The sequence below is a fragment of the Calypte anna genome, chromosome 4A (assembly GCF_003957555.1).
Source record: "Calypte anna isolate BGI_N300 chromosome 4A, bCalAnn1_v1.p, whole genome shotgun sequence".
Taxonomy (NCBI): domain Eukaryota; kingdom Metazoa; phylum Chordata; class Aves; order Apodiformes; family Trochilidae; genus Calypte; species Calypte anna.
Genome location: NC_044248.1, coordinates 16,719,274 through 16,780,221, shown reverse-complemented (window position 1 = coordinate 16,780,221; position 60,948 = coordinate 16,719,274). Strand labels below are relative to the sequence as shown.

The 60,948-nt window shown below is 42.1% G+C and overlaps 3 protein-coding genes across 4 annotated transcripts; all 3 read right to left on the bottom strand.

Annotated features, from left to right (window-relative positions):
- Window positions 1–268: 268 nt before the first annotated feature.
- ZAR1 (zygote arrest 1) lies at window positions 269–1,674 on the bottom strand. The gene is made up of 5 exons (XM_030450024.1): window positions 1,084–1,674; window positions 931–972; window positions 687–779; window positions 539–613; window positions 269–468 (listed from the first exon to the last, which is right to left on the bottom strand). Exons 1-5 carry the CDS (start codon window positions 1,669–1,671, stop codon window positions 325–327), a joined length of 942 nt encoding a protein of 313 aa, XP_030305884.1. The 5' UTR covers window positions 1,672–1,674; the 3' UTR covers window positions 269–324.
- A 269-nt stretch (window positions 1,675–1,943) lies between these two features.
- On the bottom strand, window positions 1,944–4,509 carry SLC10A4 (solute carrier family 10 member 4). Its single transcript, XM_030449957.1, has 3 exons — window positions 4,124–4,509; window positions 3,627–3,837; window positions 1,944–2,907 (listed from the first exon to the last, which is right to left on the bottom strand). Exons 1-3 carry the CDS (start codon window positions 4,507–4,509, stop codon window positions 2,392–2,394), a joined length of 1,113 nt encoding a protein of 370 aa, XP_030305817.1. The 3' UTR covers window positions 1,944–2,391.
- A 15,856-nt stretch (window positions 4,510–20,365) lies between these two features.
- On the bottom strand, window positions 20,366–53,908 carry SLAIN2 (SLAIN motif family member 2). 2 transcript variants are annotated; one of them, XM_030449789.1, is made up of 9 exons: window positions 53,382–53,908; window positions 43,812–43,960; window positions 38,743–38,907; window positions 37,242–37,403; window positions 36,222–36,581; window positions 33,746–33,883; window positions 28,696–28,773; window positions 23,771–24,089; window positions 20,366–23,019 (listed from the first exon to the last, which is right to left on the bottom strand). In XM_030449789.1, exons 1-9 carry the CDS (start codon window positions 53,753–53,755, stop codon window positions 22,953–22,955), a joined length of 1,812 nt encoding a protein of 603 aa, XP_030305649.1. In that variant the 5' UTR covers window positions 53,756–53,908; the 3' UTR covers window positions 20,366–22,952. The 2 variants fall into 2 exon arrangements, with proteins under 2 accessions (XP_030305649.1, XP_008490041.2); XM_008491819.2 differs by lacking the exon at window positions 28,696–28,773 and having other exon boundaries at window positions 53,382–53,907.
- Between the last annotated feature and the right edge of the window lie 7,040 nt (window positions 53,909–60,948).

The window sequence follows — 60,948 nt, the reverse complement described above, 5'->3', positions numbered from 1 at the left end:
CAGTAACAAACATCCTTTCCCACATGAGATTCCACAAGGGCCTGAGTTGGCTGCAGCCATGACCATCACCAATTTACAGAAGTGTGAGCTTCTCCCCTATGCAAGTTAATGTAAGTTACAACACACACCATTTGAGTTAGGTACAAACCCACCTGATCATTTGAGCGTGCTTTGCAATATGTTTATTTGCATACTTCCCTAGCTACACCTCCCCAAGTACCTTCAATCAACAACAAAAAAGTCCGCCCTACTTGCAGTTTTCTAGAAGAGTCCTAAAACAAAACAAAACAAAAAAACAACCAAAAAATCAACACCCCACCCCACTCAGATGATGTATTTGAAACTGAATGTGCTATCGCAGGAGAGGCGTTTCCCTTTGCATCTCCCACAGAGGTCCTGGCGGTGGGGCCTCTTGGGGTCCACGTGGCGCATCTTCACCGTGCAGCTGCACCTCGTCTGCTTGCAGCTCTGGGGGAGAAGCCAGCGGTCGGCGGGGGCGGCCCGGGACAGGCCGCGGCGGGGCAGGGAAGTCCCTTACCTGGCAGGTGATGTCCTCCACGCGGTACGGGTTGTAGGACTTCTGGCAGGTTCGGCAGAACTGCCGGAAATAGACCTGGGGAGGAGGCTGGGGTCAGCGGGACGACGGCGGCGGGCGGGAGGGCGGCGATGGGATGATCCGACCCTACCTTGTTGGTGCCCTGGACGCACCAGACGTAGGCACTCTCCCAGCGGATGTTGCAGTCCTTGCAGTGGTAGTAGCCGTACTTCTGCTCCAGGAACTGCTGGGGACAAGCGTTACTCGACGGGGCGGGTGCCTCCCTGGCCCCGCTCCGCTCCCTCCCGGCCGCCCCTCACCTGGAAGCGCAGACGTGTCTTGCCCGCCACCGGCTCCCGCTTTTGCGGGGCGGCCGGTGGCTCTGGCGGCTCTGCCTGCGCTGCCGGCACCGCTTCCGCCACCACCGCCTCCTCCTCCTCCTCCCGGCTCTCCTGTGGCCCCGTAGCCGGCGGCTCCGGGGTGGCGGTCAGGCGCTGCCCCAGGGGCTCGGGGCCGACCTCGGGGGGCTGCTCCCAGCTCGCCCGCACGGCTGCCGCCTCCGCCTCTCGCTGCTCCCGCACGGCAGCCGGCTCCTCCTCGACGGCTACCACCGTCGCCTCCTCCTGCTGCGGCCTTCGCTCCGGCTCCGCTCCCGGCTCCTCTAGGAAGGCGGTAAGTCTGCGGGAAGCCATGGGCGAGTACACGGCGATGGTACGGGGGAATCGCACGGCGCGGGTGCTGGTGGTGGCGGGGCTGCCCTGCTCCTGCTCCCGCTCCGGCGCCTCTCGGGGCCGCGGGGCGGCTGGGGGGCCGGGAGAGCGGCGGCGCAGCAGTGTACGGGGCCCCAGGGAGCACTGCACCGAGGCGTCCTGCCGCGGGTTGACCTGGACGCCCACCTCCTTGGTGTTAGCCTTGCGGAGCCGCGGCGTCAGATTGGGGTTGACCTGAGAGAGGATGGCCCTCAGCTGCGCTCGCTGGTAGTTGTCGAAGTACTCGGCGGCCGTCGCCGCCTCCCCGTAGCCCGAGAAGTAGCCGCTGCCCCGCGGCCGCCAGCCGCCCGCCGCCCCCCCCTTGCCCTTGGGCGGTGGGTAGCGATAGGCGTAGGGGTGGTAGGCAGCGTACAGGTAGCTCTCCATCGCCTCCTCCGCCATCACACCGGACCCAAAGAAGCCACCCTGGGGGGGCGGCCTTAAATACCCCCAGCGCCGGGGCGGGACCGGGGCCGGGTTTCCCCCGCCCCCGCCGGGCTCCGGCCTTGGCGGCCCCTTCCCATCCCTCCCTGGGCTGGCGCCTCAGGCAGGGCATTCCCACCCCTCACCGCCACAGCAGAGTTCCACTGGTGAACCAAGCAGCGCGGCCCTTATTACCCCCGCGGGATTAATCAGCGGGGAACACGGGTTTGGTTCAGCTTTGCCATGTATTTGTGGTGAAAACAACAAGCACAATGCCTTTACAGCGGGTGGGAGGCACGGAGATAATGCGCGAGAAAGATGGTTTGTCTGCCCGTGGGTCTGCACTAGCGCAGCGCAGCATTGGCTTTGCCTCTGCAAAATGCTGCTCTGCCTCCCGGTACCCATTCCTGCTGCACTCCGGTGGGCAGGAGCCTCCTCGCATGAAGATGTAGGGTTACTGGCTTGTGTTGCAATGATACTTCCTCCCTGCTTTTTAAAATTTCTTTCATATGTATTTTTGAGGAAATACGAGTGTCACAGTAATAAACACACATCACCTTGTACAATGGAAGCAGCTGGAGAAATGATGGGAGGCTGGGCAGCTCCACTTGCGCAGAGGTGAGTGTGGCCCTAGCCTGGTGGCAAGCACATCACACAACCCTCAGTGTCTCCTCCTTTTCTTGCCTAAAGTGCTGTCTGAGTCGGCTCCATCTGAATGGAGTTGTGCTCCTCCACGGTCACTGTGCCATACGAAGTATCAGGCACCTCCTCTTCCTTCAGTTTCTTGTAGGAAATATCCGTGTCTTCCTCCTCACCGAGCGTATCTTGCTTATAGCGGTCTCTCCCGTACATCTTGTACGCCAGCACAAAGAGTCCCGCTTCTGCTGACTGAAACAGCGCGTAGAGCAAGGGAAACATGTACATGCTCCCTATCAGCTCTGGGGGGAAGGTGAGTTTTAGGATGGCGGTGCAGAGCTGGACGTTTTGGCACCCTGTTTCCAAAGACACCGTTCTCCTGCAGTGTGGGGGCATTTTAAAGACCGTGGCTAAGCCATATCCCAAGGCATACCCTGCTAGAGGCATCAGCACTGCAATGGTGTAGACAGACGCAGGAATATGTGCCAGCAGATCTGGGCCCAGCATGGTCCCAGTCAGGATGAACAGGATCACCAGAGTCACCAAGAGGGACCATAGGGAAATCTGGCAACAGATACAGACATTGATAAATAGCACAGGGTTTATTAGTTTAAAAGAATGATCATAGCAGGTAGATGATTGATCGACTCTAAATTGCAGACCATGGTTGTGCTTCCCTTACAGGGTTTGTCCCTGGCTCAGGACTTTGGTGGTGGTTGATCATATGCCAGGATAGGAAGGAGCTGAGATCACCCTCCATCATTTTGCTTTGGGGTGATTTGCTGGGAAACTAGAGAGACAGGGCTTGTACCTCTCTTTCCCTTTTGTAATTAAGCTAATTTGTTTGCATGTTTTAAGAAAATGCCGCCTTGCCTGTGGGTTGGTTTTGCAGTCCCTGGGTGTAGTGGGAGCAAAGTGAGAGCAGGCTGCCAGGGAATGCCTCTGCTCCAAGGCCCTGGAAGCTTTCTGGAATGCAGTGCTGCACTGCCCTTCTTCCCGTGCTCTGGGGGGTACCCTGCCCTTCTCACTTTCCGTCTCTGTGCTGCCATTTTATGTCAAGACTATCTGTATCCTTATATCCCACCCAAGGAGGGGAATATGCCTGTGTGAAGCTACCATCGGTTTGAAGGGACTGGAAAGGTTCCTGCAGCCCCACAACTCATTCCCCTCCCAGACGGTGCCGGAGCTGCCCTCATGGACCCGCTGTCAAAGCTCCCATCCCCGGTCATCCTCCCCAGCACAGCTGCCCCCTCAGCCACCCCCGTTCCCGGGGCCATGCCTACCTTCACCAGGAGGTCTGCAGCACGGGGGTGCCGGTATCGGATGAGCACCCCCAGGCCGATGGGCAGCAGGGTGCTGCCCAGCGTCAGGCTCACCGCCCCCAGGGGCAGCAGCTGCACCAGGGCCGTGTTGATCCAGTGACGGCTGTAGACCCAGAGGCAGAGGGGCATCAGGAAGAGGGCCAGCAGTGTAGAGGAGGCCGTCATGATAATGCTGCGCCGGAGGAAACAAAGAGACACCGGGTCACCGCCCGCCCGGCCGAGGGACAGCCCCGGGAAACCGCAACCTCCTTGGGAAGGGGGCTCTGCAGCCGGCCGGTCGATTCTGACAGCAAGAACATCCCCGCATCCCTGCCCTGGAGAGGCAGGAGAGCGAGGCTGGGGGTTTCCAGCCGCGTCCGTCCTGGCACCACCGCCAGTGAGTGCCCAGCAATCCCTCCCCATGCCCCGGGACCGCCGCAGCCTCCCCCGGCTGGCTGAGGGGGAGGGGGAGCTCCTACCTGAGGTTCATATCCCCGTCGACGAGCACCGACATGAGGTTGGAGAGGTTGCCCCCTGGACAGCAGCCGCAGATGAGCACAGCCACGGCCGCCACCTCGTCCAGGGCGAAGATGAGGGCGAGGAGGAAGGCCAGCAGCGGCATGGCCACGAACTGCCCTAGCAGCGCCAGCAGCAGCCCCACGGGCCGGCGCAGCTGCTGGCCTAGCTGCCCCAGCTCCACGGCGCAGCCCAGCCCCAGCATGGTCACGCAGAGCGCCAGCCCCACCAGCACGCTCAAGCCCTGGCTGAGGGAGCGGTCCCCGAAAGCCTCGCCGCCCCCAGCCAGCGACCCGCCGTCGGGGCCGCCGTCCTCCGCCGCCACCGGAGGCTGCGCCGAGCCGGCCATGGGCTGCGCTGGCCCCGGGAGCCGCCGGCTCCGCGCCGAGACCCGGGAAGAGACAGCGGGCGGCGGGGGGCTGTCAATGAAGGATGCGGCGGTGGCTCGCCTCGGCGGCCGGCGGAGCCCGCATCCCGGTCCGGCTCATCCCGGCTGGGCGCTGCCGATGTGACGCGCTCACCTCGCTGCGCTCCGGCAGTCTGCAGCCGTCCCCGGCCCCACGCGAGGCCACCCCTGCCGTGGGCGGTGTCTCGGTGCCTCCCCGACGGCAGCAGCGCCCGGCCCCCAGCGCCGCCCGGCCCTGGCGGGGGGAAGCGCAGGCGGGAGCTCATTGCCGGTGCCCCGCGTCCCCGGTGTCACCACCGGCACCCCACGTCTGGAGCCGGGACAGCCGCCTGCGTCTTCGCTTTTCCGACAGAGGAACTGTGGGGTCGGGGGATTTACTTCGGCGTCAATGTCAAAAAGGCAATCAGCGTCGCCATGTCACCCGGTGCGGGTTGTAGATATCCGAGCTCGTTCCCCCACACGGCAAATTGTAGACCGCTGCAGGAAGGGGTGAGGAAGGATGGAAAGCTCTTTTAGGAGTTCAGAGAGGCACCACTTTCTGCTGGTGGGGTCCCAGAAGTTTGTGAAGAGAGGTGATAACTTTCTAGAGCAGTCGATGCAGATGGAGGAAGCAGACAAGCTTGCAGGCACACAAGCATTGAAATCAGGGTAAGAAATGTCCATCCATTAAAAATCCCATCCAAAAGGGATTATAGGGGGTTATATTTATGTTTCCCCTGTTTCACACCTTTCATTTAATAATTGTGTTCCTTCAAAAGCAAAATACTCTTTGGGATGCCAGGCTGGCTCAGAAGGGCAGGAGCTCCCAGAAGAGGAGGGCAGCCTCCCAGAACAGGGTGCACATTGGTGACTGTGCACTTGGCACTGCTACTGGATGTGTCTCTGGATCATAACTGTCTCTTCTGCTTTGACCCAGAGCATTCAGAGGGTTCACAGCCACTGCTTCACATCACTGCTCCTGGGTGGGAGTAGTTGTCGCATCAGGTAGCATCCCTAGAGGCTGCCCCTTGGCTTACAGCCAAGCCTCCTGTTTTGCTCAGGTCACAGCTCAAGGAGGATGCACAAATTTAAGGAAAGAGCCCATGGAAGCTGCTCTGACCATCTGCTTCCTTAAGCTCTGTCATAGAGCAAGTTTCACAGAAATTAATATGGGTAAAATTTTAGGCTGCCACAGGGATTGAGTAGAAATTATTGGTGACTTAAGAAAAAAAGATTATTTGCTTATTACAACTTTAATTTGTACTTGGGGCACAGGTGACAGAGGAATTGCAAGTATATCAAGTGACAAAACCTTGAGGATGGCAACTTTGCCAAAATGAATCTGTTTAATATTGTTCTGCCTGTGCTTGTTTCCTTGTCATTAACTTGAGGAGAGCACAGGGGACATGAGTTACCAGAGCTGAACAACAAAACAGGATCCAGATTGCTTTAGTTTGTTCATATTTTTGGTCTCTGTCTGATGCTAGGCTAGGGGAACATGGGTTCTGCTTGGCAGACAGAATCCTCTGGACTTAATTTTCAGGTCTGCATATTCCCTGCAGTGCATTTATTGTGCTCCCTAAAGTCTTACTCATGCTGTATCATACCTCATCCTTCATGTAGCCAGTATTTGGCTTCCCATGTAAAAAGGTCATTTGCTTATCATACCCTCCATGCTTTGTAAGTAATGCCCACTCAGTGTCCCTGTGGCAGGGATCTCAGTGTGGGTAAGGCCAGGCAGGGCTGGTTGTGCAGAGCACAGGGCAGCTGCTTATCCAGCAGGTGTGAAGGGTGTGGGCCCTGTTTTATCTCCAAATGCCACTCCCCAGATTCTCCACTAGAACTGGGCTGGTCATGGGAAGATATTTTTTGTGTCATAAGATATAACACATAGGCAGTTAGAGGAGGAGTTCAGTAAAAGTAGATACAGTGCAGCAGATATGTCCTGTTTCAGAGCCTACCCAATCATCTTAAACTTCAGTTGCAAGAGGCACAGAACTGTGGCATTTCTAATGGGAAATTGTTGTGAATGCATCATAAAAAAATCAAGACCTTGTGAGACTTTTCTTAAAATTTATGAGCTGAAATTCGAATTTAACTCTTTATTTAAACAAGAGCAGTACCACTGCCAGGTCTGAACCCAGCTTTGTTAATTGCCCATCCAGTGAATAGTGTCACCCTGGTCAGCACCCAGCATGACTCCACACCCAGTGTGTAGGGTGAAAAAATGTTATATCTGCTGCTAAGCATGGTTCTTTTCTCTTTAACTTACTGCAGACTTTCCCAATATGTCATAGTTAAAGTACACTCTGGAGTCTGGAGTGATGCTAAATAGTTTTGCAGCATCTGGCTGTCAGGCTGCCGGCTCACATGTAGTGCACACCACTGTGTATCTAAATCAATGACTAATTCCTGCTCTGTTTTCCTTTGTAGAGGGCAGGAGGAAGCATGCTGCCTGCCCTGCTATTACTGGAAGCAACAGATGACTATTCAAGTATAAAAAGACTTGGCAAATAAAACTAACCATATATCATTCTCTAATTATTCCTCGTTAGTTCTGGGGAAAAAATGGGTGAGAGGATAAGAGAGGATAAGAGATAGCTAGAGTAAGAAGGGTGAGGGAAAGAACTAATTGAAAATGGTTTTGTTGTCATTTGTAACTTTTGTTACATTATTTTTAGGCCGTGTCTGGTCTCCATAGGAGAGCACCTTGATATATAAACAGGTCTGGAGTAGCACAGAACCATAGAATGTCAGGTTGGAAGGGACAACCTTCTTGTCCAACCCTTCTAGGTAATACTATAGTTTATATGAGATGTCTCAGCACCTTGTTGAGCTGAGACTTAAAACTTTACTAAGTGGGGAAATCCACCACTTCCTCTGGGAGACCATTCCAGTGTCTGACTGTCCTCAGAGTGAAAAATTGACCTCTTGTGTGCAATTGGAATCCCCTTAGGAGCAACTCGTGCCCATTGCCCCTTGTCTTGTCCATGTGACTCCTTGTAAACAGGGAGTCTCCATCTTTTTTGTAGCCACCTTTTAAGTATTAGTACATTGGAACAAGGTCTACCCTAAGCCTTCTCTTCTCAAGGCTGAAGAGAAGCTGTCCTTCAATCACTAGGGACTTTGTTTGCTCTTGTATTACATGCATTTCTGTGCCTTCCCTTTATTTAACTGGAAACAAAGGAGAAAAATAGAGGGTAGGCTGGTATGTAATATTGACAGTGCTGGAAGAAATGAGCAGTGACCTTGCTCCAGCACGTTGTGTGGAGATGTTGTTTCAATCACTTGCCTCTCCTGCCAGAGACTAAAAGCATCTGGCACAGCCCAGGATTACGACAAAATTGCAACCATAGCATATATGTAATGAGGTCCCTTCAGTGTCCTCCAAGGGACATTGCTGTGGGGGTCGTGTGCTGTGCTGAACTTGGGGCAACAAGAGGAGATTCTGTGGGTGCCACGGGCAGGAAGGGTTGGTTTGCAAACCCCGGGTAAATCACAGGCTTGGACTTGGAAGCCTGAATCCTGACTGCCTTGTGCTCCAGTTCATGAGCACTGCGTGAAGGGAAGGTGATGGGGTGAGAAAGCAAGGGGCAGGCACCTCTTTTTTCAGGCTTCCCATTTCAGCTCAGTCTCCCTGTCACTCCCCGCTCCTCCCGCCCCAGCTCGTTGCGTGCTGTGCCCGGGGCAGCGGGGGAGATGCTGCGGGACGGCGTCAGCCCCGCATCAGCCCCGCCTTGCCTCCCGGGGCCGTGCCGGCTGATCCGCGGAGCTCCGCCGGGTGTTTGCAGAGGAAGAGAGGCCCCGGAGGGTGGTCCTGGAGGGGGAAAGCTTTAGGTCACTGCCTTTAAGCCATGGTGCTACTGAAAAGGCTGGGATGAAATACCGGCTGTGAAAGTAATGTTCAGACAAGACCTAGCAGGTGTGGTTTCTGGTTTTAATGGGACATATAATCTCTTTGCTTTATACTTTTCTTGCTATGCATCTAGGTTATGAGTAGAAACAAAAATAAAATTTTAAGACTTCACTGAATAGGAATTGGAAGATAATTGTGCTATGTGTGAGATATTGGTGGTTTTGCTTGTTACCCATGGTTGTTTTTCCTGGGAAGGATGCATTTGCTGAAAGAGGTTCCTCTCTGGTCCCTGGCTCTTGCTGTCTCTCTCAAGAGCAGCTGCATAGCACAGACTTTGGACTTTTGTCTCTCCCAGCCTATATCCTATACCCAACCTTCTCTGAGCCACTTACTACAAGATCTTACCATTCATAGCTTTTTTTTTCTTTTTTCTTTTTTTCTTTTTTCAATTTTTTGGGAGCTGGCTCACTAACTAGGCAAGAAAATACATTTTTAAAAATAAGATTATGCATTGAGACCTGAGCCATGAAATTGTTCGTAAGAGACCTACCCAGCCAGGCATGGAGGGGCTGCCTTGGTGAGGATGTGCTGATCGATCTATGTTGCTCCTGCCCCAAACTGCTTGTGTTTCACACAGAGTGCAGTTGGACCATGCAGGTGGAGAACACACAAGAGCTGTGGGTTTCCCATTAGTTCACTGCTCCTGCAGCTGCCTGTGGAGCAGAAGGGCTGGGACAGATCTGCCTTCCCTGCCTCAGCCTTCTCTGATACTCTTCAGCCTGGCCCCATTGCAGCCCTGCCATGCTTCAACCCAGGCTTTCTTTTTCTTGAACTCCCCTCTGTACTGTCCTTAACATGGCACTGTGGCTCAATCCTGCATGGTAAATTTCCAGAATAATCAGCATCTTTTACCCCATGGCCAGCAGCCTCAACCACCCCAAGGGTTTGAATTTCAGGGTGGGAAAAATTAGATTCGTCTCTTCCTCCCCTCCTCGGTGGTGGTGATCACTGCACCCCTGTTGTCTGCTCCAAAGAGAGGATCCCACTGAATCAGCTCTCCCTTTCCTCTTGGCCCCAGTGGCAAAGGCACCCAGGCACTCTGCTCCTCCTTGCACTGTGTCTGCCTCTCCTCTTCCCTGCTGCTGCCTTCGTGATTTCTCTGTTCATGGGAGCCCTCTCCCCTTTTCCCTCTGATTCCTCTTCCAAATTATCCCTGTTTCAGTCAAGCTCTACTCCATATTTATGCCTCCGTTGGGAGCAGTGGTCTGCAACTCCCAGGCTCTATGATTTCATTAAATTGGAGTGGTTTGGAAGGGAAACAGCAAAAGCCTCATTACTCAGCTTCACCGACTCCTTTGTGTCCCTGCTATCTGCTCAGTCCCTCCGAGAGGCAGAGGGTAGATCCTGTCACTGAAGCTCTGGGTTAGGAGTCAAGGGCAGAAATCATTTTAATAAAACCCTCCCATTATACTTGGTGTTCCTCCGTATTTATTTTTAAGATGTCTGAAGACCATTAATCAACAAGTAAGTGCATCACAACTCAGGTCTCAATGTTCCAATAATTCATAATTAGAACAAAGTGTTTAAGGCTGCGTGATCTGCCTTTTAAAAATGAGATGGAGATCTTTGCCAACCATCCCATTACAAAAAGGCTTCTGGTCCATGACAGGCAATAAAATCAGGGGATCTAATTGAAGAATAATTTGGTAAATTGATTGCTGACTGTCATTCCTTGAGGCGGTTGTACCCCTACAACTGTAAAACCGTTATGAACAGCAATTTTTTCTTTAAGGAATTAAAAATGTGAGATACTTTTACCCATATTCAAATAAGAAATAATTCCGCCTCAGACTCTGTTCCCTTCTGTTGCCATTTGATCTTTTTCCTGGAGTTGGAGTATTGTCAGGATTAAGATGAAAAATCATAATAAAATAAATGACCTGATGACTAATGCATGCTTTGATCCAGAAGAGCCAAAATTAGCATCCTGTCCAGGCAGCCAGGGACAGGAGGTGAGATGAGGCTACCTCTGAAGCCATGGCATGCAGTTTTTACAGTCAGATGGTATATTCTGCACACAGGTCTCCGGTGGACAGACAGCCTGGGTGGTACTTTAGAGACAGGAGCATCTTGAATGTGTCAGCCCTGATCAACCTCCCCGTGAGTGCTGGTAACAGCCTGTTCAGCATCTGCAGGAGCAAGGGGAAGGTATGGGGGGACCCTCATGGCTGGGGGGGGGACAGCTGTATCATTGAGGCCACAGTAAAAAAAAATGGGATGTTCAGAACCTGGTGATTGATGGGGCTTTGGGATGTGTGTTCAGTTGCAGGCCCAGATCCAGCTGGGTTTATTGGCTTCCATTGCTCAGAGAGGCTCCCAGCTCCTTCTTAATTTCCTTTGCAGAAACCTGGTCAGGGATAGGGATGTAAATCAAGGAGGTAATATGAAGATAGATCAGACAAAAATGGTTGTCTGCCTACAAAATCTATTTTCCTGGGCTTTGCAAAAAAATTCCAGAGTAAATCCAAGTAAATGACACTGAGACTGTATTGTCCCACAGAATAGCTTAAATGTCAAAAAAAAAGCAGAAATAAATTTAATAATACCTACAAGAATATTTGCTTTATAGAGTGCTCATTTAATTGGAACAGACACCCCAAAGACAAATTACATTCCTCTCCCTCCCAAGCTTTCTCCATATTAAAAGGGATGTTAATGGTGAGCCCCCTGGGAGAGATAAGAGCTTTGATGTTCTGTCACAGGTTATGCAAAAAAAATCTTCCCACTCAGTTGTGATCAAGTGTATCACTGCTTCAAAGGTTCCTGGATGTGGGCTGCTTCGTGTTACAAACTGCAAATGCAGGGTAAAAATGCTTCTTGTCCTGCTGCCAAATTTTTATTGAATAATAAAAATTATGATCAGAAATGCTGATCCACAAATAAGCAAAATAGGTGCACTATTACCTAAATTGATTCTGAAGCTGTCTACAAAGAAGTCTCAAATGGGAAGAAACAAATCTCAAATACAGTAGTAATCTCTTAATACCTGTCTTAGTTAATACTGTATATTAATCCCATGGAAATAGCCTTGACACACTGTGTTATGTGGTCTTTTAAATCCATGATATATTAGGACATTTTTTAATAACCTAGAGAATCTTTTGTATTTTGAACCTATTGTATCAGTAGAACTTGCGTGTCGGGAAAGATGTGCTCTGGGCTTTGTATACCTCTTAGTTTAGCAGGAAGACAAAAGCATGAATGTCATCATCAACAAGATCTTGTATTTCCTTTGTGGAAATGCTGAGTATGAAGATAGGAGGATATTTTTTCCTGCCTGAGGTGTCAACTCTACCACTAGTTGAAAGTCTCTTTTTTGCTGGGGCCTCATCTTTAAAAATGATGCAAATGGTGTGCTTGAGTTTGGAAAATTTACCTTAGAGTGAAGGGCTGGTGATCTGGATCCAAGATGAAACTATTGGAAGACTTGACCACAGTCTCTAATTACTTGTTTGTGGAAAAGATTGCAAGTAGTAGAAAAGAGCCTTTTTTTGTACTAGTGGGGAAATGCACAAGTGAATCCAAAGTTTCATGGTGGAAAGAAGGCAGATTTAGAGGGGAAAGAAGCAATAGGACTTGGATGGGGAGGGCATTGGATGGAAGGGTGAGTGTGGGCCAACTTTCCATCAGTTGTTTTTTGGATGCAAGTGGGAGATGTTCTTGGTGGGGTGCAAGATATGTATATATATATATATCATATATATCTTATATACTTATATATCTTTTATATATATATATATATATATATGCATACACTATGATATACCACAACCTGGCTGCAATCCAAGTATCTGTGTTGAAGAGGAGGCTGGGTGAGAATTTTTATGGTAAAATCAAAGCTATAAACAAATGTAATCTAATATAATATTTCAGTAATCTTGGTGCTTCTATGCTGTTTCTAAGATATGCTAACTTTTCAATTAAATGCAATTTCAGTATATCTTTACAGAACTATTGGGCTAAACCTGTACCTAAATGGCCACTTTAAGGTCTCCTTACTTTTGCTCGGTCTGTGATATCAGAAAGCAAAAGAAGTGGTGTTAAATATATTTTAGTGTATTAAATACAGAACATTTGTTACATATGTACTTTTTAACATAGAATTTGAAACACATTTTACCCATATATATATATATATATATATATAGGGTAATGTGTAGTTAGCCTGAATGCTGAATAATTATCAGAAGGGCAGTCTTGCTGCCAAAGTTGATACAAACCAGGACCCTGAGAGTGGCTGCCCAAGGAGGTGTGTGAGGTTTCAGGGCTCGGTGTCTCCATGCAGGTGTGTGCAGTTCTGTGCAGTAATCCCAGGCTCTGAAGGGAAGGCCCCCAAAACAAACCCTGCTCATAACCCTCCAGAAAGGGAACTCTGTGCAGGACAGAATTCTGGGATGGAGAGGCAAATAATGGAATTAACACTTTCCATGGAAATACAGCAGCTCTTTCTGCCAAAGCATTTTGGTTCAAACTGACACCAGGAGGCCCAAGTAAAAATGAGTCCTGGCCTGGTAGGTGCTAGGCTGAACCAGCCAGGGAGGGGTTTGTGTCCTTCTCCATTCCCCAAAGACCTTGTTATCAATGCAAAGATTGAGGATCTTTACATTATCTTGCTCACATGCAGCTGCAGAGGTAATACCCTGAGATTAATTAATTTACTTAAGATCACACTGGAAATAGTGGCAAAGCCACACGCTGGTGACAAGTGCACTGAGCTCCAGCAGGGGATAAGCACGTATAGTGTGATCCCTTCATCACAAAAAAACTCAGTTTCTACAGCTGTTAAACATCCACACAATTGATTTTTACTTGCAGTTTCTTGAAGTATTTGAGCTGCATTGCTGAGACCCTCCATGGGATGTGTTGGGAGCCACGAGCAGCCCTTGCAGTCCCTGCAGGTGGGTAGGAATTCTGCTCCCAGAGGGGATGTTTTGCTGCTCTCCATCAAGCTGCAGTAACCAAGCAGGGGGATTTCATTGCCAGGGCTTCTGTAAACCCTTTAATTCAGTGGTAGAGCAACGATGTCCAAGCACTTTTACCCCTTCAGAAGGAGAGGCAGCCTCGCAGCTCAACCTGCTGCATTTCAGCAATCACCTCTATCATCCCAGTCCTTTCCTTTTCAAATTAAAGAGATTTTTTTGATAACCTGTACTAGACAATGAAAGCTATCCAAGAAATAAGGGGCAGATTTTAGAAAAACATTAAGTAACAAAAAAATTCAATTTTAAGGGCATACTGAGCAGGCAAGCAATGTTACCCAGCATTAACACACCAAATGCAAATTCATTTGTGCAAAAATGCAGGTTACATACAGCTGAGCTCTGTCCTGTGGATGTCATGGGTCAGATTCCCAACTCTGAAAGCCCTGAGGAGCCAGGCTGCAGAGGAGCAGAGTCTGGCCCATCCTCCCCATTGCTCCCCAGAGCTGTAACAGGCTCAGCTGGCAGGCTCTGGTGTTGCCCTGGGGCTGGTGCGGTCTCCCTGTGACACAGGCTCCTGCCCCATGAATTTCACAGCCAGGTTGCTGCTGGTGGGAGTTGTTGGGTCATTGCTACACTTGGGTTGCTCAGAGGAGCTGCTCTGCTCCCAGCAGCTGCATTAACCTGCCGTGGAGTGGAGACAGAGGTGTATGGTTTGTGAATCCATGACAGCTGTGAGGAGCCCACTACAAACCTCTTTACATCCTGCGTGATTTTTTTTTCAAAGTGACAATAAGCAGTGTGAGTTGTGCCAGCAGCATGACCATGTAGTGACTACGAGTTTTCTTTCAAGGGGAGGAATGCTACTCTACTACATATTCACACCTAAACCTCCAGAAATGTAGGCCGGAGATTAGGTATAAATTGGTATTCATCCTAGAATTTACATGTAGATTACACTGTCCTCCTGAGGTGGTGCCATGTGCTGCTTCTCATTTAGCTGGAAAAACCCAGACCACTGGGAAAGTGTTTCTCTGACATTTCAGGATGGCTTAAATCCACCTGGCACTGAGTAAAAAGTCTAACAGGGATCTTTCAGACATGGTGATATGTATGAAAAATAGAAAGCCCTATTCCATAAAATCAAGAAAACAAGATTAAAATTTCAAAACTGGCATTGGAGCAGCCATCGATAACCTGGGGTGCAGCCTGGCATCTGTCAGAATGAGAGGTGATGCCCGGGAAAGATAAGATGGATTTTGTGTCTTCTCTTCTAGAATAAGTCACGTGCCTGTATCAGAGGTGTGGGTTGGTGGTTTTTTGTTTTGTTTTTCTTAATGGCCAGCTGACTGCAGATCTATCACCCCTGAGCGTGGGGCTTTCTTGGTATAAATGCAGATCTTAAATTCATTCAGGACCTTACAGATAATTTTGCATGAGTTCAGGACAATACAGCGAACAGAAGCTGAACTATACCAAACTTTGGCCTGAAAAACAGAGAGAAAGCAAGTCCTCCCTCTAGTGTCTGGAGAGTCCTGGGAAGGAAACAATGAGAGCTCAAAAAGAAAACCCTGTGCTATCTGTGAGTGGGGAAAAAAAGTACAAAATACAGTAGAGTAGAAGGGTTAAAAAGAGTGTATAAAGGGGCTATAAATGTAACCTACCTGTTGTTTTGAATTTTGAAACAGGATTCCTGGTTGGCAGATTTTAGTGATTTGCTGTGGTAATAATGTTATTTAATATCTTTGTAATAGGGAGGTTGCAGAAGGTTGGAACATGCTGATAGATAGGATCTGCAAATGGAGAATAAAAGTAAACTGAAAGACTTTGGGGTGGGGGGGGCACAGAAAATGTGGTTGAAGAGTGTGAGATATGGGCTGGGCCAAGGCCCTGCAGAGGGTTTGTGGTTCAAGCCCCATAGCGAGAACTGATTATTTTTTGGTCTTTAGTTTCATCATTGAAACACTTGACCCAGGGAAAGAAGCCCTGAGCTGGGGTGGCACCGGTGGGAAAACAGGAGGTGGAATTCAGCAGAGCCTATTATGAAGTAGCAAGCCTTGAGCAGGAGCTTGCAAAGTGTTTTTTAAAAGTTTTGCGTTTCTTGCTTCACTATGGGGCAGGAAGGCTGGCACTGATGGGCAGAGGGGTGCAAGGGGCATTATTTTGCTGCCCTGGAAAAATTTGCCTGTGGAGATAAATCATAACAGTGAGAAGCTCACCAGATACTGATTGATCCCTGTAATCTGTAAGCAGCCTGAATTTGCACGCCCTTAGCAGAGCCTGGTGTTATAAAAAGCTGCTTTGCTGCTGAAGGAGCTGGGCTTGGGTGCTCCACCAGACCCATGGCTTGAAGCAGGTCCCTTTTAGTTCTCCCACAGCATTCTGTATTTGGGCAACACCATTCCTTCTGACTGACCCTCAGCCTGTGTGAATGGCTGCAGAAATACAGTAGCTAAATCTTTGTTGATTTTTTTTTTCTTCTTAAGGGAAAAGAAAAATCCCTCTGCTCTGACATTTACAATAGACATTATCTGCTCCCTGACATTTGGGCATATAAACAGAGGTCGACTGAATTTCTGCTCTTAACTTATCCCCCTGTATCAGACAAAATCTGAACTGACTGACTGGTTCTTTCTCTAAATAGCAGCACACCTGCCCCTTGCTCCCAGGTTATGCAGAGCAGTGCTTATTTCAGTGGTGACAAACTCATCCACAATAGGCAGGCACCATCAGAAGCGTACGGCAGATCAGGGAACTGAAGGAGGGTCTTCTCTCACCCTGTTGTGCACCATCATGTTTGGGTTTTTTTTTTTTGATCCCACAGGTATTCAGGAGGGGTGTGTGCACTGCACCAACAGTGCTGGTTCTGCACCAGCACCTGAGAGTAGTGCCTGATGTACTGCAGCCTCAGCAGGGAGTTCTGGGGTAGGGGCTGTGACTGTGCTGCCTGTATGTGCAGGGGCATCCTGGGGCTCAGGAGCTGCTGGTTCCTGCCAGCAAAGCTGGGCATGGATGGAGGGGGCTGCCCCAGGCTGCTTTCCTGAGGCTGTGACAGTGGTGACACCACATTGCTGTCACCTACATCCAGGTGGATGGTAAAAGGACGAGAATCAGGACAGGGGTTTATTACCTCCTTTGAAGACAAGTCAGTTGAAACAGCATGAACAGTGGTTTAATGCATCTGCATTAGCCCAGTGGGGAATGGATGCCTGGAAGCATTAGAGCCTTGCTCTGAGCTCAGTGGTTGAGTAAGTAAATGTGGGGGTAAATGGATGACTGTAGAGCAGAGAAATCTGAGGTTAACACAGGAGCTGAGGCATGAAGATCCTTTCCTTTTCAAAATGGTAGCATGTCCTTCAATAAAATTTTATTTCTAATGGAGAGTGACAAAGACGTATTTAAGATGGTACAAGATATTCCTGTCCCACTGATCTTCACTAAGGCAAAAAGCTCTGCTTGAAGAAGACTGATTATATCACATTCCTTTAACTGGGCATGCAGCAGGTTCAGTCAGCCAGCAGTGCAGCTGCCCTTATACTCCCTTCTGAACAAGATGCAAACCAAACACCTTGTGAGCCACAGCCTGGTCCAGCATCACAGCATTTGGGCACCGGTGTGACACAGTGAAAGCAGCAACAGCAGCTGTGAAATGATGTGGCAGAATTAACCTGCTGAGTGAGGGAGGTGTGGAAGGATCAGTCAGGGAATGGGTTGTACAGATTTGTTTGCTAACAGTGTCAGAAGGGAAGCAGAAAATTTGTGAGGGGTGCCTTGAGACGCACGCAGGAGACTGCCAGAGAGTAAAGTGCTGTGGTTACAGCAGGCACAGCTATTCCAGCCCAGCAGCCTGCCTCTGTTCCTGGCCAAGGTGGGATGAGGACAGGGAAGGCCCAGCATGCCCAGCCCCCTGACCATATTCCCACAGCCCCCCCAGCATCTTACAGCCCAGATGGTTTTTGTTCACCTTTGTGGCTTTAAGCAGCTAAGGCCACGCAGTCCCCCATCAAGTCACAGCTGACCTACTCCCATATTAATAAAACATCTTTTCCTCTTGGGCCAGACAGAGAAGGGGATCACCACAGGATGTGAGTGTTCTTATTCACCCTCCTGTTACTAAACAGAGCGTTTTCATGTGAAAACCCCTCAAACTCTAATGTGGACCACTTCAATGTTTTGAAGACATTAACTGTCCTTACAGGGAGAAACTAGAATTGCTCTATGTGTGCCCTCTCCTTGAAAGCCAAAAAGCAAGTTTATATAGAAACCAGCAGAGAAGTATACCAGGTGACTCATTTCACCAACTACCTCTAGCAAAAAAACAAACAAACAAACAAACAAAAAAAACAAACAAACAAAAAAAAAACCAAAAAAACCAACCAAACAAACAAAAAAAAAAACAACCAAGAAATGCTGGTGTTTTCAGAAATGGGTTACCATTCACTTGAGAAATGATTCAATTAATTTCAGATTTATCAAAGGACATAGCTGTAAGAAAGCTTGAAAAAAAAAATTACACTAAGCATCTCCCATATTGACTGTGAAGTTGAGTTGGCCTGTGTGGCAGGTGTTCCCCTGGTTCTTCTTACAGCCCTGCTGCTGAAGGAAGGTGGATGCTGGTTTCAGGCTGCTTAAGACACAAGCTGGGGGCATGGGGAGCAGCTTGTTTGACATCAGACCAAGTTGTTTGTACAAGCTCTCTCAGAGCAGGGCTGTGAAAATCTGAAATTTTGGCTAAAGTCTCAAGAAAATAATAGCAAAGAGAATGGAAAAGAACAGAAGAATCCAGGCATGTTGAGCATGATAACCAGAAGCCAAGTAACACACAGAGTCACCTTTTCACAAGGAAGGCAAGCACCATTCTTCCGAACATGCTCATCTTTGAACCTCACTTGACAACAGAAGTCAGCTTTCGGGTGTAATTTAACAGAAGCAGAAGCCTAAACACTCTGGGGGAGAAGGCATCACATGTCCTCTTATCTTTGAAAAGTATTAAAATACTTTTTCAGAGGAAGATGCACATACATGATTACCTCTATGCTGATGATAGTAATTAAGCTTACAACAGAAGTATCCTTTGGTTAGCCTTAGGACTTGTGAAAGATACAAGTCACTCAGTTGAGTCTCAGCTGAGAGTCCCACACTGCACAGAGAATCTCCAGCTTTCCAAACTCATAGTTTTTTACTTTTTTTCCAATTTGCTATTTGTAGTAGGTGTGAATGATGCACTAAGCTGCTGGTAAGCAGTAATTTTAGCTACCCCTTCCTTTAATCCCACTGAAGATCTGTAAACTAATTTAATTGCTCCAGTTACATTTTGTGTCCTGTAAGTGCTTAAATATAGTCACAAGAGAGTTCATCATTTAGTGGAGAGGACACTGATAAGTGTCAAAAATACCAGCAAAATACATTATAAAACAATCCTGTGGAACTGACTTTACTGGAACCTGCTTCTTTCAGGTCTTTAACTCTGAGCAGAGAGCACCTTCAGTACTGTGAAGCTGTGTGTAAAACAGATGCTCCAGAGAGCCCCTGAATCCCAGCCTCATCTTCCTGAAACAAAACGACTGTAGATTGACTGCCTGTAGGTGTCAGCTTCCTCCTGCAGAAGGGACAGGAAGCAAGTTGAGAGCAGAGCAGGTGGGAGGTTTATTTGTTGGGTTTTTTTGGTTGGTTGTCTTATTTTTGTGTGTTTCCTTAAATCAAAGCAACCATCACAATAAGAAACAATCCCAAACTAAAGGCACATTGCTGTGGTACTTGTTTCCCCCATTTTTCCAAGGAATATTTCTATTAAAAGATCAGCTCTAAGTAATCAAAACTGGATGCTCTGCAGCCACTCCAGGACTTCAGCAGCATAAGCAGCTTCAACCTTTTGTGTCCTTCACTTATTTTTCCTACAACATTGCATCTGGACTCCTAGAGGGTAACACACTATTGAATAAAACATGACCTAGGACTTCTATGCAAAAAGCAAAGCAGCTGTCATGTGTGCCCTCAAAATAATACTGCTTCTACAGTTCTCTATCTTGAGTCTTGCAATGTGATGTTGCTAATTATAAACAATAGTTTAATATAGAAGTTTGTTATGGAAACCTACTAAAAGAGACATGGGAGAGGCTATTAATTGCCTGTGATTTTGACACTGCTCTACTTTCCTGAAAAGGTGTGAGGCAAATGGCACTTGATTGAAGAACTAAAAAGCAATGAGGGAAGGGGTTAGTGCATCACATTTTAGAATAAGTAGGTGTGAAGCCAGCTCTACGTAAGTAGGTCACAGCTAACTAGTGGGAAACATTTTAATCTAATGTCTTAATTACAAAATATTATGTTGGAATAAAAAAGTGAGCCTTACAGGTTATATTTTGTTAAACAGATTTAATATTAAGTGGCCAACAAATACAAGAAAACCTAGATTAACTTTATTAAAACCAGTTTAAGAAAAAGATGGCAGTCACATTACTATTGCATACGTTGCTTTGTAGAAAACAGCAGATTACAGGAAGTTACCAAGTTCAAATATGTGAGCCTAGAGATAGAGGCATTCACATATGAGCTAAAAAAAGGTGTCCTTAATTCAAAGGCTTACTTACACTTTTACATTGCTCAATTTTCTACATAAATTCCAGAATTTTCAAAATGAAAAAATTGTCCCATGTGGGGGTTTGAAGTGAACGGGAATTGCTCACTTCAAATTGCTCTGATTGAAAAAAATCAGAATAGTTCTTCCACACAAATCTGAACTATGCATTATCCTTCCAGACCAGAGGCACAACCTGTACCTCAGTCTGTCAACTAAAACACAGATTTCACCCAAATACATCATTGTACTCAACTGATGAATTAGAGGGCAGAGGCTGATGTTGGTAACTTCTGGGAAAGTGAATACAATTATTGAAAGCAACCCAACCAACCAAAAAAGCCCTAAACCAACACTTCTCTGAATTTTTAAAAACAATTTTTAATAAAAATAATGATCCAGGAAGGATTTTGTGGTAAGAATATTTTATATATTTTTTTTACACTTTTAACAATTACAAAAACATTCAAACACAAAAAAAAATTAAATAACTTTGGAAACAGAACAAGTCTTTCTGCCTACACACATACAACAATTCCAAGCTGTTGGCACAAAAAGTAATCCACATTCATAAAACCCTTACTACTATATCAAACATAAGTTAAGTAAATCATAGGCACTAGTTTATCAAATCCATATTTCCACACTTCTGTAGTAAATCTCTAAACACAGAGCCCCGTGATTTCCTGATATCAATAAACTGGTAATGCACAAAGGCTTTCTAGTAAACAGAGTCTGTTTTTTCAGGAAGTAATTTGCTGTATTTCAGGGGAGAACAGCAGAGAAAAGAACCCTTATAAAACTTAAGCTGAATTTACCCAAGTGATGAATTACTTAACTGAAGGAAACACACAACAGTTTGATGCATCCATGGTAACCCACCCAGTTTTGCAATCTAAACTGATTATCAAAATTTAAAAGTCAATCAAGTGTTTGATAAAATCTGCCAATTAAAATTCACCTTTTCCAATGAAGACTGCAGCACTGCTTTGTAAAATGTTGAAATGTTAAAACTCAGGCACTAGTGAGTATACATGCATCCAATCTAGTCCTCTCTTTTTTGCTTAACAGGGACATGAGATCCTGACACCCATTATCTGTGCCAGCAAACGACACAATGCAAGGTAAGTGGTATGTACAGGTCTCCTGGTGCAAGGCAGTTTCTTTGCCCCTGCTGAACTCTTACTGAATTACAGTATATTTGATACCCCGGCTTCAAAGTCTCAGCACAGATCTTGGTCTGAAGCATGAAGTCATTCATCAACCCAAAATTTGCTTGAGTAATCAGAGCTGCAAATTAGTCTCCACTCCTTCCTATTTGGCTTCTTCCAAGTCAAGTAGCATTGCATGGCTTTTCATCCAGAAATAAATGTTAATGTTGGCCTGAAATTCAAGTGCCAGAATTTCAGGGTTAGTTATCTCCTAGTGGTGGGAGTCAAAACACACCAGCAGTTCCAAACTCAGATAATTGTGGGGTTGAAAGCTACCTACCATCCATTCCAACTTCTAGTGTTTGTCAGTTGTTGCACAAAGGATACCATTCACATTCATCAACTGTACATCCAAAATAGTGAAAAAGCTTCAAACAAAACCTTTTCCATTTCACTAGTCCCACCCAATACAACTTTAATTACAAATGTTTGCATGATGTCTTCCAAAACATAAAACAATGGTTCAAATGCTAGATAGATGATTGAGTTGTTCTGAGCAAAATGTGACAAAGTCAGAGCCACCAGAGGAATTTAATAGTTTGTAAACAGACAGAGCAGGTTTTATAGTCTGTTACCAGTAATGTAAGATAAACATATGTAAGGCAAAGTACATATTTAAACACACTTATATGGGCAATATCTTCTGTAAAAATATTTACAATTTAAAATAAACCAATCTAAGAAATGGATGAAAGTAAAAAAATAGGATACAGAAAACTGCCTCATACCATGGAACATCACCTAAATGAATATCATTTGGCATCAAGAGTCAACTCATTACCTTAAAATTTGTATGTAACAAGTGCATAGTTGTGTTTCCTTCTCCTTATCAATCAGCATTTACAGTTGCTCCAGGCTGCAAGCATAGTGGTATGGTATCAGAACAAAATAACATTACAAGTTGCTCTTTCCTTTGTAAGGATACCTGCTATAAAAAAAAGTTTTCCCCAAATAGTGAGCCATGTGTTAAAAATGTGGCTACAATAGCAAAGGCCATCTTTCCTGAGCCAGGAACTTTAAGGTTAGAAAGATTGTACAACTGATAGTAAGCCCTTTTGGCAATCAAACATGTAAGAGCATGATAAATCAACATCGGAAAGATGCAAGCTACACTATTGCATTTGTGTGTTTCTGCTACATTCAAACTTTTAATGTTAATAAAAGCCATGGCTACTACTTACTGTTCAGCCTAATCCCCCAGAGTAACTTCTGATTCTTTCTGAAGGACGCACGTACCACTTTCTCCAGTGAGAATCTCTTACAATGGTTAAAAGCTATGTTTCACTAGCACTGCAGCAGTCTGCAATCAGAATATTAGCTCTGATTCCAGTAGTCTTCTTTCCATAGCACATATTCACCAATTTTTCTGCTTAATTAAAACAGGCTGAAAATGAAATTTTGGACAATGTAAGTTGACTGTTACACTTGCCTTTTTTTTCAAGATGGGCATTTCTTTGGCATTCGTTAGGTTTTTGCCCAGACATTGGCCACTGTCATAAATGCTCATATTGATACATTTTTAGCAAGCAAGAAGAAAACCAACAAAACAGAACTGAGAGTGATTTAATGTAGAAGTGATTGTATGATCACCAAACATCTGATGTTAGATGTCATTAAAGTGCTGCTTTATAATCTCTGCCAGTTTGTGCTAATTAGAGACAGAGAGGTTTGGAATTTTAACAAATCCCAAAAGTCATATCTGAACAGTTTGTATAATGAAGCTGTCTTTTAGCCTGGTGAGAAAGCATCCATGAGCACTGGAACTTTGCATTAAGCTTTGCAGTTCAGTAGCAGCCATCTTTCCAACTCTCATCTTTCACGTTGCCATAGGTTTTGGGAGTGGGCAATGATCTAAAATAAAAATGAGATATTTTTCAGTTTCATGCTTAACTGATGAAGTCTCCAACTACAATACACAAGAATGTAAACATTTTATAAATAATCAAAATACCATTTTACTTCACTGCAGTACAGCCTACCTAACATAAAACCCAAAGTATTTTCAGTTTCAGACTCTGTGTTGCATCTTGGCAATTACCTCATCAGAAAAACATTTGCATAGACAGAAAATATTTTGCTATTAAATTCAGTGAGAATACAAACTTATCCTGCTGCCATCTAAACCAGACCATTTTTCCCTAGTGATGTATAAATAGGAAAATCTTTGTTTAGAGTATTACATTTTGCTTTCCTCAAAATCTTGACATTGATAAGACAGTTCATTATTGCATTGTGTACAGATACTGCATTATGTGTGTAAACTTTAAAAAAAAAAAAGCTATGTAAGTTTAACAAGTAAAATGCTTTTCTATAAGACAAGTTGTGATTTGGACAAGCACACTTTGCTCCAATTAACTTTATTTACTTAGTTCAGTGTCATTCATTATTCATTTTACATTCACTGTCTAATTCAGAGGACCTTTTTTCTCGGTTTTGCTTCAAAACTGTTTTGTAAACATAGGCAAATACTTCACATGGAGGTCTCTATTTCCGTTCCGAAGACCTCGAGATCAACATGAGAATCGCAGAAAGAAACACAGAAACACAATGTGCAAAATTCATTGTAAGAACTGCAAACTAAGACTGCCTGTCACATACTCACCTGCGAACAGGCTGTGCAAGTTTGCTACGAGGCACTGGGATGCCCCCCAAGGAAGGGGCACTGGGTCTGGGCAAACCACTCCTCATCCCTGCTGTCCCTGCTGGTCTGGTCAGAGTAGTGCTGTTAATACTGCTGGCAGGGCTTGGCAAGCCTGAACTCTGGGCTGCAAGAGGCCCTGGTGAAGAACTACTGTGTGGCAGCTGTGTGGCTTCTGGAGAAGCAACTGAACTGGGTCCATGGTTACTGAATGCTTTCACTGGCTGTCGGAGAGCAAGGGGAGACGGTGCTGCCGGTGAGCGGAATTTACTTGAAGGTGGTACTAGAAAATAAAATACAGAAATTAGTTTCAAGATCAAGTTACAGTATAAATGAAATTACTATTAGGAAATTATTTCACATGAATATGCAAACAATACAGAATGGATAATGGAATTCAGCCAATCAAGCAGCAATGAGAAACAGGAATTCAGATGTCCTCTCTGGCTTGTGTTTTTGATAAAACTCTAATCTCCCATTTGCTTACTACAAGTATTTATTTATCTGGATTTATAAGTAATACTAGTACAGCTCAAACAGTTATATCAGTCAATGAAGCAGAAGAAAATGTATTTGTTAAGAAGAAATGTAACTTCTTCAGGAAGCTACTTGCTATCCCCAAAAGAACACGCTGAATAAGGTGTTCTACTGTGATAATCTTTAAAAGGATTCAAAGTGTGCATTAGCTTTCAATAAGGAAACTCTGACTGCAGAGCATCTTACTGTTTCTTTATAACCAAATTGATTGAATTAGAATTCATCTAAAGATATGGTCTCATTCCAGATTTACTGGTTGAGGGGAACAAAAAAAAAAAAAAAGGAGGGTCAGCCCTATTTACATCAGAGATTAAGCTGTGAAACTGAAACCAGACAATAATTTATAGTCTTCCTCCTCTTACAAACTTTAAGTTACCAGCACAACTGATCTCTGTATTCAAATACTTTGTATTTGAGGTAAGTATGCAAGGTGTTTACCAAGTCCTTCTTGGGAAAGGTTAATAAGCCTGAATATTCAACAGTTCTTTGACAATGCCAAACCTTAAGCACAATTCTTCTTGAGTATGAGAAATATTTTCAGATTATCCGTAATGTACCACAAAACAGAATACTTAAGCTAAACCATCATCATAATACTTTGATTTTTACCAGCTTTTCAAACTGATTAGGGTGGGTCAGTAAATTAAATCAATCAAGAATAAAATAAAATCACATCTAAATTTAGTGAATTTGCACGCACTAAAACATTTTTGCACAGACAAAGTTGCATCCTCTTTGACAGAGGATGTACGTAATGAAGATGGTCCCTCACATAGCTATTATAATTTTGCTAAGTCCACTAAGAAGTATGAGGAGTGAGAAGGGACAAGTAGTGACAAGAGCACGGCATCCTAAATGGGGTAGAGAGGACGTGGTAGTTTTGCTGTTGTGTTTTGAAGTGATTTCTTATAGGGGATGTCTAGGAAGATTAATATATGCCTCATTCCAGATGAGAATTCCTTTCTGGATTATCTAAGGGGGCCTTTCCTCTGACAGTGATATCAAACACAGCATGAAGCCACTCATGGGAACAGCTAACAAAAAAAGTAGCAAAGAATTAAAAAATACATAGTGATTGGTAAATAGCAACAATAAATAAAAACCCTTAAAAGAAAAGCCTTGGTGTCAAGCCAGAGGATGGATTGAGGAAAGCATTAAGAGCAGAATGACTGGACAAGAAGAACAGCAAAGTGCTCCTAGGATAGATTATGTAAGTTTAAAAAAATGTGGTGCAATTCAATCTGCATAATTTCCAAGTGATTCTAGAGTGCAAACATAGGGAGCTTTTACCACTAAACTTCACATTACAACATTTGCTCAGAACACAAGCACAGCATCACATTAGCAACTGCCTAGCAGAGCAATGCCAGCGTTTAAAGTCTCAATACAGCTTTGGGCTTCTCACAAATATAACAGGGAAAAAGTTTTTGGCACAGAATGTGAGTAATGAAAAGTTGTAACTGAAAGAAGCTTGTCACAATCCCAGTGAAAGTAAGCATCCAGTAAATTAGTCCTCTCCATTCTCCCCAGTTTTCCATTGACCATATTTTACCATGGTTCCAACTTGAGCTGTCAATTCACCAAGTCTTTCCTGTCAGCACAGCATTACAGACATTGCTGAGAGCTGCATTCATTCATGTACATAAAGGAGTGAATTGTCTTCCTGTGTGCTGTGATCTCCTAAGCAGTCAACATGATGCAATCTCTGGCAAACTGCCCAGTAATTCTGCTTTATATATAAAGAATTTTGTCTTAAAATGGTTTTGTGTATTTAATAAAACTCTTTATCTGTAAGACAGGATCACAAAGAGAGGTACTGCCTTAGTCAGACTTTGGTATTTCTATACCCATCTGCAGCACTGAGCTGACTCATGTTTAATAGAAACACAAACATGTAAGGGTAGCACGTAGCAATTTTCCATGCCCTTAGAAACTAAACAACTATAACCAATTACAATTACAACATCTGGCAACAATAAATGGCACTGTGCAGTCATGACATTTAGATTTCCCACTCACTCTGGATTGTGGGCAGGGAGCAAAAAATCCCCACCTGGAAAAGTAGGATGCTGTAAAGCTACAACTTCATCTGGCTTGCACCCCAAGGCCAGCTGCTGCACACCAACTTGAAACCAGAATCAATTCTAATGCAGTTGTTAATTCATAATAATCATGATGAGATGTTTCAGACTGATACAAAAGAACAAATGAGGTAAAATGATGCAAATCAAGAAATTATTCCATCATCTCAGTACAGGAAAAGCATGGACCTGCTGGAGTGGGTCCAGAGTAGGGCCACAAAAATTATCAGAGGGCTGAAGCATCTCTCCCTATGAGGAGAGGCAGAGAGAGTTGGGGTTGTTCAGCCTGGAGCAGAGAAGTCTCTGGGGAGATCTTATTGCAGACTTTTGGTATTTGAAGGGGGCGTATAAAAAAGATGGGAATAGACTTTTTAGAAGAGCAACACGGCAAGGGGTAATGGTTTTAAACTAAAAGAAAAAAAAAAAAAAAGGTAGATTCAGACTAGATAAGGACAATTTATGATTAACGTGGTAAACCAATAGAACAGGTTGTTCAGAGATGGCAGATGCTCCATCCATGGAAACAGTCAAGGTTAGGTTGGACAGGATTTTGAGCAACCTGACCTAGCTGAAGATGTCCCTGCTCACTGCAGGGGGGCTGGACTAGATGACCCAAGCCATTCGATGGTTCAGTGCTCTGCCTGATACTGGATTGCTCTATAGGCCTTAGCAAATCAGGTACAGTATTTGAATGTATTTTGAACTGTTTTACACAAAATGGTAAAAAAAGCCAACATCTGTGCATGAAAGGTGCCAAGCTATGTAATGAAGAGTGTTTTAAGAAACTAAAGCAAATTTTTCCTCAGAGTTTTTTATTCTTTTGAAACAAAAGCCTTGTTTCACTACTGCATAATGCTTCTGTATCATGAGAATCTCAGATCAGAAGCAAGAAAATCAACACATCATGGATTATGAAATAGTAAATGACTGAAAGGGACATGCTGGGTCCTCAGTTGCAGTGAGGAATGACAGTGACTGTAAACTGGAATGTATAACTAGTGGTGCAACATGCTTGGTTCCTCATTCTCTATTATTTTACAAATAATGTAAGCTCAAAGAGAAGTTAATATTCTGTACATTTCCACAGCTCCAGACTAGGCCACAGACCTAATAAGCATTTCAGACATCCAGATGAAGGTGAAGGCACAGCCAGCTAGAAAGACAGCAGAGAACACTTTGCAGAGGAATCAAGATGGTGGTCTTAAACCAAAGCAGAACACCAAGAGAACTTTTCTCCATTTAGTATGAAATACAACAGATTGTTAAAGATACCCTATTAAACCAAAGTCATGATACTTTCCTAAAACTTTCTGCATGGGATGAAGCTGACAAAGAAGTCTGTATTGTTGCACCACTGAGAGAAATGCATGCATTTTGTCAGCCACCCTCAGCATCAGCACAAAGGACTCTTACAATCCTTAAAGGATTCCAGTGCTTAGGAACTGGTCCCACATGAAACAATCTTTAAAATTAGATCTTTTAGATTGTCATAGTGTTGTTCCCACAGGACCAGCCATGCTTAGAAACAAAATAATGAACCTGTTCTCTTACTAGTGACACAGAGGTAGTGACATATGCAAGAACTTATTAAAAAAAAAAAAAAAGTAAAAATCAGTTAAAACTTGTCCAATTGGATCGAAGACACAATAGATTTAATTTTTTTCTTAAACAGAAGCAAACTTCAGCAATTACCAAACTGAAATATTATACAGAGTATTAGAGAGAATAGTCTCTAATTCCTTGAGGGAAAAAAACCCCACACATCTATATTACTGTATGTTGGGGTTAATCATTTGTTTTTGAGAGGAAAAGAGAATGTGCAAGCAAACCTGCATATGTATACACAAAACAAGCTGGCATGTGATGCTCATCTTTTCAAGGATAGCTTTTGTTACCAGACCAAATAATATTTTCACTTGCCTCCATATTTTTCACAATTAAAAAACCCACCAGTTTTTACAACTTTTGCTTTACCAGATGTAGCCCTAATAAATACGGATTCAGGAAACCACTTTTCTAATCCTGGTTTCATGAAGTCACAAATGCTTAGATTTTATCTCAAAATACAATTTAATACTTTTTTCCTCTTATAAAATGCAGGATTGTATTTTCATGTTTAGACCAAAAAAGTTAACTTTCATACAGTGAGGATCACTTGGTTAATCTCAACATGCAATGGCAATTTTATTAATTTCAAATATGTGAGCTTTAATGCAGGTGAACAATTATTTGAGATTTGCTGGAGCTTGATAAGAGGCTGTAAGTTATTACCTCCTTTTGTAGATGGAGTTTGAAGGAACTGTTTGGTTTTGAAGGCAGCACGAGGCAAATTTTTCTGCCTTTGCAGAGCTGTTGAAAGACAAGAAGTGTTATATTTGTCTAAGAAGGTAAGAAAACTAATTTCACTGGGAATTTCAGAACTGCATCCACTTGTGAAGCATCAAGGAACAGACTGAGTAAAACACTCAAAAAAGCTGTTATGACTCTGGAAGTAGTGGGGTTTTATAAATGGTGCTTGCTCTTAATGGCAAAGAGTTACAGAGGAGCGTGTCAGAAATTTTGCAGTGCAAAACGTGCAGATTCTGTAAGAGTAAAGCTTCTTGCAGGGCAAAAAGCCCAGAAAAAAAAATAAATTAATACACCAAAGGCAGAACAAGCCACCTAGCAAACATGCTACAGCGATATGAGTGCAAGATTAGATACAAAGATGAAAATTCAACTCGACCTAGCAAGACTAACCTTTTCATTTTAAGGTTTTCAAAAAATATTCTAACACTATACAAAAGCTAAAAATGATCATACTTTTTAAAAGTTGTATTTTTCAGTTAAGCAAGCATAAGCCATTAAGCCATTTCAAGAGATGTCTGGGTTTTTTCCCCTCAAAAAGTATGCAAGAGGACTCAAGCTTAAAATGGAGACAACACTAAGAATTATCAGCTGCTAGCTTGTAGAAAGCATGACAAAAACTGCTTTTTATCCCTCCTATATCCTGTCTTTTTTTTAGTAATGTTCAAGGGCTGATATTGCCTTGATATGACCTCACTACCTACCAGCTACCAAAAGAGAAGCCAGTGTTCCAAGAGCTGCAGGAACTTGGCAAGGAGAGAATTACCTATTGCCAGAAAGAACGCATCAGCTCAGCGTATTTTCACCACAGCATATTTTAAAGGGGAGGAGAAGGGAAGCAGTAAATGCAATAAAGCTTTGCCTACAAAGGCTTCTCAACGTGACAAGCTATGAATAAACATCTCTGCTCACCCCAGTGTATGGAGTTTTATACCAGCATAAAACTCATTGTCCTACCAAGGGTTATTCCCATAGTGAGAAGGAAGAAGGATGGGGGAACAGCTGTGCATACAGATCCTTACCCCAAGCAAGGAAGCTCATTCATCAATTGGTGATAGGATTACTATCACTACAAAAGAAAGCATGGGAACAACTGACTTCCTAATAATATTAGTTAATCCTTTTCTAAACTTGATAGCATATACTAATTGCCATCACTTTTCCCATCCTTCAGTCAGTGCACATTTCACAATATTTCGTGAACTATAGAAATTCATCTTATGTTTTACCTTCATTCTGAAAATACAAGTAGGTGCTCTGTTCATTTTAGTAACTAAATAACTTGGTAACTAAATAAACCTAGTAATTTTCAGCTAAGAACAAAAAGGAAATAAAGTGTTTATGATAAAATGCTGCATGTGGCTAATAGGAATAAAACCCCCTATTCCTTCTGCCCACTGGAATCTAATGCAAAAAAGCACATGGCAATGCACAATTTTTATTCAATTTCTGGCACATGGTCTTGCTATGAACTGTTTTAAAGGCATATGCATGAACAGACAATTAAGCATAGTAAGATGTTTAAAAATGAGCACAGTTCTTAGGAATTTAGCGAGGCAGGCCACTGGACAGAGTGTTTCTGTCCACAAGTATCCCATTATACTTTTTTTTACTGAATCGGTGTTTTTCTTATACCACACAAAATGAATAGCTTCTTCCTCCATATTCATGATCTTGTATTTTGTTTGCCCCGATTCATTCAGTTAGATTTAAATCTGCTACTGCACATGGCACTAAGTTTCTTCCTCCATCATTATTTATTCTACTTGCAAATCAGAGATGTGGGATGATATAGAAAGGATTAAAAATAGATATATCAAATTCCTGTTTACTCAGAGGAGGATCCAGGAAAGAGAGACTCTATAGCTAAACAATTCTGTACCACTGAAAAGAACTTCAGGCAGTGCAATGTGAGCAATGCTGAGGAAACATGCAGTTTGAGATAAGTGTGGAATGCATGCTTATCCATCCTATTTGCTGCTCTTAAAGTGCTCCCTATACACTACTCCATTACCTGTCACATGCTGAATACATGTAGTAATGTTTACTTCTGATCAGTTCAACTGGAGCAGTTTCCTTAAAAAACATTCTTTTACTCTGAATGTGCCAACTAGCTGGTTCTTGGAAAGAAGACTAGTTACTTCTCTGATAGCTTGAACAGTCTTAGCACTTTGGAAAAGTATTATGTTTAATTCTGCTTAAAGATTTAACTCCCATGTGCTAAGGGTCCCGGCTAAATACACAAGTATCACACACAATCCACTAGAAGGCACAGAGTTCCTGTATGAAAGCCACCCTAGAAGGTCTAGAGCTTTGCACTATGTGGTGTAAGATCCAAATACAGAGACTTCCTGCCATTCTAACTCTTAGAAGTCTAAAAGATATCTATTTCTTGGGGAACACAAATATTACTGTATCTTCCAGTGTTTTAAGGTGATGTATTTAATAACTTTCATATACAAGAAGTTTCAGCATAACAGCATGGAGAATCAGATGAATCAGATGTAAATGAAGAGTGCAGTAGTTACAATTGCTATTTAATTTTCTCAATCTCTTTTCAAGAAGAGTTCTATCTTTCACCACATTACATTAAACCTTAAAATGCCAAATGTTTTCACATTATACAGTTATACCTCTAAGCATACTGTGTCTTCCCTCTACTCTTTAAGAATTTAAAATTTGCCTGTGTAACCATAACAGGAACTGTTTTCTCAGAAACTCACTGGATTCCTAACTCATTTTTGAATGCCAGCAACCATAGCAAGTTCAGTGTTGCAGCCACAGCAAATGTGCAAGTAAATTATGAACAGCAGGTCTTTGACAAGGAGAAAAATAGTGACCTGGGGTGGCAAGCCAGCATCTTTGCAAAGGTAAGCTCATGCAAAACTAGCAGGTATATGAGGAAGCTTTGAATCCCAAGACACAGAAGTCATTGCCAAAAGAAAACAAAAATTCGCGGCAATTTAACAGTGCTTTGTGCAAGGTGACAAAATATAAAACCATTGAAACAAAAAGTACACTATAAAAAGGACACAATTCTGGAAATTTTTATACAATGTAATTTTGCAGAAATTTTTTTACTCCGGACTAAGCAAAGATACTTACTCATTGACTTCATACACAAACCGTTTTACGATTGTCAATAGCAAGACTCTGACAAACATCTGTAAGAGCAGGGAAACTGTAAAAGCTAGAAATCTGGGCTTTATTAATGATACTTCACTTACATTTAAATGTAAGTTGGTCTAGAGTGGTTCACATTTGGGGAAAGATTCCCATGAAAGGCAAGCAAATTTAAGTAGCAATTTCTGTGATTCTCAATGCATCCAAAAGTTGAAAAAAATTAATATACATATAAATACAAGTCACACTACTTTGCCTCTTGCAATAAAAGAACTAACTAAATACTGAATATTGAGTCTTCTGCTGTCTGATCTTTCCATAAAGTCTCACTGTAAATCTAATTTTAGTATTGGAAACAGCCCTCTAGCCAACTAAGCTTTCCTTACAAGTTCACTCAATTTTAAAATACCAAATAAAATCTGTACATTTCTTTACTAGAAATATTTTTTCCTTCATTTTCTTTCAGGTAATTTTGGTTATTATTCCTATCACAAAAATAACACGCTTGGAGAGCTGCTGTCCAACTGCTCCAAGTGCTTTATAGTCTGATAAGCCTGCCTAATAGGTAGCAGTCCTGCTTTTGAACTACACACATCCTTTCAGTTGTAAATCCCACCTTCTGAGCATTTGTGAATAGTGTGTGAAGAAGGGGGTAAGGTGAAAGGAAGCTGGGATAAACTACATGACCAATTACAAGGTGATGCTAACTTCTCTGGCTACAGTATCACACACCTGGGACTCACTGTCCACACAACCCTTACATCTGGTCTGAGTCACTGCAAGATAGAAATTGGAGCCATTGGCATAGTCTGTATTCCTTATTCTGCACTTAAGTATCTGGTTGCATTAACACCCTGTTTTGAAAGGACCAATTAACAGGGACAACTAGTTATGTCACAGTATGACTTTGCTGTTCAATGGGTAAAAAAATAAATGAGTTTCATTCAGAAATATTACCTTTGATTTTCTATCTAATATTTAGATTACTGATGAACTTTAATCATAGAACTTTTATAGTTCAAAGCTCTACACATAATATTCATAATGTGCTCTTCCCTTGAAAATGTCACACAAGGTTATTAAATTCTGAAACTTGTTTTAAAATAAAATGGTCCAGAAACATTTAAACAGGAACTGTCAATATTGACGTATAAAGAAGCATTGAACATTGAAGTTTCATTTGTTTTGGCCTCTTTAAGGTCACCATTTTCAAGAGACTTGTGAGAATTGCAGCACTGTCATATCAGCACTTCACTTTTGGATGAACTAGCAGCCACTAGAGCACCTCTGAGCTGCTTTGTTCCATGGGGCACAAGTTCAGCCAAAGCTTTTCTAAGAGGTAACTGACACTTAAAAAAGTAAATAGTATCTGCAAATGAATATATAATTTCTAGATGACAAAACAAAAGAAACTGCAAACAAGGCTTAAACTTGCATAAATGTTTTCATATCAACTTTCACTAGTTAAAAAACAAGCAAACTTAATCTAGGTGTATCTTCATAGCCTATCAAGTTTTTACAGTGTGAAAATTTAACAGTACAGAGCATTATACCTTGTATCTACCACAGAAAATAACTGGTTCCTGAAGTTTAACTACTGTATTTATACTTTTTATACTACTTTCACATATACAAAATTATGAAAGACACCTTAATAGGTGATCAGATGTTCTTTGCATGTAACCAGTATCAGATTTTATGTACCAAAACAGCAGACTCACACAGGTATGATTAAAAAGCAGTATTAGCTTTATCCAGTGTGGCATGTAATGTTTGCCATGAAACTGGAAGTCAGCTGAGTAGCATCACTTAATTCTAATATACACAGTGAGGTGTCTCTATAGGTACTTACTGGCTGAGGCTTGAGGTTGAATGCGAGGTATTCCTCCATTTGGCACTTGGAAGTTTGAGTCACTTCTGCTATTTTTCACAGACTCAACTTGGATGTTAGATGTCCTGGACAGGTTTGGAAGACTACGCCTTAGTTTTTCTGTATGAAATAATACAAAGATGCCTTAACATACAGCCTGGCACTGGACAGAGTTCAGGTTATGTATTTGCAGTTGAACACCAAATATAAGTGACAAAGTTTTAGCCATATAAAACTATACTGCAATTTAGAAGTGTATTTTGTTACAATTCTTCTACGTTATTCTCAGATCTATCACATACAAAATATTTCTATAAAGAAACAAAAATGCACATTTTTCACCTGTGGTGAAAAAAGTAGAGTGTGTTTTGAAATTGAAACATATCTGGATTATGATTATCTGGATTTTTTCTGATGTTATGGAAATCACACAGGCAAACCTAATTTGCAGTTTCACAAAGTTTTTAAAGTTTTTACCTAGAAAGATATTTATAATACAGAAAGCTTGCCTGAAGATTAAAAACACAGCAATATTTATTTGAGTCAATTTTGGGCACTACACAGTCCCATATCAGCATATTATTCAACAAATAACAGCCACCCACTTTGAAAGAAACTCTTCATGCATCACATTCAGAATTACTGAAATGTCCAGTTATGCTTCATCTTTCACATATGACTTGACTATCTACTCAGCTAATACTGGTTCTTAATGGGTCTTCTAAAATTTGTACCACTGCTCACAGGCTACCAAAAGATGCCATTAAATATTCCTCAAGTCTAATGGCATTTTGTGTATCTCCAACCCATGCAGAGCTGGGTTGATGACATACTTTGAATAGAAGACTGCAGGTGCCTTGTCAGGATGAATGGCCAACCTGATTCTGTAGAAGGATGCAGGAAAGAAGTAAGCTAACCATGCACAAGTACTGAAGATGAAAACAAAATTAAGAGTCTAACCATTCTAGAGGAAATGGAAATTAAAAAACCCAAAAAAACCCCAAAAAACAAAAAAAACCCCAAAAAACCACAAAAACTCTTTTGGACTGCTGCCTGTATTGACTCTGAATATCCAAGCAACATTCAAGTGCACAAAAAACTCTGCAAGAGAATTCCTTGGAAGTGTTTCATAAACAAGTGTTGCATGCTCTATTTTGAATGCTCTTCTGGTATGTGGGATACCAGCTTTTAGTACCTTGCCTCTCATGGAGTATTTTTGTTGTAGCTCATCTAGCACACATTAAGACTTTCATGAAACCCCAATAAAAGAATGAGAAAGGAATTCTCAACCAAGTCATGATATAACAGAATAGCTTTTGCATTCTACATTTCCCTATGTTACCTAACATTTCCTCAGTACACTATTATTAGAGGAGACTGAGCTAACCCTTCCAAAGATATTCTTGAATGGTAAAATTTGCAGGATCATCTTCTCCAAAAGCTTTAGCCTAGCACACTAATTTTCCTGATTAAAATTATATGCTTTCTTAGTCAATGAAATTCTGTAGACAACGTAGTCCTGTTTGTTACATTAATGGAGAAAAACCAACTCCAACTAACACAAAAACCATGCAGAAAATAAACTGTTTAAAAATGCATTTCTGTGTCATCTCTACTGCAGATATATTTTGCACCTTAGCCTGAAAGATGAAAAGCGTAAGGTGAATTCTTAATACCTAAATGTATATTCTTTCTGAATTAAAGCTTTAATTTGCCAGGTAATAACTACATTTGTTACAATGGGAATATGCTTGTGAAATTTCACGCTAGTTAAAAGAGTTTCTGCCAGATTGCTACCAGAAAACAGTACATTCAGGAATCAAAGTCATATCAAGATTACCTTATTTTGTTCTATGCATAGTAGAATTGTGTCAAGTCTACTGCAAGGTTTGGGTTGTTGGTTTTTTTTATTATTACACAGCAATTTGTACAGCTTTGAGATATCTAAAGTATGAGAAAAAGCATGACTTAAGTACTAGTAGTTTTAAGGCTATGTTCATGCTCAAAGAGTTCAGAGTCCTGCCCTGCCAAAAGAAAGCATTCAGCTACCTCAGAGTCTAGAAGTATGCATAAATTGCCACTTACTCTTATCTAACCAGTTAGTCTCCCTGCATTTTATCCTGTCATCTGCAAGGCCTGACCCTACCCGTGAATAATAGCTTCCCTCGGGCTTTGCTTTATTTTAGTGCATTTGCCTGCCACAGAATCAACTTGGTCACAATGAAACTCAATTAAACCCAGAGTGACTAGATAACATCTAAAATAAATACAAGCCTATCAGCTCATCTGACTCAAAGGGTTCCTCAGCAGAACTTAAGCTTTGCTTGCTCTGCTTTTTCTTTAACCCTGAGATTAAACCATGACATTACACAGGCATTACACAGTTTTAGCACTGCACACTGGCCAAAACACAGAAACTACACTACTTGTGTGATGAATTTGAGCTGGAGCTTTTTACCTTCACTTTTGACATTGCTAGTCTGCAAATCTGCAGGATGGCCTTGAAGTGAAAGACGAGGTTGCTGCAGACGGCTGATCATGGGCTGGGGTGACACTCTGCTGTATTCGATGCTTCGAGCAGGCGATCGGGAGCGAGGAGAATTCCTTGGAGATTGTTTTGGTGAGGGCCAGGGAGAACTGCGAGGTGATGGTGAAAACCTGTTAACAGCAGGGTGCACTGTGTGATGGGTGCCATCTTCTTCATCTTCCAAACTCTGTGCATCGAGCTCCTGGTCACTGAATGTGCCTCGCCTTGTAGAATTGCAGGAAGAACCAGAACTACGCCGAGAAGCAGTTGCAGCATACTCTTGTCGGAGGCCTGGAAACAATGAGAATATTGCTTGCTTGCTTCCAGTCCACAAATGATTCAAACTACAGACAGTGCATACAAACATCTACCCAGTGCCCACACTCAAATTTGGGTCACATCAACCCCTATTATTTGAAGCATCAAATTAATTCCAGGTAAGTACCAAGAAAAATTATCTTCCAACTGATGTCTTGAAATAAGAAGGTGAGCTCATTCCTTATCCTTCTACCTCAATCATCAGTATGCTGTGGTGCTTTTCTTAACTATTCTTTGCCATACTGACTTTATATTTCAATGATTGGTTAAATCATTGTTTACCAATGTTGACAAGACTGGATTAAATTTGGAAAATATGAATCTCCTGAGAAGACTGGTGGCAGGCAGTAGTCCAGTCTAATGACCATCTTTTTAGCACATACTATTGATGTGCACATCCATACTCTCTAGCATTTCTTTTGTTCACGTTCCAAAAGGACACTTTTGCACAGTAACTTCCTTTCCTTATCCTGGAAACAGAAGTCATTACTCGGCCTTTTCAGGAAAACTACTTTTGTATACCTACAGTGGAATCTGCACCCCTCTTACATTCCTGCTAAGCAAGCGCTCCTGTGCTTATTAATGAAAAAAGATCAACTGCTCTACTTTGTTCCCAGAATGAAAAATACTTACTTTCTTCCTGCATTCGTGCTAAAATCTGAACATCTGTAACATCATTTAGTTTGTAATTAGACCCAATAGAGTCTTCATCCATCTCTGATGCACTTAATTCACTGTCCAGAGAAGACTGCGGACTTAGTGGAGGATTTCTATCTGCTGAACTTTTAAGATGACCTACAGAAAGAAAATGAAGTATAGGAAATGTTTAAAAAAAGGCAAAAAAGAACCACCAATTTGAAAACAAATTGAGTAAGACAGAGTCTGACAGACCATTTGAAACATCTGACAGCAAACCCAAACTGAAAATGCAATTTAGGCTTGTAGAGCTTAGCCATTACCTTCTAAAAAATGACCCACTTTATAAAATCACTACAGTGGTGGTAAAATAAATTTACCACCAAAATAAATGGCATATAATCTGATTGACCTATACCAAGTTTCAACTGCTACGAAGTCTGCACAGCTCTTGCAGAAAAAGCAACTGCATACCTGTTCCATTTGTGCTTTTTTTCTCATATTTCATACACCAGAAACCTAAGTTTGACTATATCTTTCTTGGCAATAAAGAATCCAATGAATAATGATTCAGTAGAGAATACTTAAAATACAGTTTGTCTGAAAATAGTATCTCTTCTGTTGCACACACCTTTGCTAAACTCTAACCTATTAGAGAAACCCCACCCATTTGCTGCCCCCTTTCATCTGTCCTGAAAGCAGGTACCACATCGTAGCACACCATGCAGAGCAGATCTACATAGATTAAAACAAAACCTGGGGAATGGCTTTGGTGAACATACTGGAGAGCAGGCTTCTCGTTGCAAGTCCACAGCAAACTACAGATAGTTGGATTGTCAATGCAATGTTTTTTTCATCTTCCCTTCAAAGTAACTTGAGTTAAAGCACATATAATATACCAGCATTCTGACTTCAGAGAGATGGTCCTGACATCACTTATTCTGATGTGAAGAAAGTGTCCATTATGCAGAATAAAGGCAGAAAATGGTGCCAAAAGTTACCATTTACACTGATGACTGCAGAACTTTATAGAATGCCTACCATCAAAATACATGCCTCTTGCTTAATTATATTTTTCACACCTCAGATGCACACAATGGACACCAAATATTTCAGCTAATAAGGAACAGAGTAGATGCAAAGACTACTGCCAGCACCTGTATCTTTAAATACAACTTGCATCCCAATTACAGGACTAATTCTAGAAGCCACTTATGTGTGCTGGGTCTCCACAGAATTAGTGCTGCATGTTCTGGTCTAACTGCTAATATGCATCAGTGATTTTAGGGATACGGACAACCAAAGAAAGCATTTTAATCTATCTGATGCCAGAAAGTTTGCAAAAAATACCTTTCTAAAACACTTCAATACTGCACAGTGCAAGCATCCCACGAGGACAAGCCTTGGTGTGCAATGCACATGCAATCTATCCAAGTACATGTTTTTGATAGGAAGAGGAGAAAGATGAAAGGGAGAGACCACACACAGACACACTTACCTGAGGTACCAGGAGGTATGAGCTGTTTCACTAAAGCAGATTTCACTGGTGTTGAGGAGGGAGAGTTGAAACCACTGCTGTAGGGACTACTGGTATTTGGACTATAGGGGCTCGCATAGCTGACTGCACTGAAAGGGCTGCTGTACAAACTCTGTCTCTTGAGAGCTGTGCAAAGGAGAAGGAAAGTGTCAAATTATACAGAAGGAATCAATGAAAAAAAAAAACCACCAAAAACCAAAGCTTTGATATCTTCTGTGATTTAGTTACACAATTCAAGTACAACACTTCACCAGGAAGCTTTTCAGCTGACTTCATCTCCTAGATACAACCATGTGGTGAGGAGAAGAATAGGGCAAGACAAGATAGCAACAAGTATTTTCCTTGGAAAAAATCAGATCTAAGATGACTACAACTGATCTCTTCAAAATGTTCAGTGAAGTGTTGGGAGGGAGGAGGGAAGCAACTCAGAACACTGCAGTAGCTAAGCTATGCTAACCTACACCCTACAGATACAAACCAGAGCACACCATCAGGTCCTAGTTCTCCAGAATTCACAGGCCTGTCTAGATCATACAGTATTTCAGGAAGTAATCTGAAGACTAGCACCACAGAAATAAGCAATACCATCTGCAAAATTCCACAAAGCATAAACTATGATAAAAAATAAACATTAAGTATGGGAAATGCAAGTTTGCTGATGACACTAAGCTGGGAGGAGTGGCTGACACACCAGAAGGCCGTGCTGCCATTCAGAGAGACTTAGACAGGCTGGAGAGTTGGGCAGAGAGAAACATGATGAAGTTCAACAAGGGGAAGTGTAGAGTTTTGCATTTGGGGAAGAACAACACAATGTCCCAGTACAGGTTGGGGGCTGACCTGCTGGAGAGCAGTGTAGGTGAAAGAGACCTGGGGGTCCTGGTAGACAAGAGGATGACCATGAGCCAGCAATGTGCCCTTGTGGCCAAGAAGGCCAATGGCATCCTGGGGTGCATTAGAAAGGGTGTGGTTAGTAGGTCAAGAGAGGTTCTCCTCCCCCTCTATTCTGCATTGGTGAGGCCGCACCTGGAGTATTGTGTCCAGTTCTGGGCCCCTCAGTTCAAGGACAGGGAAGTGCTTGAAAGAGTCCAGCGCAGAGCTACTAAGATGATTAAGGGAGTGGAACATCTCCCTTATGAGGAAAGGCTGAGGGAGCTGGGTCTCTTTAGTTTGGAGAAAAGGAGACTGAGGGGTGACCTCATCAATGTTTTCAAATATGTAAGGAGTGAGTGTCAGGGAGATGGAGTTAGGCTTTTCTCAGTGATGACCAGTGATAGGACAAGGGGTAATGGGTGTAAATTGGAGCACAGGAGGTTCAAGTTGAATATTCGAAAAAATTTTTTTACTGTGAGGGTGACAGAGCCCTGGAACAGGCTGCCCAGGGGGGTCGTGGAGTCTCCTTCACTGGAGACATTCAAAACCCGCTTGGACACGTTCCTGCACGATGTACTCTAGGTGGCCCTGCTCTGGCAGGGGGGGTTGGACTAGATGATCTTTCGAGGTCCCTTCTAACCCCTAGGATTCTATGATTCTATGAAATGCTCCAGTTTGTATTTCTGGCTACCATGAACTTTCTGGGCACAATAATGCAAACTGACTGTAGGATTTATTCCCTTCTTTACACCTCCTGTTCTAATGCTTTGGGATTTTGATGTCTATGGGTTTCATTTATTCAATATAAGATCAAAAAATGGGGTACTTTGCTATTTATTATAAATATTTTGATGTTAAAGTGTTGTCAGATAAATTTTAACAACTGGTAAACTATCTTCATGATGATACTGCAATTCCCCTAATTCCAGGTTACTTAAATGACTGTTTTGTGCAGAAATTTACATTTTATTTTAATATAAACAGAAAATGGAACTGCAGCAGGGGAAGTGGGAACCAATGGAAGTTAGGTCACTTTTGGTAAAATTCAGTTCCTTTAGTGCTGGAAGTATTTTATGCCTGTTGTATTTTAACAAAGAAAAACTAAACTGCAAAACACTAAGCCGGAAGCTACATACTTTATGATATGTGCATGTAGGTTAGATTAAGTTGCTGCTCAAATACATGCTAGAAACTTAACTCTTTAAGGAAAGACAGTATTGAAAAGATGCATATCCATTATAAACTGACAAGAACAGGCCTGGCACATTGGTTCTAAAAAACCCTAAATCAAACAGCAGAAATTAAGCTATTTAAAGAAAACTGTGTGACATTTCTGTTACTGAAAAAGGCCTCCAACAGCTACTGGTAATAGTTGAGAAAAAAAACAACAACCTGAATTCTAATTTTTTAACTAAAAATCTTTTCATTCAGTGTAGGATTTTGTTGTTTTGACATTACAAGAAGCCACATGAGACAACAGTTGCATGGAATGTTGCTTTCAGCAGCAAAGCCTGCTTCAGCTCCTCCTCCCACCCTGCTTTGCTCTTGGTCACTGCCTTCTCAGTTGTTTAGAACAAGCAATGGAGGGGCTGCACTATTATCCAGCCTACTAAAGTGGACTTAAGTTATGTTAATTAATTTATTATTATTATTAATTAAGAATATTTAGAATATTTCGATGGACTTCATCAGTGGACTTTTTACTACTTTCAAAAAACCCCCCTATCTAACCCAAAGGATGGCAGAATGCAGCACTAATTAAAGTTGACTTTGCAGCAAATTCCTTAAACTGCATATCATGTAAAGGATCTGGAGTGTAAACCAGTTAATAATACCACTGCTTTAATTAGAGTGAAGACAGTTACAGATGGAGGGTGGAAAGTTTATATTCCAGCATTCACTGTAAGTATTAAACCATAAGTACTAATTTCTGCAATTAATAATTTCAATGAATTCTATCAAGTTTTACTGAGGTAATTCCAATTTGTTTGGAGAGTGTCAGAAGGGAAATCCTCATTTTATTTTAAAGCTCAGTTAACAAAACCAGTAATTATAAGCCAGATATATTCCAGTTGACTCTGACATTACAACTCCTTTGATAGCAAGTTTTTCTGGCATTCCCACAGGAACCCCAAAGCATCTACTCCAACTAGACCTTTTTTCTCATGGAAAAAAAAAATGTACTTTTCATCTCCTGCTGAAAATGTCAGTAAAAAAAAAACCCCTAAAACAAGTCTGCACAACAGTTCTTCATATCATACTTTTTACACAGATAAGTATTTTAAAATATTAACCACAAATCAGAAAACAATTGTACTACTGTATAACCATCAAAACAAGCTTTGTACATAATATCCATAATGATACAAAATACATCTGATCACATACAGATTTCTTTGTACACATACAGATGAAAGGATACTTCTGTTGCATATAAAAAGTACACTCTGATACATGATGCGCTCCAAATGCAGCAGCAGTTTTCATCCTAGCTAAAGCAAACTTCTCGGCACAGTACTTTTCCCCAGGAAAAAAAAAGCTGTATCTAAAACATTTTTCCTGAAGTTTTTCAAACAGGGATTTCTGTAACTTCAGAAGACCTTACTATTTTTACAAGTAGAGCTACGTTTTTTATTTGGAAGGTCAGACAACATTACTAAGACAGTTTACCAATTCTGAACACTAAAATGATGCTGTATTAGATGAAACATTTGCTTACAAAAGATCACACATTAGCTTTCACACCAGAAGGTAGAGTTAATGATCAATGTTTTATTTTAAGGTAAATTGTCTTTTGTAACAATCAGAAACAGTATGAAGCATCTGATTTTAGTCAACACTTGGTCTAATTGGTCTTGACCTCTGTCTTTTGCTCTGGAAAATAGTAGTAAAAATTTGAGTACAAAAAACTCTACGTATGTTCAGAAGACTTAATGTGTGAACAGATGTAATTTTTCCAAATGCCAAGGACCTGATATTTTTTACACAATTATGGGACAAATTTATTCTAGCAGTCCCTACAGTATTCAAAATTATAACTAGCAAAGCCTAACACTGAGACCAAAGTTAGGTAAGTAATGGTTGGTTTTGAACAAGCTCAATGTTGAACTGAAAAGTCAAACTGTGTGAAAATGACAGATTTTACAGATACAGCCACACAGTTGTTCTACCAGCTATACTGATGATACATTTGATTTCAAGTATTTAAATAAAAATGCTGCCTCAACGAAAAACGCAATTTGATCAAAGTTACTCCTTTCTGATTCTGTGCAGCTCTGTCTTAAGAATTTTTTCGAGTAATTCTTTCCTGAAGCATTTCTCTGTTCCTGTGGCTGCTTCCTTGATGTCCTCTACCCCTAGATAATTTTAAAATGCCATACAGTGGAAGCCATGGTTTCCAGCCAACATGAAATACACTCTTGTGCTTCTCAGCATAGCTTTTTTTAAAAAAAGGAAAAGTAGACTTTAACAAAGAAAAAAAAGTAAAAATAAAGCAAGAAACTAGATGGACAGAGAATTTTAATCAGACCTTTGGCATTTTGCTGCTGGTTAGACATCAAAAAGCAGGGAATAAAAGGGTGGAGAATGAAGGCTTTCATCCTCACAGGGCTATACACTCAGTCCTTCTCAAGCTTTGATTGTAACCAATTTGTATCGAGCAAGTCACAGATTCTAGATTTTTTAATCTGTGACAGGATCTTGAATCATCAGGGATAAGGAGGCACAGAAATCAGTATTACCTCCCTAAAATATTCAAGAACTTCAGCTTTTGTTTTCTTAGATGAAATAAAACCGCTCATGTAGCAGAAAACTAAGTTCCATGTCAACATACTGACAAGAACCTAACAATTACAGTAGTTTAATACATTCTTCTATTTTAAAATAATACAAAAAAATCAAATTAAGGATGTTTGTTTCTTCCTAAGAACTTCTGACCAAAATGTAACCATGCAGTTACTATAAAACTAAGGGTCCAATGCTTCCTTTCCTTTTATTTATACAATCCAGAAAATTAGTTTAATTATTCTTTGAAACCCACAATGGAAACTTTAGACAGAAGTAACTGCTGGATCTCAACATCTTCTCTCACAATTATCAGTTAATTGATTGTTTCAGAATAAATATGTAGAACCCAGTGGTGTTAATATAGAGGAACTCACCTGACATTGTCTGTTCCAGCCTGTGGATCAGTGACTTTTTAGCACATTCAATGTCAGGGCTTGGGTAATCCAACACCTGCCTGCACCAAACTAAAGGACTGACACATTTTTGCATTGGAGTCAGTTTCTTCTTTGGGGATGTATATAACCTGAAAAGGAGAGAGAAAAAAAACCAAAAACAGCAGAAAACCATGAAGTCAGATAAAATTAACATAAGATCAGGAATGTAAGAAAAATATCACACACACAATGATATTTCTGATTTTATGCTACACCTACAGTACAACCCCAAACAGAAAGAAAGCACCAGTTTTACCTTTAACTATTTTGGATATGGAAGAACACTGATAACATATGGCTAACCCAAAGACCTCTGGCAACTGACTGGCCAGAAGAAAGAAGGCCTTCACTTTCCAGACACATTAGATATACAGACAATTTCACTATGTCACCGAAATGTAAAAATCAAGATTAATCTTTTCCGATTTAAGTAACAGTCACCTGAAAGAAGAAAATAAGGTACTGTTCAATATGCAACTGTTTCCTAAACTCGGAGATATAGCAAATAATAAGCATCTCAATAGCCAAGGAACCGTACTAAAGTGCATGGAACACAGCCACTATTTCAGTAGCCTTGGGAAAAAAAAAATATTTTTACTTATAAATTCCATCCTAGATCCTGATCCTCTGCTTTTCCTTCAGAGAGCAAAGGAACTATCTCTGACCTAAGTGGTATTCAGGAAAGCATTAAAAACAAGGAACAAGAGAAACAATGAGATCACACTTACGCAGGACATGCTGAGGCCCTTGCCCATCAGCATCTCCATTCATTTATTTTACATCAGCATTTAATGACTGAAGAAAGAAGTATTCCAGTTTAAAGGCTCTAAAAAATTATCTGAACATTTCTTCTCCCTCAACAAACAGATTAAAGAAAAAGTCACAACCAATCACACACTCAGACATATCTGAGTCTTATCTTTAGGCTAGAGACAAACTTGGGATAGTGCTTCAGCAAAAGACAACGGTGAACTGCAAGATCTACAGCTCTGAGTAGAGCTTATGCATATTCAGAAATGGTTAAATGTGTTTCTTCTAGGGGTAATGACTTCATACTCCAAGTTAACATGGTTGTATGTCACACACTGTAACTGAGGAACATTTGACAGCGTAATCAGGCTGTTTCCATACAAAACAGATAGCAAAAATTCTTGTCTCCTTCATGCCAATGACATCAGCAACACAGGTTTTTTCCCCAAAGCCCTATTAGATTATTATCTAATCCTTCCTCTGTAATTCTAGAACTTTTACTCTGTTTTATAAACAGATTTAGAAGATTTTTTTTTAATTACTGCCCTTAAGGTCACTTCTTACAAAGGCTTTCCAAGAAGCATGCTGATCAAACCTCCCTTAATATCTCACCCAAAATACTGATCATTTTGTTTACAGCATGCTCTGAAACACTCTTCCCTCCTAAACTCTGAAACTAGAAAGCTGTGTTTGCAAGTGCAGGAGAGGGAATTTTTATTACCTGGCAGATTTTCAAACAAAAATGAAGCTGTTTGTAGAAATGCAAATAGCCACTGTTACATACTTCAGTCCATCTGCCTTATGCTCTAGCTAGTGTCATGATGGTTGTTAAAATGGATTTTGTAGAAATCCTTAAAATCTTCACAGGCTCTCTGCCTACAGGAAAATCTAAGAGCCCATCACATATTTATAGTCCTGAAGACCCCTGGAAAGCACAAGACCCACTCAATTTTTACAGTTCTATGTAAACAATCACAGAAATTGCTGTACTGTCTGTGATTATCTGTGTATAGGTAAAAGTAATGCTTAACATTTAAGAGCTGCCTCAAACTTCAGATTTACTGCCTTTTCAGTTTTTATTTGCCTGTACTCTTACCTCTCCTAAGGTACATTTACACAATACAAAGTAATGTCAAAAGCAACAAAGCCAATTTTTGTGCTGTCCAGGTTAGACTCCCTCCTCACTCTCTGGATAGCCGACATGCCTTGCAATGTTTGAGAAGTCCCATGCACATACAAAGTGTTTACAGTAACAGTGTAACTGGCAAGAAATTAAAGGGCATGTCCTCTTTGAAAGACACACGAAAGCAGTATCTTCAACAAACCTTCAAAACTAGTCTAATCAAGATGGCACTGGTATTTTAAGCTTCAACACGTTATTTTCTGCCACCTCCAACTGTTGCATTTGTTTCACAAGTAGTGTATTTATTGGGACGATCCAGGCCTATGCAGCTTCCACTTTTACACCTCCCCTTCTAGCCAAAAATATATTGCAAATTCTCCCACTTTTTAGTCAACTGTTTTTCCTTCAGCAGCCCTTGTTTCACACCTTACATTTCAAGACAGCACTTCAGAGTGTATACATTTCATGCAACTCCACCTTCCCATGCCTAGTGTATGTGCATCAATGAAGTACACAATGGCTCTTCCAGGACAGATTCTTGCATGTCATGCAGTTACCAAGTCTCATTATAAATCAATGATCTTATTTTCTCATCTGACAAAGAACAGACCACCTCGGGTTTTGAAACTTACTTAATTGCTTTGCCTAATTTGGATTTTAAAAAGTAAGACCAAGGGCAAAGCTAAAAATCAGAGTAATGCTTCCACTACTTCCCAACAGCAGGAAGGGAAAAAGAACAGAAAGGAGACTATAAAGCATGCACAAGTAACTTCATACAGCTAGGTGATCATCTTTGTCAGATTGCTGTTTGAGCCAAGATATAGAGGTTCTCATTAGCTGAAGAGCTTTCCAGGAGAGATTCATTCTCATTTGAACCTGATAATGTAGTCTACAGCAAAGCAACAGAACCAACTGTCTGCACAACAACTTCAAGACTGAAGATTACACTGGGATGATTTTATACATCTTGAAACACTTATAAATCATATCCTCAAAACAGGAAATTGAAAACGATTGAGGAAGCCGACAGCTTAGTTACCACCCACACTACAAATACAAACACAACAAAAATCTACTCCAGTTGCTCCACAGAAGAGTAAAGACTCAACAATTCAGTGACACAAGGCCAAGTAAAAGAAAACAATATGTAAAAAGGAGCTCTTAAGCTTCATCTACTTTGAAACAGCTTCGAGAAGCTCAGACACTATGAATCTGCTGCAGAGTAATATTCCCCTCCTTCATCTGTCACTAGTCAACTATGCCACAGTAGCACTGCCAACCCAAAGTTTAAAGCAGCCAAGGGCTCTACTGATAAGTTCCAGGAACATGCAGCACAAAAAGGGCAGAGCTTTTGCAGAAAGCCTACTGTCACTACAAGCTCATATGACAATGTCAAATAAATGGGACAAGCTGTAGCATGTTGCACTGGAACACAGCAGAGCTGGAGAAGGCTCTGAAGAAAGAGGATGTTACACTGAGGTAGGAATGGAATATCTGTGTAAGGATTACCTCACCTGAGGGACACCTCCCAGTGCATTAAAATACAAGAGACTAGTTGCCACAGGCATGAAACCAGAAGCCAAGATTCTAACTGGGAGAAAGGAAGTCTTCTTGTATCAAAATTCTTCTACTGCTTAGTATAAGAGTGAGAGGAAAAACAGATGAATATGAAGTCACAGATCTGAATTAGAAAGAAGATGACAAGTGGAAGGAACTCGAGCTACAGCTCATTTATTTTAGTCACATTAACTTTAAATGAAAACTGGCAGGTACAACAGAGGCAATGAAACAAGAAAGCAGACAAAAGATGTAGCAGGATTAAGAAAGCAACCTGAAGTGATGTAAAGAAAAAATAAAAACCTAAGGACAGATCAGTAAGAAAGTTCCCTAAAACACAGAAGGGAAATACAGAAAGGAAAAGCTACTAAAAAATCAGGAGAAAGCAATATTGGACAGTCTTAAAAACAGACAATATAGAACACAACAGTGCCAGTCTAAAATTTGATCAATATAAAGCTTTCAGGAAATCCTACTTGGAGCAATTTCTCTAAGTCAAAAATTAAGGTGATTTTGAATAAATAGTTGCAGCTAAAGATCTCACAAGAATCTCTGGCTGTACAGAAAAAAAACTCAAAACAACCAAAACCTAGGTGACATCCCTGGACATATCTGGCCCACAGATTTCCTCTTTCCTCCTTCCCCACCCCTGCAAAGTTCCTATCCTGCAGTTCTAACTGACTGAGAGACATTGCTCAGCCTGCAATTGCTAATTTGTTGGTGTACTTAGCTGAATGTTTCTATTTTTGAGAGATGCAGGAATTACAGCAAAGCTCCAGGTCTCTTAAAATAAAGAGATGAATACTAAAAAAATACTTGGACAATCTCATTAAACCTCCACATTAAAGCATCAAGTCTCAACTACATTATGCAATTTTCAAGTAGAATTTGGAGCTTTCAGAGAAGTTGCAAAGTGCAACTGGAACATAACTACCTTCCTGCCACCAACAATTAAAGCTAGTTAGCTGTGCTCTGGTTAGGTGCTGGAAATTATAGCTATTATTCATTTCCTCATAATAACATGCTGTCTGAAAGGGATGTTGTAGAACGGGAAAAGAGGCCTCCAAAAGATTGGAAGACTCCAGTAACACCATCAGGTAACTTCTTTAGAACTGTCACACAAACTCTGTACAAGTGTCCATTGTTTGAGAAGCTTCTGAGAAGGAAGTTTTTAGAGGATATATGTTCTAATATGGTATTGTTGATACACACAATCCAGAAAAGCCGAGAAGTTCTGTGTCCTATTAAACATGTTCAAAAATAAGTCTGCTTACTTACTGAGCTTGAGAGCACTACCAAAAGCTTCAAGAAGTAGAAACGTAAATCATGCCTAAACAAGACATGATTACAAGGTAAATTTCACAAATACCATTAAAACAATGAAGGAAATTAATATCAAAGCTTTCATAATATCAAAATACCAAGCATGTCTAAAAGCAGTATCACACAAGAAGTTAGAAATGGAATAAAGTTCTTTCTCCAGACCTCAAACATCTGTTTCACAACAAACAGATGCATCAAAGACATTAATCAAATGGAATATTATTTGATGTTACACCAGTTGTTTCATCTAACTGGTAACTTCTCTAATCCTTAGTTTTCTCATATGCTTCTTTTCGAATTATCTTCCTATTTTGAGAAGCCATTATCTGAATTTGGTTAAAAAACTCTCAATAAACAGAAAACAAAAAACCAAACCCCAACACTTTAAATGAGACCGACATTTAATCTGCCATAAAATGAAAAACATCAATTTCTCTTTTACTTTGGTCACAGGGCAGGAATTGATCAGAACCCACTCAGTTTCCAAGAGGCCTAAACCACACTAATAAAATGCCATTCATTCATGTGCAGCTCTATCCTAACACACCCTACTTGGCCACTACAGAAAACTTTAGGGTTCCAATCATAAAGTTAGTGCTCAAAGGTCACAGAGAAAAATGAGCTAAAAATCAGTAATTACAGACAACACTCCCATTTTCATCCTCCATGTCTCAAAATAGTTAATTAACTGAAATAGATGACTAGAACACAAACAGAACAGAAACACGTACTATCAAAAATAGGTACCAATTTAAGAGAAGTAACTCCTGAATGAGAATGTGTATAACAGTAAAAGTACACTCTCAATTTCAAATTAACAGTATACCAAACCAATAGGAGGTATTAAAAAACACTTAAAAATTACTTTGGACTATTAACAAACCACCAGCAATTTCACTTTAAACACACAGTAACTGCCCTTTGTTTGTAAATGAAGTCAGTCAGCTGTTAGCTATTTCAGCCCTACCAAGGAAACTTTAGATTGCAGTGGCACAAAAACATTGATAAGTGCTAAGCTAGCTTTTATAGCCCCATCATTTAAAGAGGACACAACTGTTCTGAAGTTTGCTGAGCAATTACGTGCATAAAAACTTTACACAAGTTCTGTAAGAGGCACTATGTGCATAAAAGAGTAAGTCTGAAGAAAAAGCACTGTATGCTTTCCTCACATTTAGAAGAGATCTCAACCAAGTTTAGACAAGGGACTTTGTAACAAGCTGGCACAGGGCAACTACAGTGGATTCGCAGCACAATTACTCAACTACAGTAATTACCCACGTGTGCACTTATCCTGCAATAAACTCTGAACAGCTTATTTTTTTACAAGAAGCATAGCAAGCCACCTTGCACTCTGTTACCAAGCTGTCCTGAATGTGCTACACATCCACACCCAAACTTACCCAGCAAGTCAGGCAAGGAGCTGTCTGTATACATCATCCTGCTTTAGATGATTTTGTCACTCTAGTTCCTTCTTTTTAATTAATTACTTTTAAAAGCCCTGTTCAGATTGAAATTTGAAAAGAAATATTCAATTTGTTTTGATCTGATTCAAGAACAGCTAAAAAGGAGCACCCACAGAACAGATAACCAAAGTCACTGGTAACTTCTTGAGGCAGTAATTAGCAGGCCTAAAGCAGTCTCCAGGCAGTACTCTGTGCGTGTGCCTGTGTGCCCATCTGAAACTTTCAGTACCCTATTAGGAAGAAAGTTTCAGCATATTAAGCAGGATTCAAAACCATATGGCCAAGAAACTCAACATAAAATCACTGAAATATTTTTAGTAGCTTACCATATGATTTGAAGATTGCCTAATGTGTCAAACTGTTTAAAACATAAAAAGATCTGGATTTAACTAATCACAGAAAAGAAAAACAATCAAAAATATAAACAGTCCCAAACCTCATTAATACTGAATGTTGTTTTAATCACTAATGCTAATACTAAAGCAGTAGTTCTTTTAGAAGTTCTTTTCACTGGTTAGTAACTTAGTTGATTTCAAACTTCTTTTTAATTTTTCATTTTACACTTCTGCCCTGTGTATCTAAATGCATTTAAAGAATAAAAACTTTAAATGAGCTGATCAACTCCAAAATGTAGATTTAAAAAACCAGCCACATTCCGGAATCAATTTGAGTCACAGTATCCACCCTAAAATCACAGCCAAACTTCACAGGCACCAATGTCATGAAAGCATTAAATTTAAGACAGTGTAATTTTGGCAGTTAAGACTTTCTTCTGCCATTAGAAGGCTGCACACAATTTCACAATGTATGAACTTACGTACATGGACTGAAAAAAGGCCTGTTTTACTTAGAGATAACCAGCACACTTCATCATCTATTATCTCCCATAGCAAGTCCTTTTGAAATCAAAAGTAAAGACAAATCTAAGCTTTACATAAACAATCAAACCAGGAAAGCTGAATCCATTTTTTATGTACAAACTGTCATTTAAATTTAGTTTGTTTCCATGTGAGGGTTCCTCAGCTAGTAAATGGTTTTAGATTTCTACAGTGGTATAATCCCATGGTTTAAACAGGATTTTGGGTTAAGCAGTAGTGATCCAAAGCCATTTGAATCTGAAAGAGTTTACTCTAGGTTTAAGTCTCATCAAGTACATTCACACTTTGAGTTGACTCAATTACTTTTTGAGTGATTCTGCATAACCAAGACATCAAGAGTGCAATCTTTTATGAAGAGAAATCCACTTATATCATCCCTGCTGTTTTCACAGGCTTGTTTCTTTCTGACTGCTCCACTGGCCCTCTGAAAGTTTCCAACTTAACTTAGATCAATAGCATCCATTCATCATATGCCCAAATACAAATTATCCCCCCTTCATAAGAAAAAAATGATTTTAGAGTATTTAGTGCCTCATCAGTTGAATTAAATGGTATTTAGAAATTCCAGGAACAATTTGGAAAAATAATGAATCTAGCCGAACCACAGTTATCATTAAGTGAATATTAAAACATAGCACGAAAGACAGTTTTCTTAATTCCATAGCAATATTTATTGGTATGTATGACAATACATGAATTTTAACTGCTCTTCTCTAGGTGTATGCTTCTGGTCTCAGTCATTGGCCCATGTCTGAAACTACTATTTTAGTTGCTAAAATATTAGGAAAGGAATGAAGACATCTAACAGACTCCATTTATGTTTTGCTGTCTCTTGAGGACTAGAACTTGCAGAGGAACACGACTGCCACAGTAAAAGGCAGTGTAAGTAATATGCCAAACACTTGACACCAGCAAACTATGCTGCCTGCCCACGAGCGTCCAGAAGTGTATAAACAAAACCACAGAGCTTTTATGCTGCCACTGTCACCGTATGCTCTGTTGTGACACTTTCACTGAAGATATGCATCATCGCCCATGATTTAGGATTAATATCTAAAATTATAATATCTATAGTCACTAGAATTCGTGACATACACAAATTTGACCTCGCACTCCAAACTATACAAACGGATTTTGTATACTTTATTTCTCTCCCATGCTAGAAACCAGTAGATTATAAAACCTAAGAGTAGTTACTTTGCACAGGCTCATAATCTGGAAGATGACGCCTTGTGTTAATTTAGTAAACTTGTGTTGGATGAGAATAAACCTATGCTCTCATACTTCTCCAGTGGATCAGGCTGGATGTCAGGCAAATGACTTCTGCAAGGAAGGGCAAACATTGTCTCCTCCCTGAACAACTAATACATTGCTCATGCCAAGAATCATTCCAGCTTTTCCATAGGTGTTTCTAACTCTGAAAGAAAATTCCGTTTATTTTAAAAATTGTCTGCATGTTCACTCCCAAAAAATACCTTTGTAGATGAACCTACAACTAGCTCTGACTCAAGTCAGACTTCTTTTGTTACACTTTTCCTCCCTGTATACAATTCCCTTGTGCTTCTCTGTTGGCGTTACACTTCTCACTATTTCTCTGCAGCTCTAATATTGCTCCTCAACAAGCGTTGAGCACTTTAAAAAGACATCTGGAGCACAGCATGATGTTAAGAGCGAGCAAGCCTTTCTGGTTCTCCATAGGAGCTCATCCAGGTGTAATAAAGAGAAGGTGAACAGCTAGCTACCTGCAGCTGTTTCAGCTGGAGCAGCAGGATAAGCAGTCTATTTAAAAGGAAAGAAGCTGCCTGAGGTAAACCGTGGTCCTACTTTGTTAGCAATAAATGAAAACACGCAATGCAAACACATGTACGAGATGGAGTACACTTGCTGCTTTCACATCTGAATGAAGCCAAACCTTAAAATATAAACGCTGAATGTTTGAAGTAACTGTAACAGTACCTGTGGGCTAATTCTGCACTGCCTCAGAATTTTCCACTAGTTTCTCCACGCCTCCACACCTTCTCAACTTGTGAAAACACTAGCAATAGATCTCATAGCGGAGCCGGAGCCTGCTCCGGTGTCCAAGTGACCCAGTGTTACACTCTCAGCATGGCCGAACAAAAGCACAGAGCTGCAGGCCTCCAGGGAGCTGCGATGTGATGTGCAGCAGAAACCGAAACACCCTTCTGCTACAGGCTTCAGTACCTCCTGGAGAGCTCACCCCATCATCCAGCCCCAGAGGGCGAGGCTCCCTCCCTACACAAAGCCCCCAGACCACCTCCGACACCGGCCACACGTCTGGAAACGGCTCCATCCTCCGGGGCGCAGCAGGCTAAGGGGAGGTCGGTGCCTTCCCCCCCTCCCGGCGCCGCTGGAGCAGGGGGCCCACACCCCATTCCCACCCCGGCCGCCTCCTCACCAGCCGGTCTCGTCCTCCTCGCAGCCGGCCAACCTCTCCAGCTCCTCCGGCCTGAGTAGCGCCGCGTCCTCCAGGAGGCCGTTGCCGTTGCCATTGCTGTTGCCCTCCTCGCCGGCCGCGCTGCCGCCGGGTTCCTCGGGGGGCGGCCTCCGGGCGGCGGCCCTGGGGCTGAGGCAGCGGCCGTCGGGTGGGGAGGCGGCGGGGGGCGACGGGGAGGGCCCAGCGCTCAGGAGGCGCTTGGGGCTGGCGGGGGCGGCGGGCAGGGAGCCGTGGCGGCTGCGGAGCTGCTCGTTCTGCTTCTCCAGCTTCTTCACCAGCTCCTGCAGCTTCCGCACCTCCGCGTCCGCGTTCACGCCCGAGCCGACGTCCTCCATGGCGCCGGCCGGCAGAGAGTAAGCTACGCGGCGAAGGGCGGCCTCGCCGCCCCGTCTACATGGCCGGGCGGCCCACGGCGGGGGAGGGCTGCGATGCGGCGGGGCGGGGCACGGCGGGCCTGGGGCGCAGCTGCTGCCGCCACCTCCTTCTCCTCCTCAGCGGCGCCGGCGGGTGTTGCGGGAGGCGGAGAGCGCGCATCCGGCTGTCGCCGCCATCTTGGCTCCTCCTCCGCCCTGACGTCATGCGCGTAACGCGGAAGCGCCGCGGATGCCCCGCCCTCACGGGGGCGGACGGAGGGGTGCCGGGGCCGGGGGGTGCCGGGGCCGGGGGGTGCAGCCCTTGCGGCCTCCGGCGGTGCTGGGGCGTCCCCGCTTTCCTCTTGGCGGCCCTGGAGGGGCGGGCGCTGCTTCAGTCTCGACTCGGAGGGGACGGACTCGCCTGGTCTGGCCGCGCCTTCTGTCCTGTCCCGTCCCGTCCTGTCCCGTCTCGTCCGGTCCTCTGCCGTCCTCTCCCGTCCTGTCCGGTCTCTTGGGGGCCGTAGGTCCCACCCGGCAGCACGCGAAGCCCGGTAAACCTTGGCCAAGTGCTCCTATCGGAAAGGACTTAGGATGTGCCCCTGGTGATGGTCTTGGGAATTCGGTGTGTGACGGGTACATGAACTGTTCCCTGGATCTCACTCGAAACTTAATGTTCGATAAATAAATATATTAATATAAAAAGTTACATCAAATTGCTTCCTCCAACAAGGCTGTTACACCTTTAGGTCTAAGGAATGGAGTTTGGGGGTTTGTGTCTCCAAACTTCGTCTGTTAGCATCAGTGAGGATGGTTTGAGCCCCTCTTCCCCATGCCTCTGTGGTAGATACAGTGCCCTGGGTGCCATCCCTTCATGGATTTCCTCCTCTTCCCAAGCTCCGTCTCCTCAGCAGCTTTGTTTTGCAGCCTGTAGCTGCTGGGGAGAGGAAAACCCCGGCAAGCAGGCTGGAGGAGGGCTGGAGTCTGCAGGGGATGGCCCTGAGGATGGGAAGCGTTCACCAGCACCAAGGAGGGAACCAAGACCGAGGTGCTCAGAGCTGAAGCTTTTGCTGAGGTCGTGTGAAGCTTGAGGGTAGGAAATGCCACACAGTCACGTTTGGGATGTGTTAGGTATGCTGTATGGACTGGTGGGCTGCTGAGGCTGTCAGATGTGCATCTGCAGCAGCCTCATATATGGGGACAAGGATAGGGTCACTTCCTTGTCATGCAAGATTCCCCCCCTATATGTCAAACATCACAGCATTTATGTACAGCATTGTTTGAGAGTTTATGCTGGACATAAACTGTTACTGTTGGGTCCTCACCAGAATCCAGGCCTTTGATCTATAATTATAATTTATGTCATTGTTTCCTCCAAACCAATGTTACCTTACATATTTAATTGTATTAAAACACTTCTGGGGTGGTATCTTTTAATAAAGCAATTTAAAATACTTTTATGGTAATCTGTCTTCATTATCTGATAATAAAACAAAATTTTTATCAGCAGCACACTTTGCTACATTTTGTGTAATATTCACAACTATAGAACTATTCAACAGTTTTGGCCCATGAATTGCAAGCTTTGAGGCTCTGTTCGTTGATACCATGTTAACAACCATCAGTGGCAGCCCTTGGATACTGGTCTGTAAACCAATTTGCAAATCCAGCTCTTTCTCTACTAAGTTTGTATCATTTGGTACCAAGTTCTTTAAAGGAGCCCAGATAGACTGTGGGCACAGTTATGTTTTTAACAGAACTCACAGCCCTCCAAAAGGCATGTAAAACAATAACAAGGTTTTTGATAGTGAAGGTCTTCTGCAGCACTGGCACTTTTAGTGACACTGATGACAGTTCAGTGGTTGATGGGTGTAGTAGTGGTCTTAACCTAAGCAGGGAAATTTATTCCAGCTTAGAATGTTTATAGCAGAATTACACAATAGAGTTTCCTTTTCCTTCTTTAACCATCCTCAGTCCCAATGTTGGTAACATGGTAAACCTTCTATCACTTGCATTAGTCATGCTTTTATCATAGCAATAGAAGGTGTTCAGTCCTTTCCACGCTGAAGTAACTGGGATCAGGATGGGGCTGGTGGCTGGGCCTGGGAGTGGGGCAGAATGTGAAGTGGGGCTGTGATGAAGGGCTCTGCCAGGGGATGCAGACAGACAGTGCAGAGAAGGATAGGGACCAGAAAGAGCCCCAGGCTCCTAGGAGATGCTGCTGTTCATGGTGATTATGCCATGTTTAAGGGCCTCGTCGTGAAGTAATGCTGCAGCTCAGACCTGCTGAGGAGTCTGAGAGCTGCCTGCATCCTGCCTCTCCTCTTCTTCATCTCCCTTCTCCTTGCCCTTTTCATGGTCTTTCTGTCCTCCAGATGCCCTGCTCCAAGTTGCTGCCCCTTGCTGCCAGCAGCTCTGGCAATTCTTTCCCCCTACAAGATGCACTCACTGGAGATGTGTGGACTGGGAGGGAGAACTGCTGAATCATTTGCTGTTTTTGCAAAGAGTAAAGGCAATTGAGATGAACAAAGGGAATGATCTGTTAATTGTGAACATAGTCTGGGCTTGCATAGCAAGGACCATAATCTGGCTTTCTCCTTTGCTCTTGTGCTGTGAGTGCCCTTCTCCAGTTTGGGGAGCGGAAGAAAGCAAGGCTGGGACTGAAAGCCTTCCACTAAATATCAGGTCAGTAATGGGCTTCCATGAGCTTTGGAGTCATCAGATTCCAAGCTTTCACTGGCTAGATGTAAGAGACCATGCCTGAATAGAGGCTTCTGGGTGATAATAGGCGAACAGCAGTTGTTGATAGTAATTCCACAAAAATGAAATCTTCCCACTGTGTCACAAGAGCAAGAGAAATTCCTCTGCACATGAAATAAATCTTTTTTTCCGAGCAGCTACAGATTGAGTCCATGGTGTCTTTTTTACACACAAGGAGAAGGAAGGAAAAACCAGGATTTCCACAGCATGGTTTTCCAGATCTTTGTAGCTGCATGGGTACTTCTTCTCTGACTTGAGGCAGGTTCTTAACTCACATGATATGAGGAAATGAAGAACAGTCCTCCAAAGGAAAAGAAGTCCCAGCAAGGCTCCCATGTGCCTCAAATAACTCAGCACATACACCTCTGTCAAGTCATTCTTGTGAAAAAGGCCAGCAGGATCTTTTTTAAATTTGTTTCTCTAATTCTGTAATTAGTTTCTCATGGCTGTAATTCACTGTACTGCTGATTTTATATCTGGTAAAACCAGTAGAATCTGATTTTGAAACCTTTATTTCAGTTGTCACCTGGGAGAACAGAAGATCCCTCATGGGGAAGACTACATGGAGATGGGCAGATGCATGGTGGGAGGTTAATAGCAAATATTTAACTTCACACCTGAAAAAGCTGGGGGATTTTAAAAGCAACTTTGTTTAGTCTCCAGCAGAAGATTGTTGCCAGCCAGACTTCTCAAAGGAGGCATTTAGTAGGTCCCCACATGTTCTTGCTAGGAAGTGTTTATCTAAACCTTTGAAGAAAAGAAAGTGTCATTTGTCATTACCATGTATAGCATGTGCAGACACTGCACACACAGGGATATAGGTATGCCTCTTTCATAATATGTCCCTTTCAGAATTAATTTGAGAACTTTTCAGCTGGTTCTACTGAAAGAACCAACTTTGTAACTTCAGTTATTTATGAATGGTATCTCTACTTACATCTGGCCTCATCAGTGGTGAAACAATACATTCGGCCCTTTAAATTAGACAGAGGTTATTTAGAAACACAAAAATGCAGCCAGTGCCTCAGCACAGGCTTTCAGTAACTGTCTTCTAGAAACAGTGAACAGCAATGAGCTTTGTAAAGGCATCTCTGGGCAAAAAACACTTTAAAAGTCTCTATGGATATTTTTTAAAAGGTAAATGTACCACTGTATTTACTGCCATGGATGACATGGATGGCCCACAGTCAGTACACTGGCCTTATAAGCTTCCCTGAAGGGCAGGCAAGATTCCAACTGAGTTCTGTCACTGAAAATGCATCTATCTTTGGCATCATCAAGTATAGCTGTTTGGCACAAATTTACCTGCCTCGTCTTTTTCTGCACAGAAAAAAAGATGTTAAAAGTCTGTCAAGAGCCATGTTTAAATATGTATTTTATGGTCCAAATCTGAAGCAAGAAAAAATCTAGGATAATGCACAAGTGGGTTTGTACTGAGGCTGGTATTCACAGCCTGCCATGTGAATAGAAAAATTATGAACAAATATGTACTTCAATATTTATAACTGGCATAATTAACTTAGACCAATTACTCTTTTCAAAGGTTATAATCACAACTGGGCATTGTCATAAATCTTTCATACAACAGAATCAGAGAATGGCTGAGGTTTGAAGGAACCTTTGGAGGTCATCTGGTCCAACCTCCCTGCTCAAGCCGGGCCACCTAGAGCCAATTGCCCACGAGTGTCTTCAGATTGCTTTTGATTATCTTCAAGGATGGAGGCTCCACCATGTCTCTGGGCAATCCATGCCAATGTTCTTTATCACATTAAAAAAAAAACTTAAACAAAAAAACCACCACCAACAACAACCAAACCACAAAACAAGCCCCAAAAAACTTTCTTGATGTTCCTGTAAGCCCATTTCTCCAGCATGTCAAGGTCCCTCTGGATGGCAACACGACCCCCTGGAGTAACAGCTGCTCCACCTAGTGTGGTGTCATCAGAACTTGGCTGAGGGTACTCTGACCCCTTACCCAGGTTGTTAATGAAGATGTTAAACAAAACTGGAGTCAGCACTGGCCCCTGGGGTACAGCCCTAGTCACTGGCCTCTAACTAGACTTTGTGCTATTGAACAGCACCTTCTGGGCCTGGATCACTGCAGATACCTCATGCAATATTTGAATATTCACACTAGATTCGTTGTCATGGTATCAGAGTGCTTTCCACAAATTTAGGATCCTTTAGTGCTCCTTGCATTTTTTCCATATCTGCATGTACAAATGAAAATTCTATTTTGTCATAGAGTGAGCTACCAGTATTTCATGTTTACCAATCACTTGGGGATAATTTAATTGCTCTTTAGAAGCCTGCTAAGCTCAACATGCTTAAAATGCTGGGGCAAGACCAAAGTGACTCAGAACACTGGGAAAGTATTTTCTGTTGACAAGAAGATTCATGATTTATGTTCATTTGCAGACTGCAGTGATTTCATTCACTTGGGTAATATTGAGTGAAACCTTATATGACTCCACCCATATGAAGCAATTTTCTCTTTTAACATTTAAAAAAGCTTTCCAAAGTTCCTGAGAACTCTCCTGACACGCCTTTATTAATAAGCTAGGGCTGGAAGGAAAAAGATTTAATTGTGCTCAAGTTATTGAAACAGTTTCCCTATGAACTTTTTTAGCAGGAAAAAGCGACAGATCTTCAGAATGAAAAAAAAAAGAAAAAAAGAAAAAAAAAAGAAAGAAAAAAAAAGGGGAGCAATTTTACAATATGTTGGAAGTTTGAAATGCTGCATTTAAATCCATACTGAAAAAGGTAGTATGCTTTCAGTACCTTCTTGGTTAGATTATTGTGAACTTTGTAACTGAAAGAATAAGAGAATGAAGATAGTGTGTAGCGTAGACTAAATATTGCAGTTAAATTAGGTTTATGCTCAATTGATTAATTAATGACTTATATTTAACAAGGCTGTGCTTTTGTCTGAAGACAATATGCTAATACTGACAAAAATAATAAGAATTACAATCAAGAAAAGACAGTGTTGTGGGACCAGTTTTAAATGTGTTTGCAGCAATGGAATGCAGTACATGAGCAAAACACCTATCAAAGAAGCCTGAGGTTTTTCCCTGTGCTCAAGCCTGGAGAGAAAACAAGAAAACCTGATTTGAGAAATGGTGTGCAGCTCTATCATTAAAAAATACAGTGTAATGAAACTTCTGACTTTTTTTTCCCTTTCTTTTTCTTTTTTCCTTTTCCTTTTAATTTTTCCTTTCTTTTTCCTTTCTTTTTCCCTTTTCTTTTTCTTTTTCTTTTTTTCTTTTTCTTTTTCTTTTTCTTTTTCTTTTTCTTTTTCTTTTTCTTTTTCTTTTTCTTTTTCTTTTTCTTTTCTTTTTCTTTTTCTCTTTCTTTTTCTCTTTCTTTTTCTCTTTCTTTTTTTCTTTTTTTTTTTTTTTTTCCTCTTTTGGGAAAGCACGTGGCTATGTTAGCACAGCACAGAAGGTGTCCATCGCCATCTAGTGTCACCACGTTGTGCCTGAGTGGGAATCGGGCACCTGAACTGAGCCCTGATCTCAGGGACGTGGTTGTGCACCAGGGCTCCTGCCAGCCTTTTTGCCAGGGGACTTGGGGTCACCAGACCTCGTCTGTCGCTCCGTTGTTTCAGGGCTCACTCCTGAGGAGGTGTCCTGGAAGCGGTTCAAATGTATGGAATTCCTGGTGGGACGGCTATTGCTGTTCCTGGGCTGTGGGGAGTTCCCACAGGTATGTGAGGACTCTGGCCTCAGTATTGTCAATTGCCTGCCCACTTTTTGGGAGCATTTAGAGAGGAACTCACGCTCATTCCATGGAGAAACAAGTCCCTTGTTTCTGGAGGATGCCATAAAATAAAACATATGATGTAACCGTAGCTTACTGACCTTTTCTTCAAGACCAGTATTATTATTTATCACAGTGTCAAGATTTTTTTTTCCTTGATTCTTGTGTGGTGATTTTCTTTACAAGTCTGTTGAAGAATGATTTTACCCCATGATGATAAAACAATAAATAACACATGGGATCGATCAAAACATTCCTGCCTGCATCATTGCTTTTTCTGGTTCTATTCCCCCTGTGATCTCCTGCTGCACAACTAAATTACCTGGCTCCAGGGAGGAAAGGAGCTTGTTACCACAGCCTGTCAGCAAGGAAAGGCCCTGCAGGGAAATCAAAAGAAAATTCAGATTTATTTATTTCCCAGAGTACATTTCTCAGTGTCTAATTAAGTGCATATCTTCTTGCTGAAGTTCACAAGATGAGCCATCATTGCATTTCCCACTGCAAGAATATTACAGTGTTTGTGTGAATGAGGGATAAATTGGGAAAACATTGTTTAGAAACCACAACGGATTTCGAGAGCAGGTTGTGCAGTGAGGGTGGGCAGGAGATCACCTGGGAGGGTGTCACGGTTTAACACTGTCCCGGCGATTAAACCG

Bases quoted from the DNA above. Each gene is read 5' to 3' on its own strand.
- SLAIN2 (XM_030449789.1), bottom strand. From the start codon at position 53,755: ATGGAGGACGTCGGCTCGGGCGTGAACGCGGACGCGGAGGTGCGGAAG. The intron at 43,961-53,381 runs GTGAGGAGGCGG...TCTCCTTTTCAG, and splicing joins GAGGAGGACGAGACCGGCTG to GTTATATACATCCCCAAAGA. The intron at 38,908-43,811 runs GTGAGTTCCTCT...TCCTTTGCACAG, and splicing joins GCTGGAACAGACAATGTCAG to CTCTCAAGAGACAGAGTTTG.
- ZAR1 (XM_030450024.1), bottom strand. From the start codon at position 1,671: ATGGAGAGCTACCTGTACGCTGCCTACCACCCCTACGCCTATCGCTAC. The intron at 973-1,083 runs GTGCGGGCGAGC...AGCCGGGAGGAG, and splicing joins GAGAGGCGGAGGCGGCAGCC to GAGGAGGAGGCGGTGGTGGC. The intron at 614-686 runs GTAGGGTCGGAT...CCTCCTCCCCAG, and splicing joins GCGTCCAGGGCACCAACAAG to GTCTATTTCCGGCAGTTCTG.
- SLC10A4 (XM_030449957.1), bottom strand. From the start codon at position 4,509: ATGGCCGGCTCGGCGCAGCCTCCGGTGGCGGCGGAGGACGGCGGCCCC. The intron at 3,838-4,123 runs GTAGGAGCTCCC...CCTCCGGCGCAG, and splicing joins GACGGGGATATGAACCTCAG to CATTATCATGACGGCCTCCT. The intron at 2,908-3,626 runs GTAGGCATGGCC...ATCTGTTGCCAG, and splicing joins CTGCAGACCTCCTGGTGAAG to ATTTCCCTATGGTCCCTCTT.